The sequence below is a fragment of the Amblyomma americanum genome, chromosome 4 (assembly GCF_052857255.1).
Source record: "Amblyomma americanum isolate KBUSLIRL-KWMA chromosome 4, ASM5285725v1, whole genome shotgun sequence".
Taxonomy (NCBI): domain Eukaryota; kingdom Metazoa; phylum Arthropoda; class Arachnida; order Ixodida; family Ixodidae; genus Amblyomma; species Amblyomma americanum.
In genome coordinates, this window is record NC_135500.1 from 158,819,925 (window position 1) to 158,880,872 (window position 60,948).

At 44.6% G+C, this 60,948-nt stretch overlaps 1 protein-coding gene across 1 annotated transcript; it reads right to left on the minus strand.

The window, feature by feature from the left end:
- Positions 1-38,194: 38,194 nt before the first annotated feature.
- LOC144129886 (uncharacterized) lies at positions 38,195-53,694 on the minus strand. Its single transcript, XM_077663947.1, has 7 exons — positions 53,556-53,694; positions 49,800-50,077; positions 48,681-48,839; positions 41,836-42,014; positions 40,845-40,915; positions 39,605-39,691; positions 38,195-38,316 (listed from the first exon to the last, which is right to left on the minus strand). Exons 1-7 carry the CDS (start codon positions 53,692-53,694, stop codon positions 38,195-38,197), a joined length of 1,035 nt encoding a protein of 344 aa, XP_077520073.1.
- Positions 53,695-60,948: the final 7,254 nt, after the last annotated feature.

A 60,948-nucleotide genomic window follows, 5' to 3' on the forward strand; every position in this document is an offset into this window, starting at 1 on the left:
CTCTTGACTATCAATAAAATTAACGACAGTGAAAAACATCGCTCGCAGGAGGGTTAATTGCAGACATACCATCAGTACGTTTTCTGCAAATATCTTCAAGTCGAAAGCTGAATTAGGGCGGATGAATAGTGACAATAAAGTCTCATTCTTACGCATTTAGACCTCTTCCAGTTATTTTCGATTTAATGAACAGGGCTGAGTACGCCAGTGTTGCCGTTAATTTATTACGCCTAATGTTTGCTCTGTGCATCGTAAACCTTTGTTTTTTTTTGAAAGGCACTGCGGCACCAGTGCAATGGTTCTAGTCAGGTAATAGAAAATCTCCAGCATGTGACGAGTAATATTATATCGAGGCTTGTCGCACAGCAAATATAAAACGATTTTTTAGTGTCACAACAAGAAGGTTTGACTAATGGGACGGGCGAAGATAACAGCGTCCATCACATTAAAATTCACTACATATTTCTCAACTAACTTGCACCGGTCGGTTGAAATATCATCACATTTTGAGCTTTGTGTCGGGAAGTGCCTACTCTCAGCGTTTTGAAATACCACTCCTGTTATTTGTGCTCGCCTCATCAATGGAGGACACGCTGCATATTTGTGAATTTCATTTTTATTCATACTTTCTGCGTGTTTTAGTAAAACTGCATCATTAGGTTCTTCTTTCATAATCGTGCAAACGGCTACTTGACAAAAGTGACTAGTTGAAATAATTGGGGCAGATGCTAGGTGACAAGACAGACAAGCAGCTGACAGACAGACAAGCAGCTGCACAGCGCAAAAGGGTGTATGTTATCTCGTTCGTGTCGTATCAACATAGACATTTAGCATCATGTTCTGGAAGTATCAAAGGTACTTGTAATATAGAAAGGAAATGATTGGTGCCGCTTAATATTGGGCATGTTTCAGGGAGAGCGGTATTAGCGCATCAGCTGTAGCGAACTTCATAATTTAGGAAAATTAAATCTGACGATAAAAATAGCAAATCTCGCTATGAACAGAAAGTGGGCTGTGAGGTGCATTAGCTTTAAATCATTGCGGCCTCATAGCCACATGAAACGTCCACTCGCAAGCAGAAATATAATGGAAGAAGAATTCTTCAACTCTATACCCAAGCTTATAAAAAAGATATGGAACGTTGAGGTAAGCTAATAATATTGTCAACAATTCTTACCAAGTGAAATTTAACCACAAGACGGCTCATTTGAAAGCGACCAAAATACGAGTTAAGCAATTTGAGGCAGCGCAGCTGAAATCTGTGGTTATAAAGTATCATCTTTTGTAGTGGACTACAAAAAGAGCGCAAGTTTAAATATGGTTCCACCGCGGTCAGCTATTCCAACATTATCTTGTTCACTTAAATTCTACTCTTGCCACAAGCCGTTTGTATTCATTTGCGCCACATGAATTGATACGCACATTTCAAGACAGTACAAGAAAGACTTAATGCGTGCTGTGTTTTTTTCTCACTAAAGCTTAGAAGTAAAGCTTTGTCTCGCGGCAATTTGATTGTTTCAGAAAACCTTGTTGTGCCGTTTGTTAGACTGGCAAAAAATTTGAACCATGAGAACAATATGCCACCTTGGTAACATCCGCTTGCTTCCCAAGTTCACGTAGTGTAACGAGGCCGCTCGCCTCGCCACACCAAACGAAAAGAAAGAAAATCAATGAGCGCAGTAACGCAACTCACGAGGGGGAAGGGAAATGTGACCTTTTTTTTATCGCTCTGCGAGCAGGCCTGCCGACATATTAATCATGTGTTGCAATTCACTGGTCTCCGTTCAGTGTCATGCTCTCTGGTGGGACCTCGCTAGCACGACCTGGGCTGAAATTAGGCACGTAGGTTACTGCTTCTTGCGTGTCGGTTACCAAACAGCAAGAACACTAAATAAAACTTACTAAACGTGAACAGCGGTTCAATTTCAAAAAGCAAATAAAAAGTTGTTGCTAGGAGGCAAAAATTGGCGAATTCCGAAACGGTGTACAGTTGAAGTCAGACATTTCTCAGTTTTTTTTTATATGGGATTTTTTAAATCCAGTTTTCATAGCCTGGTACGTCGTTCCTAATGCTGCACAGGTACGTTGAAAGCTGTCCTTACACTTAGCTCTTTCACTATTCTTTTCGGCGTATTCTTTCACGCATACATGACACCTTAATTTACCGGTCTAATTATTTCTAATATTCGAAGCAACGTGCGAGTGAATGCATTTATTCCATTGCCTTGGGGCACATGTTTATTTTTTTTTTCCTTATGACGCGCCGCACGGTGTGTGGGTAAAACTTTCGAGAGGAGCTGGAAAAACAGAATACCAAGAGAAGCAACGGCCACATGGCGCTTAGGAGCTGCGCCTCCACTAATACAAGCTCAAAATCTTGCCAGTGGAATAATTCTTCCTTCATCCGACCGGCACAGAATGTCGTTGTAAGGCATGCTTTTAGCAGGAGTTGCAGAGCCGTTACCACCACCGCAAGCCCATGTGTCACGTTGAAACGTAGAGTGCGTCGTGCCTCCCGTATCTCTTGCCTGCACGCACAAGGACCTGTCCAAGCTTTATTGGCAGAGGGGCAGAGGCCCCATCGGAACATTAAGAGATGTATGCCCGTCTTCCCTGTCGAGCTCCGTACTTACGCAGTTTCGCAGTGCAGTATCCTTCGAGGTACAGTTTGAGCTCAGAGGAAACCGTAGTGTGCTTGGGATTCACCACTGCAGTTTTCCAAATAATGTCTTCTTTGTTCAGCGGTAATCACCCGCTTTCTCTTTACGCCTCAATTCTTTCTCTCGTTCGCAACGATTAACAACACATATTTTTTTTTTTCTCACACCTAGCGGGCTTCTGCATATTCTTTACAAATCTCTATTCTCACCTTTACGGGCGATCAAATATAACGCCAAAGGTGCGGGTACTTAATTTCATGCTCGCCGCTTCTATAACATTTAAAATACACATGTGATGCCTAACATTTCCTTAATTGCGTGGACTGAAAATGCGCCCAAATATGAGAATATAAAATACAAAGCCAATTATTGTAGGTCGCCACACTGTTGGCACTTTTTGAAAACAACTAGAATCAATAGCTCACCGTCTGTCGACTTTCAAATGTGATCAACTGAAGTCATTTTGTAGGAAACCGTATCGTGTGCCTTTATAGAAAGTCACGCCGTAATTTGGACTTTAGAAACCTGTCTAAAACCACTTTTTTTTCGCTGCCGCAAAGTTCAGAAGTGCTCCGTCTTCCGCGCAACCGGGCATTCAGGACGAATGTGTATAAGGTCAAGAAATGCTTTTGCCTGTCGCGGCCAGGGCTTTCACATTTACTGAGTACAAGTGCATAACACTCTTTTTGAAGCGTCCAGTGCCGAGTGCTACGCTGGGCGCACTCGGTACGCTTTAAATGTCACGTGCGGCACTCTGCTCCGTATAGTAACCGAGCGCGATTTAGTGAGGAGAATCTGAAGCTTGCTCACAGCGCGAAGTAAACGTGTATAGAAGGCCCGAGTTCTTAATGGAACGATATTCTCGGACATTCAAGAGTGCCTGAATCACACAACACGAAGCTCGTTACTTAGGAAAATGCCATTAGAGGGTCGGGGAATTAATTCAACTCCCCAGTCGACAACCAGGGCCCCGTTCACGCTGGTTAGTCGGTGTGGACGTCGGGCGCGATCCATTTTTAATGCACGCACCACCTGAGAATGACTACGAAGGCTATCCAAGGGAGTCTCCACCACGCTTCATTTACTCCTGACTTAACGCATCTACTCACCGCTCTCTGATTGCGTAACCGACTGGAGGCAGTGAATCTTATCTTCTCCAGCAGCTGCTTCGGTGCGAATTGGGAGAGGAATTTAGACGATTGTAGAGATAAACCATATTAATGTTAGCACATTTGTTATGTGAACTTCCTTGCTGCAATACCTTTTTCTCGTAGTTCGTTTTAAAGCTCAAAGTGCTTTCTCTTTTCGGAATTTGTCTCCGCTAGCGCTCAGGATAAAGCCAAAGCTCATTTATTGGGATTGCTACGACATGACTTGAAGAGTATTTAGGCAGGCTCTGCTGAATTAGCGCAGAAATAAAGGTTGATGAATCAATCATTCAATATGTGCCAAGTCTTGATAAACTAGACGAGAAAGCAGTTTCAAACCAACCGCGCAGCTGAGAAAACGAATATGTCCTTTCCAATGAACTATAAGAACACGAAGATATTGAATCTCTAGTCAGGTTACTCAAACCAAACACAGATAATATCAGATGACATTCATAAACGGCATCTGCCTTGAAAGAAAAATGATTATTGCAAGGACTGCCTGGCTTTGTTTGGCTGTTATGCGCCACGCTCAAATGCATATACAACTGACTACTCAGGTGGAAAATTAGACAATGCATCATTAAGTCGCCAGCTCTTATCAAATTCTGAACACGTATGGAGATCTTTCCTTATTTGTGAAACAGGTATTCTGCAGTCGAACACCTAACTCTGCATTTGCTTTGAATCATGTGGTGCATGATGTTTCTTAATCAAGAGCACAGGCTTGCCTATAGCCATCGCCAGATTTTAGCTTACGAAGCTTGAGTTCAAGTCCTACCTATGATAGAAAATAGAAAAAAATATTTATTCTTCGGGCTCATTTCTGAACCATATAAGCATGAAATTTGAAATGTCGCCGAGTTATTGGGAAAAAGTTTTCTCTTGATGGTTAACTGCCCTAAATGAATGTAAACGCAGCGGTGTTCCTTACATAAGATCAAATTCGGCAGACACGCTCTGTATTAAAGGCTATTAATTTATACTGTGATTAAGCAAAGGAACTTTGAATGTTAGCATACGACTGCATCATTTTGGCGTATTTTATCAACGACTAATTTCAGGGCTAATTTACGATTTTGTTCCCTTCTTTTGTCGATGTTCATCGCGCCAAAACATAATCCAGGAAAGTACTTGTAGTTTATGAGTGGTCTTTATGAGCCATTAAACAGCAGTTATGCATTTTGTTGGAAAAGTATTTTTAGATTGTGGATTGGAACCTCATGGGCATAATTACTGCATCATTAAACACTTTCAAACCAATGGGACATGCGTAGTCGTTGTAGCCAGTTTTTTTTTTCAATGAAGGCGAAATTCTAGAGGCCCATGTACTGTGCGATGGCAGTGCGTGTTAAAGAACCCCAGATGGTCGAAATTTGCCAAGCCCTTCACTACGGCGTTTCTCATAGCCTGAGTCGCTTTGGGTCGTTACTCCCCCCCCCCCCCCTCCTCCTATCATAAACCAATCTTTTCTTCAGCACCTCTTTGTAGGTCAGAATATTAGCAATTACGAATAGCTGCGTGTCTGGCTTTCAGATTATACAAAAAAATCGATAAAATTGCGTTGAATTTAGGTTTTTGATAATTGGTTTTAATAGAAAAAGGTCAGTATGCTTGGCATGCAAGACATCGCTAGCCGGCGGTTGAGTACAAGTCACACTCTGTCAAAATTGAAAATTAGCTAAGTAGGAAAGTCAAAAGCGTGATGAGACGGTGGTATTGTTGGATAAGCTGAGCAGTCGTGTCATTTGTAGGCATTTTCCTGCTTCTTACGTGCCTCTGCAGAATGGGAGGTACGAACCTCTCTCGAAAGCTAAGGACTGTTCACTATCATCACCCGCTTAGAGCAGTTACTGGGTTAAATAGGTCATTCAAATGCATCTAATACACTCACACGAAACCGTGCATGGTCATCGGGATTATAGTGTTATGTTTGGTCTAGAGCGACGATTGAGATGCAGTTCCGTCCCTGCCATCAACATGCACACCACGTGATGCCTCGCTCTCTCGCGCAACCAATAGCGACAACCCGAAGAAAGCTTGCCAGCATAGTTCTTATAAGCAAATTTCCACTGGCGCTCTTGTCCGCTGGCTGTCTCGTTAAAATGGGTTACTTTTTTAAATGACAAAAGCAATTGCTGCTACAAGCACAGCTGCAAGTGCAAAATATTGGTCAATTATGCTAATTACTAGCAAACGAACTGTTTATGCTGAAAAAAATGTGAGATACGCTACAAGCGACTTTCGACCACACAGAATCACTGCATTAAATCTGCGAAAATATCGGTAATTCATTCGTAAAAATAATACTCGGTGACAAAAAACGAACTTGTATTCTGGAATAAACGTCGAAAAACGTCCGCCAAAATTTTGAAAAATAAAAACCGGAAATCAATCACTTATGTATAGCGTTTTATATTAAGCCCCTCTATTGGCAGTTAAAACTTCAGTTCGCAGTAATACTGAATTTTTCGTTTTTCAAGCAAAAAGTATACGGTACTACGTACTTCGCATGAAGGCAAGCGCTTCTACTTGTCACCTCTTTAAAGATCACTCTTTACTTCTTTGAATTATCTTCGTGCCGCATACTGGACTGGTCCGACTACCCGACGTACAGGTTGCCACCAATTTCTCGGAGCTTTGATTTGTCAGCTTTGTGGAGTACTAGATTCGTGACCACGTGACGCCCACTCTAATTTAACACCATGGGGCATTCGGTTACACACAGCGGTGCATACAGCGGTGTTTAAGATTTCCAAGAATAGCAACTTGCACCATGGCTTAAATGCTGTACTTCACCTTGTTCACAAATACTTCGCGGAAAGGCGGTGTATGTATAATCATATAGCATGCACACTGCAACGCTCAATATTTATGTGCAAGCTATCATTTGGTGAAAAAAAAAACCGAATGAAGCTTCATTTTCTGCAAAGATTTTGTGCATTCTTTTGTCATTTACCGGTGATGCCTATTGCAAGAAATCGTCTTCATTTCACATTAGAAAAAAAATAGAAAGAAACTCTTGGTGCTTTGGAGGCAATTTAATAGACCCTTTTTTTAATGTTAATCATATTGAGGGTCTACACTTTTGCGTGGAGGTATGCGGAATGGTCTTTCCAGGCTTCTGTCTATTACAACCAGGCAAAGCTCTCATGAAATGCACTTTTTACATCCTTTTGGGGGTACTTCTACTTGTCGGTACTGCAAGCAGTACGCTGAAATTTGAAAACAACAGCTATCGTTAACTTACATAAGGCATGCTACACTCAGCTACATCATTTCGTAGCTAGCGGCAGCCGACAGGGTGTACACTGGCAGAAACCAGACAAGCGAAAGCACAAGGGCAGAACAATCATGTGTAAATCGTTTGCATGTTGAGCGTTTGCGAATACGGCAATAATTTTTCTGGTTAACCTTCATCTTGGGCAAAGATACATAATTTTCTTCAGGCAGGGTTGACACCGTCAGAGCAGCATTTAGAAGAATATTTAGTCCTATTACTTAGGTTCGAAGCATGAGTACTGTTGATCACAAAATGAAATCGTTCCGGTGTTTCAAATGCTGGGTCGTGATGCTATGATAGGACGGCAGTGTGCTATGATAGAGTTACCACTTTCTTTACAAATCGATTCGGCTTTGAGATTGTGAGCGTAACATTTCCTTTCACGCGTATCGCGGATGTTAAAAAGTACAGTTGTATAGTCGAAATATTGTGTGAAATTGAGAGCGAGAAGAGGACTGTGAGGCGTATCTGTTAGCAAACATAGTTCAACAGATGGTTAAATAGGTATAGTAATAGTTCGTTATGCACAGTTTCTGTCATTTCGGGTACGAAACCGAGTTCCTGTGCCAAACTTTGTGAGAGAGCACAATGTTAACCATCAATTCGTTCACAACTTGTGGGTTTCTAAGTTGCGGAAAACAAAGCGCCAATTATAAATATATTATTAAACTATCCCGGGCAAATTCACTGAAGAGATTGCTTTAGTTAAAATTATGACAGTTCTGAATTTCGAAAAAAGTCATAAAGTTCTAAAAGCCGTAATTGTTTACTTCAAGCTGCGCTGATCGCGCCTGGCGAGTTTAGAAAGTATCTGTGCATGCGAGAATTTAGGACTTACGAATGAAGAAGAGATGGAAACAAGCTTCATGTTTTTGGGGGTCAAGGTAAAAAAAAAAAAGGAATTTTATTGTTGACCAAGCAGCCATGTCCGGCGCCAACATTTCTTTAGCTCAGTAGACAGGAAGTGCAAAGATAGAAGCTTAGTTTTTCGTGTCCGAAATCGGGCCTTACTTGCTCTATAAAGGTTTAGTATAATTAAGTATACAAGTTACTATGCATCAAATAGCGAAAGAAAAATGTGTTAGATGCCTATTTTCTTCTTTTCACTCATGCACGCCGTTTTCACTGAAGGGAAAAAGTTTGATTTTATGATGGTTTATTGGCTGCTATTATCGGATAATCATTTTAAGGAATGTGATTATGTTTGCGCCTCATTTTGACAGCAATTTCAAAGTTTGCATTTTTTCAACACCGGTTCTGGAAGAAGCTGTTTACGTATTTGAAATGAGTTAGGGAACTGGTTGCCTTTGTTACTGCTTCCACATTCACTCAAGATCATCAAGGTAATTGCTAAAGGACGCTGCTGTGAACGCCAGCAACAGCGGCAGTTTTTCTTGTTGCATAATAAGGAGGCAGTAGTTAGCTTCAGGCAGTTCTGCCCAATAAGAGTATAGAGGACAGGGGCCAATGCTCTTCCAAAGCTCGGGTAATTGCCCTGAAACTCAGGGTCCAGCGCAGGAAAGAGAGCGCAGCGAGATTGTTCTGCGTGATTACCCGAACATCTAGTCACAATCATGTGACTAAGACCGATACAAACAAACGCTGCTGACAGAGATGAGGAATTGCTGTTCACCCCGTTCTGACCAAATGCACGCCAGACATAACCCCTTGAAACAAGAGCCTGTGAGCTAACTCTGTGTCGTTGCTGTACTTGACGAGACCTTCAGCCATCCCTTTAATGAGTGCAGTGGCCCCAGGGAACACTATCTGGCACGCGCTGTCGCAACGTGCCGCTTTATATATCTTAGTACCAAGATTAGGTTGGTATTCCCCTGTCGTGTCATTTCAACAGCATATTATTCGCAGCTTAGCGACATCACCGGCGCAACGATTGTAGCGGCGACGCAATCAACCCTGACGCACAGCGCTAAGCAGATGTTCTTTTTTTGGAAGCTCTATTATAGATGCAAAAGATTTCATCGCCGCAGCCGGTCGTGACACTGTTAGGCATGACGGCGGCAGGGACTACGCTACTGCATTTATTTATCTCTTGAATTTATGCCAAAGCCACCTGCGAAACACAAAGTAGTTTTGCTGCGTTTCTTTTAGTGCTTTTTTGCTGTTCATTTCGATGGTACAAACTTTCTCGCAGTAGCCCCTCTCGACACATGAGTATCGAAATTTTCTTATGAGCAATCACTACTCAGGTCGAAGCAATACTGTTCCGACATGCTTAGCATTACCGAAAAGAAAACATGATGAAGTGTTTTCAATTCTTATCGGCTTCGCATTTCTAAATGAATGCGACCAGATATTTTTTTAAAGTGCGAGCCACCAGGCAAGGCCACCGAAGCCGTACTGCTATGACTGCCCATAGCGTTCTCGAGCAAAATTTACTGTACCGGCTGTTGTCTTTTGCAGTTCGTAGTGTTTTTACTCGCAGTTCATAACGCCAGTTGTCGCTTGTGCCAAGATTGTCTTACAGCGCATTGCAAAGAACCTGAGCGAAGCGCTTTCTTTAATGTTGAGGATTACGGTCTGGCACGTGCTGGCTAGCTCTGACCCCAGAACGCAAGTTCTAGCGGTGGAGTGGGCTGGCAAAGTCGCCGAGGGCAATGTACTCTCGACCACTTAACACAACCTCTCACCAATCTCTTTCTGGCAAACAAAATGTTTAACAATCAATAAAAGGGAAGATGGTCGAAGAAATGTTCTTGGGCAGGACACGTAATGCGAAGGCAAGATAACCGCTGGTCCTTAAGGTTAGCGGAGTGGATTCCAAGAGAAGGCAAGCGTAGCAGGGGGCAGCAGAAAGTTAGGCTGGCGGATGAGATAAAGAAGATATCGGGCACATGGTCGGTGCATCTCGCAAAGAACAGGATTAATTGAAGAGACATAGGAGAGGAGTTTGCCTGCTGTAGGCGTAGTCTGGATGATGATGATGATGATGATGATGATAACGATGTTGAGGAAAGTAGTGTTTTTTTCAGTGATGCGTGCAGACAGCGCATTTATTTGTAGCATGGAGCAATTACAGCTAACATTCACTTCAGAAATTTAACACTTTGCAGTAGCAGTAGTACAATTCCTTATTCGGGCACAAAACTTATGCGCCTAAGAAGTCGATGGCCCTCTGCACGAGCAGGTGCTGTTGGTTTTCACCTTGCGCTCCAAGCCAGTCCCATCAACTCCCGACAGTATGGGAGGGGGTGGCAAAGAAACCCGATTGCAGAGCAACCGGGAAGAAGGATGAACAGTGGGAGAAGTTGGCGTAAGGGGCAGGGGTGTTCGGACATAAACGATCACGACGGAATTTGTTTAGATAAAGCCGTACAGGTGTGATAAGAATGTTAAATTGAATCTGTCGAAGTATGTGAGCCTCTCGCGCTGAAAGACTTGGATGAGCGTTGGGGTAAGCTTATGTTAAAGGTGGGTTGCGTTGTAATACTCTTTGATGGCAGCGTGAAGAGACACTCTCTACCCGCCCTCCGAGGCCTTTACCGGGGGATCAACGATGTCCGTATAAGAGCTTCACGGGCGAGCTGGTTAGCCAGCTCATTTCCCATCAATCCCCCAGTGTCCAGCGTTCCATAGGACGCAGACGGGGCAAAGCTCCAGGGGTGAAGTGCGGCCTCGATTTTTGTGGACAGATGTGGTGGAAGTCTTTTTTGATTGAATGGCATGAATGGCTGCCTCGGAGTGAGTGTAGATGGTATAACCAGACACAGGGGGGAGAGAATGAAAATGTTAGTGGTACGAGTTATGGAGAGGACCTCAAGCAAGAGAATGTCAAGGAGGTGTAGGAGCGGGTCGCATGTGAGAGTGAGAAAAATAGAAAGAAGAGGATGAAAGACGACATTGCTACCGGAGCCGTAAGGAGTCACGTGAGAGGAATTCGTTTCGCCATTCCATGAGTATTCAAAAGGGGACTTATGAGAAGCAGCATGTCGGCGAACAGCTTGCACGACTGGTGACACAAAGAAAGGAAAAGGAAAATATACGGAGGTTACAACACTCCTTAGGAGAGGGAGCAGGAGGAGAGGCCGTGTCGCTGGGGGGAATAGTAGCTTGGCTGAGAAGCAAGCGCCCATCAGCTGTACTGGAGAGGCGAGGTACTTGTCGATCGCGGTGAAGAGAAAACAGGGTGCGAAGAGGACTGAAGAGACCAGTGACATAAAGTTTACCGGTGGAGGTGCCACGTTTCTGGGTAGGTGGAGAACAGCATGATATAGACCGTGGAGAGTGCTGTCAAGAGTGTTCATCTGGGTCTAGGCGTAGGAGACATGTGGTAGGAAGTAAAGAAATTTGTTAAGTGCCAGCGCATGAGCCGGTCGTCATGCCTGCACTTCCCGCAGTACGACAGACTGCCTCACGACTCGGAAAAGTAGGTGAGTCAGAGAGTGACAGATATAAACAGCCGTATTTAGACTCTGGACATTTTCGGCATGCCAAGACATGCCAAGAAAGTGGCATTGAGAAACTTCGGGGACTGGGGAACCGGCAAGGGTAAGAGACATAAGTGAGTTGTGAGCTCGACGATAGGCAGAATTATATTAACTTTCAAGTTACTAAAGCTGCGTAGCGAAAGTAAAATTAGTCCTCTATTAAAGATACTCTGAAAAGCGCTCTAATAAAGTAGCAGTATGCCTGGTATGTTAAAGCACCCTGCTTCAGAAATATTGTCCTGCAAGAATTTTTGTAATGTGGTTTGTAGGAGCTGAGTTATCTGTAGTAAAAATTCAAATTTCAGCGTCTTCGTGCATTTTTGCCTTTTTTTCTTAGTCACTTTTTGAACGCTGGTAGGACAGCTTTTGTTTGCCGCACCACCTCCAGGGCCAAAGCTTCGCGACCCGCCTAAGCTACGCTGCTTTTTGGCCGCAGGCATGATAGGTGCCTGACTTCTTAAAGAATCTAACCAGTAGCCATCTATCAGCTTGTATATGTAGGTGCGAGCAATGGAGGAGGCTAATTATGGGTTCTACGCTGTGTGTAGAAGTTTATTATTTGGCTCTGGTTTCGGTTTTTATGACAACAAAATGTAATGTGTTTCTGAGCCTCTTTAAGAAACGAGCCCGGAGCTAGTGTCCGAGTAAAGCAGCCTTCGTCTCAGTTGATTGATTAGCAATACCTACCAGAGCACAGTGCGAGGCCGGGATGTTCAAGAATGTAAAGCAGATGGGATACTGTATTACATTGTCACGAACTAGAACCTGACAAAGTTGAGTGTGGCGCGGCACCCAGTCCTCGCGCTAGGCATGCCGCCATTAAGTCATTCCATCGCCATCGTTAATGCAGTACTGTCTTCATCAGCTCGCCGTCACGTAACATTTGGTGTGAGGTGATCATCGCCATCTTAGTCATGGAGCTTCAGTGTGCTGCGTCTGCCGTGGTCGTCGGCCTTCTGTTCCTTATACGCGCCGCCCGGCTGTGCTCCAGCACGCCTTACAATAACCAACCTTACCATTCGCCCCTGCCCCGTCCCCCGCCCCGACCACAGGACACAACGAAGGGCTCGTATTGACCAGACCTTAAGTGACCCGCCCGATCCAAGACAAGTCAGCACATAGCCCCCTGCCCATGCTGTTTGGTGCGCTCATAGACATCGGCCGTCGGCTCAAGCTGCCCTGTGTGCCTGAAGCTTTGTAGAGCAGTGCTCATCCAATCAACTTCCCTTCTCTTTCACCGTGACGGCAAGCCCTACAACGTCTCTTCTTTGTTCATTCCTCCTGTCACGCTCATCTTCATGTCTTACGTTTCGTCGTCACTGGTTCGCGCGAACGGGATGATCGCTCGGTGGCCCCGTGTAGTATTACGGACAAGAATGCGACAAAGTGGGCAGTGGCGCTGCATGGAGCACTCACTCTAGGACCTCCGTCATTAAATCATTCCATCGTCATCAATGATGTAGTACGTTCTTCATCAGCTTGCCGTCACGTAACAGTATTTTCAACCGAGAGCTGAACGCAAGAGAGTTTTCTGTCAAAACTAATATTCACAAAGTACCTTTCAAAGCAGAACGTTATTCAACGTTATTAAAGAAATTAAGTAACGTGACATATATGTCGACACAATTTATGTTTTTCTATAATTTAACATATATTTTGATCAGGGAAGTGGAAAGTAACTCAACGAATTTGCCATTTCATACCGTAGTTTATTGTTAATACGACAGTATATGGGCTTCCGGTTTTAGAAAAATCAGTCCTCTATCGGCACGTTTTTCACTAATTCCTCTTTTGCAAAAAATATTCCTGAGATGCATACAACTTTAAATGCACCCACAAAGATACATTAAAATGCTTGTTTGACATATATATCGTTTCTTAATGCTTTAGGTTTTTGTTATTATTACCTCCTCCATTCGAGTGCTTGCAGCTTGTGACCGAATCCGTTAATCTCGTAAACTGAGGAGCATGTGTTCAGCCAGTATTATTTGTGAAGGTTTCTAATAGGACTTTAGATTCTTTTGCTACCATTTTCTAACACAGTACCAGTGGGAATAAATTTTGCAGTGAAATTTTCCTTTTTGACAAATAAGGCGCCAGTATTAGCTCTGTGAATGACTCAGAGAATAAACAAAAAAAAATAAATGTTGCCCTTATCCTTAAGTGTTGAAATTTCATAAGGCATGAACCTTTTAGAGGAGCACTTCTGAAGTGGCATCGCAGAAAACTCCATATTGAGCAGCGATCTTACAGCTGCGGTATAGGAAACTCCAAGGTAGCTATTTTTTTTTCAAATAGAAGTTAGTGCCACCCACATCGCTTTCATTGCTGTTATTTCAAAGAAAATAGGAAACGTGTTTCCACCTAGATACAATGTTTGTTCTTATGCTGGGTCGTTTGAACGAGCATAAATCTTCAGTAGTGGCCTGAAATGTCGAGGAAAACATTCTTATCGTGGTTCGTTTCCATTCCTAATGCGCGAAAAAAAAGCCTATTCCTTGAAACAACCATGTCTGCCCTTTGAATGTATATGCACCATTACCTCTTTTTTTTCCAGGACAGGCAACATTGTGTCCATAGCCTAAAATGCCTGACATTTATTCCCTCTCCCTAGCGCTGTTGGAGCTACGTTTGTTGAAGCTCGAAATGGTGCTATGTAGGCATTATAGCACAAAATGGGATTATGCGTTTGTACGTTATTTTTAGAAGCACATTATAACGTCACCTTTCAAGTAAAGTGGAAATGAGCCCCGAACGCGCAATGCTTACAAATGTTCCGAAAGTAATTTTGGCTGAGGCGTTCTACAATGTCTCACAATGGCAAAAAACTCATTCTGCCTCCTACATTTACTGCCTGCACGAAAGAAACTTAGGCGCAGCTAAGAGCATAAACTGTTAGACCTCGTATGTCGGTAAAATTATTTTTCTGCGTTGCCTAGGCCTGTCAGTTTCTTACAGCAGCATTCTCCAGAAGTTCCAGAATTAAGTGCTCAAAGATAAAACTGTCCAAATTTTCACTACACCATTTTTAAGTGGAAACAACTTGAAGGACGCTTAACCTACCACAAAAAGTACATGAGATAGCATTAATGATCCCTCCCTGCGCAGGTGCTCCTGCAGTTTGCATAAGCTGTCACTGCGCGAACCCTCCTGAGGGGTCTAGATATGGCGCACCCGACTCGAGTCCTCGAGAACAGCGGTTCGATTCCCGCTCGGCCACCGTTTTTTTTTTTGGCGAAAATATTTTTTATTTCTTCAAAGACGTTCAGCCATGGTGGTTATATGAAGTCCGACCTTCCGGGCTGAAGGGAATTGCACTTATTTCACGGCTACGTCACGGCCCTCACGTCACAAGGTCACATGCCCTCTCTCGAAAAGTTGCAGTCTGACATCTTTCCACCACGGCAGGTGGGCCACTTGCTTTCTCGAGACGTGGAAGGACGAACGCCGGTATTACAGGTTGCCACCTTCTCACATGAGCAGATGGGCGACCTGCTTTTTTTTTAATTTGATGATTTGCCATATGTGGCGTAATAATAGGTTGACGACTGGCAATGAGATAAAATAGGTAGTGGAACCTATTCCATTCAACTGACATTAGCAGGCTCCAGCTCTCAGCGTTGTCCGTTAGCCACAATGACAGGGGTTTTTCCCTTGTAGCTGTAAGTCCATCTCCAAGTGATCTTTTTTAGTTCCTGGGACCTGCTCTTTCGTGACACGGACGGGCGGACGCTTACGCTGGAGGTTGCCCCCTGCAAAAATGCGCCGGTTTTCATCTGCCAAGATGCGATGGCTGAGATGATGTGAGAAAGTCACGTGACCTCTATCGTCCAATCATTAACTTGTTTGCCAGCTGCCATGGTGGGTAGTGTGCCCACAACCCAGTGCGCAGGCAGCAACATCTACACCATGGTGGGTGGGCCACCTCCTTTGTCATGACTGGACGGACGGACGCCGCCTTTTCTCAAAAACGGGACTTCTAATGCAATCGGATTGATGACTAAATATGAAAATATTTTTTTTTTACTTTTTAGCAGCCGCCACTGACCAATTTACAGGTACTGATGCTGGCGCTGTTCTTTACGTAGTCGAGGAGAAAGGACACTACCTCAACGGCTTGGCGACGGCATTACGTCGCATGAGGCGACGGCAGCGCTCTCAAAAGGCAAGCGCCCAAAGCTTGGTTGAATATCTGCATATGCGTTTCAAGCCTTTATTTATTCAGTTGAAGCTTGATGAAAACGAAAAACGCAGTGTTAAGGTGAGGTAATCTGAGAGATTTCTGCCCAGCTATCGGTGTTCGGCTTTCAAGTGTGGCTTTTCTTGGCTTCAAGTAATGATTTATTTTGTAGGAGAGTTTTAAGACTACTCTCAAACCAACTTTACAACATGCACTTCTCTAGACTGCTACTACATTTACTCTATCAAGCTCACATATCACCGATGCGGAAGCCAGTTTCCTTGTAAATCATCCACGCACTTGTGTGCACGATGGTGCGGAGATTCACTTACTGCTCATTTACGCCTCCGTGTGGTAATGTCAGCTGCCAAAGCAGAATTCGTTTGATCCAATGATGTGCCTCCTTTATAAAGAAATAGTTTTAATTCAAGCTGCGTAAACTAAAGAGCGCTTGTGCAAAGGCCGTCACTTATCTCAGCATTCTGAGCAAAAAGTTTGCAGGAACTTTTCAGCGAACCATCAAGTGCCGCTCCAACAAGCACTTCCCAAAAAGCTTAAAAAGAGTTCCGCCTAGGTAAGCAGATTGAGTCATCAGCAGAAGAATACAAAAACAGGAAGGTTAGCTAGGCTATGCATGGTTGGCTACTTAAAACTCGCGGAGGAGATAAGATTTAAACGTAAAGAAGAGAGAAAGACATTTAAATTTGTTGTGTGTAGCGTACTGTATTTTGGCGTGTTAAGACAGAGGTCACCTACTGAGGAAGAGAATTTTCGCCACCCGAAGATATCAAAGATATCATCTCGCAGTTAGGTCTCATCCGTTAAAGCCTTTGACATGGGTAGAAAACGCTGTCCAGCTTTAGCAAAAATCGCGCTGTGGCGAGAATAGGAGTCCGCCTTGTTTCGACAGCTTTGGTTCTATACGCACGCAGCCCATGACAAAACGCTGCTGCTTTGTTCGTTTTGTCATCCGCACGCAGCTGCTGCTCCTCTACACCGGAAAACAGAGCTAAAAAATAATTGCATCCTGGCAAGCCACCTATTCAATATCCCAGCCTAGAGAGCCCTAGTGAATGTTGTACGAATGGCTACAGACGGGCAACTGGCAACCAAAAAAATATCAAGATCAACGCGCCCCTTTGTGACCAGCCGGCTGCGGTGCGTTAAGGAGGAAAGTGGGTAAGGGGGGAAGGGAACAGCAAAAAAAAAAAAACTGATGCTGGAGTCTCGAAGCTATTCTTCTGACTTGTCAACGGGTGTTTAACTTGTACTCGATGTCGTCGTTTCACTTACGCTACAGCAAGCCATGACAGTTCGTGGATTCGGCACTTGCATCAGCGAAAACATGACCCTGAACAGACGTTATGAAGCAAAATTCTTCTCAGCGACGTGGCGTTACTTCGGGAGCTTGCTCGCCTGGGTGGAATAGGACAAAAATTAAAAAGAAAACACGAGAATGCAGGAATATGTTGTGCGAGAATTCTTTCTTACGTGTACGAGGTAAAAAAATTCGCAACACACAGCTTTGTGAAGGAGAACAGTGCTTGAGGCGCCACTCCGCAGCTGTTTTTCTCATCACAAGGTATTGAAAAATATAAAAGTATGGAGACTGGCGTTCTTCACAATATGGGTAATAAATGCACCCACGTTTCATCTCGCTGAAGACTGCGTAAAAAGATTTCCACGGGGTAACTAGTTTGAATTCAGGATCTCGATGCTGAACAGATATTCGGCTTTAACTGAAGACAACGACCTTAATCTTAAAGCAATGAACGATAATCTCAGAACGATCATTATGGAGTGCGCAGTGGAAGCAGGTGGTAGGTTGGTTCGACACGATACCGGCAAGACCCCTCAAGAGACGATAGATCTAATTAAGAAACGCCAAAACATAAAGGCATCTAACCTCACAGACAGAAAAGAACGGACACAGCTGACAAAGGTAATCAATAGGCGCAAGTGAACCGACATATTAAAGTTTATTATGAATAGAATCAAGTATGATCTGAAGCACAGAGGTAGCTTAAAAGCGATGAAAAAGAAAATAGGCATAGACGAAGATCAGATATGTACTTTAAGAGGCAAAGAGGGCAATCTCTCGAGAAATCTGAATAAGATAGTAAAGGTAGCAGGAGAGATCTGAACAAATATGTACGATAGTCAACGTAATAAGCACGCACAAATATGAGATAGGCAGTAGCGTACAGCTATTGGACACCTCACCAGCAAGAACATATGAAGTACAGTAAGCCTTAGGGGGGAGCAGTGAAAAGGGAAGAAACAGCTGGTGAGCATGAGGCAATAGAAGATTTGTTGAAGTAAAGTAGAGAGATTGGGCCAGAAAAATTACCCACCTTGTATACGCAATGCATTATGAACTCGAGCTTACCAAGAAGCTTGGAAGAACAATAACATAATTTTAATATATAGAAAGGGAGACGTCAAAGACCTAAAAATACAGAGCGATCAGCTTCCTTTCCCCTGCGTATAGAGTATTACCTAAGCTAAACGTTAATAGAGTTAGGACCACCTTAACCTTCAAGCAACCAAATGATAACTCAAGCTTTGATAAAGACTAATGACAGTGCAGCATATTCACACTATCAACCAGATGATAGAGAAATGCGCATAATATAACTATCCCCTATATATAACTTTCGAATATTACGTTAAAACATTAGAGTGAGTCGAAACCGCTGCAGTCATTTAGGCATTTAGTAATCAGCGTGTAGGTGGTGTAGGTGAGCCTGATGTAAAAAAATGCCGAAAGATACCTCTCTCAATAAAGACAGCGTTAAAAAATTTAAATAAGGAAGGGTGTCAAGCAAGGTGCTGCCTTGTCGCCAATGCTTGATAAGCATGTTTACAACAGGCATTCAGAGGCCTGCCTTGTGAACATTTGGGTGTAATAATTAATTTAGAATTCCTTAATAATCTGCAATTAGCTGATGATATTGCCTTTCTAATAAACTCAGGAGATGGATTACAAACCACGGCCAATGACTTAGACAGGCCGAGCAGAAAAATGTGTGTAAAATATTTATGCATGAAAGCAGCCTAATGTTCAACTGTCTCGTAAGGAAAAAGCAGTTTACAAGTAGAATCGATGAACTGGTATAGGTAAAGGAATACTTAGAGCAGCTAGTTACACGTGATCCGGAATATATGAGGAAATTAATAGACGAATAATATCAGGGTGGAGCTCATATGGCAGGTTCTCTCAGATCATGAATGGCAGTTTACTAATATCCCTCAAGAGAAAAGTATACAACCGCTGTGCCTCGCTTGTACTCCCCTATGGGGCAGAAATTGGGAGGATAACGAGAGGGTGTAGCCTAAGCTAAAGACAAAGTAATGAGCTATAGGAAGAAAAATGTTCGATGTAACGTTAAGACACCGGAAGCTGGCAGAGTGTGTGGGTAACAAACGCAGCTTAATGATATCCTAGTGGAAATCAAGAGGAATAAATGGGCTTGGGCAGGGAATGTATTGCGAAGGCAAATAAACGCTGATCGCTGCTTGCTTCCATTGGAAGGCAGGCGCATTAAAGGGCGGCAGAAAGTTAGGTGGGCGGATGAGACTAAGCAGTTTGATGGGATAGGCTGGCCGTAGGTGGGAGAAGACATGATTAAATGTACAGATATGAGAGAGGCCTCTTCCCTGCAGTGGCCTCTGTCATATGATGATGATTATGATGTTATTTATAACTCATCGGAGCTTTGTCGTAGTGTGACGTAATAAGCAAAAGCTGTGTCAAATATCCTTAAATGCGGCGAGAAAGTGAAAGTGTAGCCTAGAATGTAGCACGGTGAACTTATAAGATATAGAAAGAACGGCTGTTCGGAAGGCGGAGGCAAAATTAAGGGTTAATAAAAAATGAATTTCAGGCAGTGCCTGTGAAATTCTGTGAAAAAACAGACTACTTTCATGCAGTTTTGTGGAAATTATATGTGGCACGTGGCGGTGAACTGAACAGAAGCAACCTATTTTATATGCAAATAATTTACTGTACCACTCAGAGAAAGATTTCGTTTTCACGCAAGTTTCAGTTTCGTGTGCGAAAATCTCAATATAAACAAGGAGATTACTTGTTACTTGTGCGTATTCAGTGTTTCCTGATGTCCTTAATCCCAACAAATTAATGTTCACGTGAAATCTAACCGCACCGTTGCATTCGAATAATATGAACGTCTTCGAAGGCAACGCTTTCAACCTCAGCGTTACACAAGGAAACATTCACCAAAATCGCAGCAGATTTAGAAAAGAAAGTATATAGTTTCTCAGTCCGCGAGCTACGTTTATTATATAAGAAATGCACGGGTCAGCATCATCAAGAACTAGGCCGGTATCCAGTCTGTAGAGTAACCTGGTTTCTAGATTGTGAACAAGCCGATAGCATGCTTCCCAGTCGAACCTATGTCTATGAATGTGCCAGAAGGAATTGGCGTTGCTGAAAGCAGATGAGGTGGCATAAACTGACTGTGATCACATTCATTGCAAAGGAAGGAATTCCTATTGGCGGGAGCTATCCTAGTTGCTCCAAACGTAAGTGAAGAACCGGGGTGCTGTTTGAAATCTCTGTAGGTGTATGCCGGTGGGTAAGCATAAATGCCGCTTCTCTTCGGTCTTGTAAAGAACTTTAAAGCTTTCGTATCAAGCAAGACACCAATCAAATACGCTTTACCGCGTGCCACCAAATCCGCGGAAAGTGAGAGAAATGACAGCGTGCATCAAAGACAACTTGAGCCTTTAACCGCTGACTTATTGAAACGATTCTGCAAGTGGCGGCCTACAACAGCCTTACGCCTAATAAATACCCAATTGTATTTTCTCGACATCAAGCAATAACAGCACTCTGTGGCGATGAGGCATTTCGGCTTCAGTATGGAAATGGAGTTCGCATTGGCTTTCGCTGCTATGCTGATCTCAGCTATCATAATATTCCAGTTGACAAAACGCACAGAGGTGAATTGTTTGCCACCGCCGTGAAGATTTGTGTTGCGCTGACTTCATGCGAATAACAGTGAAAGTGAGAGGTAAGCTCGCTGTTGAAGCCAGGACAATAACGACCACAATATTTCACACAAGGGTGGCCACAAAAAAACTGCGTTAGAGCTTTTGCTGCACAAGAAAACACGCTATGCGCAATACTCATTTGTGCTTTTAGCGTGAGCAGCCAACCTGCGTTCGAACCCGGCCGTGGCGGCCGTGTTTCAATAGAGGCGAAACACAAAAGGCGACCGTGTGCTGTGCATTGTCAGTGCACGGCAAAAGATCCCCAGGTTGTCGAAATTATTCCGAAGTCCACCACTACGGCACCTCTTTTTCCCTTTCTTTATCACTCGCTCCTTTTTCCCTTTCTTACGGAGTGGTTCGGGTGTCCATCGAGATATGTGAGAGTTACTGCGCCATTTCCTTTCCTCAAAAAAGATTTCATTTTCATTTTTTATAATTATATTGGTTTTTTGGGGAAAGGAAATGGCACAGTATCTGTCTGAGATATTGGCGGACACCTGAACCGCGCCGTAAGAGAAGGGATAAAGGAGAGAATGAAAGAAGAATGAAGAAAGAGGTGCCGTAGTGGAGGGCTCCGGAATAATTTCGACCACCTGGGGATCTTTAACGTGCACTGTCATCGCAGGGCACACGGGCGCCTATGCGTTTCGCCTCTATCGAAACGCTGCCCTCGAGGTCGGGTTCGAACCCGGCAACACCGGATCAGTAGCCGAGTCCCCCAACCACTGAGCCACCGCGGGGGGTACATTTTTTTTAGTGGGTCATAATTTTGGAAAATAAATTCACAATCGCGAAAATTAACCACGACCAAAACTACAGTTAATATATCGGTGACATTGGTATTTGGGGAATATGCTGTGAGACTCTGCAACTATCTTACAAAAAAATGGGGTGCTCCACAATATTGTAGAAAAGCGGAAGAAATGACACAGCAGTGGACGCAAAAATTCCTCTACGACTTTGCATTCTCATTATGGCGTTTAATTAGCGAAGTTGTAACGTAACTTAACGAAGTGCTGTTGCGGTGCGAATAAATGAAACCACATAAACAAAGTTTGAATGCTTCCGCCTTTGGCCTCTGACCTTGCTGCTCGAACAGCTGGATCCAGCCGGCGTCACCGTTACCTGTGGCACGAGTCCTTGGTGGCAGCTGCATCCATCTGGTGGTGTGGAACCGGCGGTTGCCCGGAATGCGCAGTTCCATGTAACGCATGCGGTGCTGGTATCGCCAATCTGAGTGGGTGTTGGCGCCGCAGTAGTTTTCCACCGCGCCCTGCTTCTCCAACTCCTGCGTAAGATTTAACGCGGGGACACATGTCAAGGAGTTACCGCCTGTGTGCGTCCCAATTTGCAGAAGGGCGGCAGTTCACAAGCAGCCTCTGTTGCGGCGTGCTGGCGAAGCTACCGCACGTGAACCCCTACATTAAGCAGAGAACGCTCCCAACGCGTAGGGCTCTCGATAACGTCGCAGCGCGGGGTCGTGGTCAGAGGACTAGTAGTAACATCAGTAGACGCCTTCAGGCGCTTCAGTGCGAGTGACAGCTGCACGGTACAAAAATCATGCTATATCGGTAACCCAGTGTGTGTTCATATATGAAAATTTTGTAATAAATGCATATTCCACTTGGTGTTCTTTTTGATCAGGTAATTTGGCGCACATTATACTTATTCATAGTTATTTTTAGTTACGCTTAGGAGTTCCTGGGCGGCTACGTCAAGCATGAAGTTGGAAGCATGAAATTTCGGCAATTGTTTTGCATGTACAGTACTCACGGATTGAAATAGGACATTCGGAGCGCTAGCCTTGCAGTGCCACGCAGGCATGTGGTAAACCACAGGCCGGCTGATTGGCTACTGGAAGGAACAATTCTGCTTTGTAGATGTTCTCCCTCTCACGCCATACCACAATGCACCACCTTGGTTCCATGAGCGTCTACGGGCGGCGCTCCATGAAGCGACGGCCACGCGCTCCGAATGTCCTATTTCAATCCGTGAGTACTGTACACACACACACACACACACACACACACACACACACACACACACACACACACACACACACACACACACACACACACACACACACACACACACACACACACACACACACACACACACACACACACACACACACACACACACACACACACACACACACACACACACACACACACACACACACACACACACACACACACACACACACACACACACACACACACACGCATACATACACACATACATACATACATACATACATACATACATACATACATACATACATACATACATACATACATACATACATACATACATACATACATACATACATACATACATACACACATACATACATACATACATACATACATACATACATACATACATACATACATACATACATACATACATACATACATACATACATACATACATACATACATACATACATACATACATACATACATACATACATACATGTTTCTGCATGGAAGCCAGAAATAAACTAACTTAGGGGTTCAGACATTGATTTCGCAGCAAACACTATTATTCTTGGTACAAAAGTTTCCTGGCAGCTAACCACATTCCTTATCACTGAGTTCCTAATGTCGTGACGCGTCTGTGCAAGAATACAAAAATATTGAACAGGGTCAACAAGGCTTCAGAAAAACGCAAAACGTTTTAAAACCCGCCTGCTCTTTGTCAGTGATGTGGTTCCTTATGGGAACAATGCCACACGCAACAAGACGAGATTTCACCAGGGCATTAACTACACATTCAAGCCACGTTCATAGAGTACCCTGGAGATTCTCTGGTGAACCGTGGCGTAATCTCAAGGCAACACCACCTTGGCGTCACGTATAAATAGGCCGGATATAGCGCCCACCGATACACGTGCCGTGAGTAGCAGATACGGTCTAAGCAGTGACGTGTGCAGGAACTGTTTTTCCAGACAGAGCGCTTGGCCTCCGCAGCTGGATGTATGCATAGTGCAGTATAAACACCGCGGAGGCCACGAGTGCCATTCCGTGCTCCTATGCCATTTGTATATCGGGTAGGAACAATGGAGAGAGTAGTGGCGATTGTTAATGGCCGGAAGAAAGGATCGAATGTGACGAGCAGTGAGAAAGAGTTCAAACAGCTGCAGCTCTCGTATCTACAGTCATTACCGACACGTGCATAAGATCCGCAATCGATTCACAGTTTGTTGAATGTCTTCTTTGCCATGTTTTCCACACAGAATTATTTATGTTCTTCTCATTGTATGTCCTTTTCTTGTGCTGTTGGGTAGCATGTGTTCACTGTGGGAATGATTAAAAGCAGCAAATCGATCACTGTGCTACATTACATCGGAATGCACTTCTGATTTTGCGAATTGTAGCGTCCGTATTGGTTTCACAAGCGACCACTGCATTACAGGCTCATACTAGATTCCAGCAAACATGCGAAAGATTTCTGACTCAGAACACGATAATGTCTTTCGTTCGCGATTGCGAGAAATGTTTGTCGCATGTGTTTTTGCAGCAGGTGCCCGTTTTAAGAGTACTCAGTCAATTCCCAGAGGAAATCGACAAATGTCTTTGTCGAAAGAGCACCTGATCTCGTCGACAGTTATTGAACAGAATTCATTCAATGTTATTTGTGGCGAGTGAGTGGGTAACACGTGTTTTGCTTTTGCCCTGGAACGGCGCTTATTTCGCCCGCAGCTCGGTCATAGCATTGCCCTTGTTCCAATCTGTGTTGCTCCTTAATATAAGCTTGCATAGAATCGCCTATACAAATCGTTCTCCCGTATGTTTTTGGCTTGTAGCGTTCACGCCAATATTGTGTGACATTTCGTGTGTGCTACGAGGATCCACGTTCGACGGCGCGGCGTAGACGGAGACCCGTGACAGCGGCATCATCAATTACCCAGCCATGCTCTTTGAGTGACGACCAGAACAACCGGACCCGCCGCCGCCCCGGGGAAACAGGCTTTATCCTCCCCAATTTCCGGGCACATTCCAGGACAAGGGAGCTGTCAGCGGGCCAGAGCGCGCCGTACCACAGCCGACGCTATGCGCTACCGCGAAGACAACATTCTTTCCCTCCCCCCCCTTTGTCGTGGGCTATCGCCGGGAAGGCGCCCACAGCTTCCCAGAAGGGCCGTGACGGACACCTGTCAGACGGACAGGCAGTACTCGCCAAGAATGTGGAAAGACAGGCGCTAGTGAATTAGCTCCGAAGAGAGAGCCTGTGTATACTCTCACTTGAGAGAGAGTGGTGGCGTTTTTGTTGTTTATTTAGTTTGTATTGTTAACAGACTCTGGGGTCGAGGCTAAGCCCAACCCAAGGGGTGGTCCCCATCTCGCATGTTATTTTGGATTGGAGAATTGATGCTTTGGGCGGGCCACTGGAAATGACCGCCCTTAGTCCTTTGTTAATCAAGTGCTTAAAAGCGCATGTAAACGGATGCAGTTCAGTGTGAGCTGGGGCTCCATGCTTAGCATGTAATGTGATGCTACTTAGGCACTAACCTGCCCGGTCGATGAGTAAAGTAGTGCAAAGTTTGTTCTTTTGTAAATTCAGTTCTGCTTTTTCCAGTTTAACTCTCTGTATATGTATGTTGTAAAATTATGCTCTGCTGTCATCATCTTCAAGCTCGCCTCCTGTTCATCTTCCAAGCCGAACGACACTAGAGGAAGGGTTTGTGAACCATCCTCGAAGAAACCGACGACTATTGAAATTCTACTGCATACACGCTCAGGACGACATCGTTCGCCAAGAGGGCCTTCAGCGCCGAAGCCCGACGGCGTGCAGCTTCTGCCAGCAACCGCTCGAGCCCAACTCCGGAGCCACTCCATCGCCCCCATGAAGTCGTCGGCACGTAAGCTCGGACGCCCCAGCCTCTGATGTATAACCTTAATCATGTGTAATTATTGAATATACCTGTTTGTTTAAACTGAGCCATACGGTGTCTCTTTGCCTCTCCGTCCCGTGTGGACCTGCGCATTATGGGGGTCATCACACTGGTGTCAGAAGTGGGGTCTCAAAAGCAAATGTCCTCTGAATGCTGTGACATTCATGACTTCAAAATTGTAATCAAAAGGGAATCACGGGACTGATTGTGGGACTTTTACCCCCATTTGAGAGGCTTGAGGCACTGGAGGGCTTGAAAAAAAAAATGACTGTATCTGAGGGAGCTCCCACTCCACAGCCGTCGCTCGGAGCAAGCATGCTGGCATTAGGAAGCGTCATTCCGACGTTTACGGGAGATAAGACAGGGGTTCCAATCTGCGATTTCTTTTCCATGCTAGAAGAGATTGGGAAAATGGGGGGATGGTCCGATGCTCAAATGCTGGGAATGGCGAGGTGTAAGATGGCAGGAGCTGCTCATGATTTTGCATGGCGAGACGAAAAAGTAAAATCCACAAAATCATTTGCGGAATTTAAGAAGCTCGCGTTTGAGCATTTCGACACTGAACCACGTCACGTGCGGGTACAGAGGTTCCGTGACGCCGGACAGATGGTAGGGGAGGACGTGCGAACATTTGCATCGCGGCTTCAGCGCCTAGCACGCGATACGTTAAGCAGGGAGGAGGAAGGAGACCAGCTAAGGAAGAAATACGCGGAGGATCTACTTAAAGAGGAAATGACCGCTTTGTTCGTGGCTGGTCTGCAAGACCCCGTGCGCCGGTTCGTGCTCTCGCGCAAGCCGAGCAATTTCGACCAAGCCGTGGAGGCCGCATTGGATGAGGAACGAAATGAGGCGTTAACGACAGCCGCAGCGAGAGTACGCGTCATAGAGAGAGCGGTGCTCAACCCTGAGGTTGCTCTCTTGACAGAGCGGTTAGATCGCTTGGAACAGCTGCTAACTCCGCAGGTAGAACGCCAGGCTGAAGCGCGCGCTCAACAGCGCTCATTCGCTGGAAACCGGAGACCGCCACAAAGCTACAGGCGCGGTATGCGAGATTTTGAAGAAATCGTATGCTTCGCTTGCCAGGGTCGCGGACACATCGCCAGGTTCTGCCAAAACGTGCGCCGTGGGGAGCCACAAAGAGAAGCAGGCGAGACACGCCCTAAGCAAGCCTACAGCGGGGCTCCAGATACCGAGACAAAAAACTAGTTAGTCCTCCCCAGCCTGAGGAGCGTGGGGAGGGAGCAGTAGATGATGAGTTGGTGGTAGTTTGTGTGGCCGACGAGGCATGCCCTGTTGTGCGTTGCAAGTTAAATGGTTGTTGTATGGAATTGTTGATAGATACGGGGTCAAAGGTGACATTGCTTAAGGAGAGCAGTTATAACACGCTTCGAAGGAAGGGGGACCGCGAGGTGTTGGAAGCGTCTGGTGGTATGGCAACCAAATTTGTAGGCATAACGGGGGATCCTCTTGGCATAAGTGGACTCTACCGGTTACACTTCTCTCTCGGCGGAATTGCATTGGAGCACCCCTGCTACGTATGCCCGGACACGGTGTCTCTGCCAAACGGAGTGTCAGGTATATTAGGGCAGGATTTTTTGAGAAAAGGGAAGGTAGTAGTCTCATTCTCTGAGGAAGAGGTTAATGCGGGCGGCTCAAAAGTTCTGTTTTTGAACAGGAGAGGGGCTGAGATTCGCATTACCGATATTGACACCCGTCAAACAGTGGGATCATTGGAGAAGGTATATTCGCGGGTTGCCGTCCGGCTGGTCGAGGAGGCGGTCGTCCTTCCTTGGTCGGAGCACATTTTGTACGCGTTTGTGCCTTCAGATGTAGAGAGCGGCGCCGTGGGAGTGCTTGAGCCGGTCGACTCTCTCAGCAATGGCCTGAAGGCAGCCGCGTGCCTCGTGACAGTTAATGACGCCCACAGAGTGCCCCTACGGGTGGTTAACTGTAGCCAGCAGCCACTGAGCCTTCCCAAGAACAAAACATTGGCTTTCTTCACCTCTGCGATAGAGCAACGTGAGCCCACCGATACGGTACTCGCAACTGTAGAGCATGCTAGTCCTTCGGCTGCTCCAAAGGTGTCGTTCGATCTTTCTCACGTAAAATCCAGGGAGAGGGAGGCTCTGGCTGGTTTGCTGAACGACTACTCGGAGGTATTCGCCGCGTCCAACCTGGATTTGGGCTGCTGTGGCGTTATAAAGCACAGGATAGAAACCGGCACTTCATCGCCCGTTTACCAGCGTGCGTACAGGATTCCTTACTCCCAACGTGAGGAGATGGAGCGGCAGGTGCAGGACCTGATTGATCGCGGCATTGTCGAACACTCAAAGTCACCCTGGGGAGCACCAGCACTATTGGTGGAAAAGCCAGATGGCTCGTATCGATTGGTAGTGGACTACCGCAAACTAAATGCCGTAACTCGCATCGATCCATACCCCATCCCCAATATACAGGAGACGCTTTCTCAGCTGGGCTCTGCCAGGTACTTCACGGTAGTGGACATGGCGGCGGGATTCTGGCAGATAGCAATGGATCCGGCAGATGCCGAGAAAACGGCATTCAACACGCCCTCAGGGCACTATGAATGGAAAAGAATGCCGATGGGTCTGGCCAACAGCCCTGCTGTCTGGCAGAGAACCGCTGATGTTATCCTGGCAGGTCTTCTGGGGAGGCTGTGCTTCGTGTATATGGATGACATTATCATATACAGTGACAGTTTTGAGAACCATTTGCGCGATATTGAGCAGGTTTTGGTGCGACTAAGAGGAGCGGGTCTCAAGCTGAAGCCCTGTAAGTGCCAATTCCTCAAAAACGAGGTGAAATACCTCGGGCACGTTGTTTCAGCTGACGGCGTGCGACCGGACCCTGAGAAACTAAGGTGTGTCTCGGATTTTCCATCCCCGACTAGCGTCCGCCAGGTCCGGCAGTTTCTCGGCCTGATCGGTTACTACCGAAGGCACATAGAGGAGTTCGCCAAGCTCGCTAAGCCGCTCACCGCCTTAACAGCCAAAAATGTCGCCTTTCGCTGGGACGAAAACGCGGAGAATGCTTTTGGGGCCCTGAAAAGGAAGCTAATGAGTGCACCGCTCTTGCGCCACCCGGATTTAAATTTGCCCTTCGTTATGGCCACAGATGCGTCAAAGTTCGCAGTGGGTGCCGTGCTATCTCAGGTTATCGAGGGCAAAGAACATCCCGTTGCTTTTGCTAGCCGACAGCTGAGCCCCACAGAGCAAAAGTACGGAGCTACTGAAAGGGAGTGCCTCGCCGTTGTCTGGGCAGTAAAGCACTTCAGATGCTACCTTTACGGCCGCAAATTCAAGCTAGTCACAGACTGCCATCCTCTGAAATGGGTGATGAGTGTCAGGGACCCTAGCTCGCGACTCGCTAGATGGAATCTACACCTGCAGGAATACTGCTTTGAAGTTGAGCACAAGTCAGGAAAGACACATCTGAATGCTGATGCACTCAGCCGCACAGCTGCCGTGGCAGCTATAGAAGAGTTTGTCCCCGTAGTCGACCCCGCCGAATTACGCACAGAGCAGTGCAAAGATCCTGAACTGAAGTGAATAATCGAAAGCTTAGAGGGCGCACCGTCTCACCCCGAACAGCTAGGTTATTTCATTGACAAAGACGGCACCCTGTGTCGGCGCACGAGGCCAACCAGGAAAGGGAGACCAGAGAAAACCGCTTGGGAGAGAGTCGTCATACCTCGGTCGTGGACAGAAAGGGTTCTTCGCGCGTTTCACGATGCGCCATGCGCCGGTCATTTTGGCGTAGCGAAGACACGCAGGCGTGTGGAGCGTTTGTACTTTTGGAGTGGCATGCGACAGGATGTTAGAGACTACTGTGCGAAGTGTCATTCCTGTCTCGAAAGAAAAACACCCAAGGGACGAAGACCAGCTCCAATTCAGCCGTTCCCTGAGGTTTCGGCTCCCTTCGAGCGTACAGGTATGGACATAATGGGCCCATTGCCCACGACCACTTCCGGAAACAAGTACATTTTAGTATTTGTCGACCACCTTTCAAAATACGCGGAAGCGGTAGCACTCCCAGATCAGAAGGCAGACACGGTTGCAAGAGCATTTGTCGAACAGATCGTGCTCCGACATGGACCCCCGAGGCAACTCTTGACAGATCGGGGAACGAACTTCGTGTCGCAGCTAATGAGGAGAGTTTGCGAGCTGCTTAAGATCGCTAAGAAGCAGACAACACCGTACCATCCGGCTTGCAACGGCGCGGTGGAGCGACTGAACCAAACCGTGGCCGGGTTCCTGTCGCATTTTGTTTCGCGCGACCAGCGGGACTGGGACTTGTGGCTCCCGTATGCAATGTTTGCCTACAATTCCGCAGCACACGAGAGCACGGGCGAATCGCCATTCTTTCTTCTCTACGGCCGAGACCCGGACCAGCCTAGTGAAGTGCCAGAGGGCCCCCGTCGTGTCCCATACGCTTCACTGGACGACTATAAGGTTGAGCTAGAATCGCGCTTGCAAGTGGCGAGGGACATCGCAAAGGAGTCCTTAAAGAAAGCGGCGAAGCGCAGGAAGGAGGTGCACGATCGCAGTGCTAGAGACGCGCCGTTTAATGTGGGGGACAGCGTGTACATTGAAAACTGCCAAAGGCAGATTGGGCTAGCTCGTAAGTTCCAGACGAAGTGGAGAGGACCGTGCGAGGTTGTCGAGAAGGTTTCTCCGGTAAACTTCAGAGTCCGAGACGTGAACCGGCGTTTGATAAGGATACACGCAAATCGCCTCAAGTCGGCACCGGTTCAGTATTCACGAAATGAGGAAAGGGAAAGCGCGGATTTTGATGGGGACAGAAGTGAAGCGGAGCGCGCAGATAGTTCGCAAGAAACGCCCTCTCCTGCATTTGTTCGGCGGGCGCCCGAGGTGACGGCCGGAATGCCACCGGATTTACTTCATGCATTGCTAGAAGAAGAAGCGCGCGAGGTTGCCGCGCAGATAACGCCGGGAGAGGCTCCTGCCACGAGCCCTCGCGAGTCCCAAAGCAGACAAAGGGGCAGACTTACTTCGTATGACTCATGAAGGCCGATATCCGCTGCGAAATCGGAAAGCTAAGTCGGACTAATGGCGTAAACAGAGCGGAGTTTTGAACTGGTTAGAATTGTGTAATGCCACAGCTCATAACATTGCTATGTGCTTATGTGTTAAGTTATCGGAGTTGGTAGTTAAACCTTTCTGTCATTAAGTAACACCTTCACAGGAGAGCATGCGGAGCGCATGCAGAACCTGCCCTACTTCCTTTCGTTATCTATATTTTTGTTTGTGCCGTGATCGTGCTAGAAGTGGGAGCTCCTTTATAACTGTGGTAAATTTATTTCGTCCAGTTTGGACTAGAAAAGAGAGGCTTGGGTGCTGAGTTTCATGTTTATCTGTAAAAGAAGATCAGTGCTGCCCCTGGAGACGCCAGTATTGACAGCGGAGGCATATGGTGTTGTGCAGTGGTGTTGAGTGCAGCGAAAAGTGTTTTGTCGGACGCACTGTGCGAGGCGATTCAGAAAGACAAGGGGAGCTGCGTGGACTCAAATGTTCGGAGAACATTCTTCTGGAGGGTGAGCGAGTGTGACATTCCGTGTGTGCTACGAGGATCCACGTTCGACGGCGCGGCGTAGACGGAGACCCGTGACAGCGGCATCATCAATTACCCAGCCATGCTCTTTGAGTGACGACCAGAACAACCGGACCCGCCGCCGCCCCGGGGAAACAGGCTTTATCCTCCCCAATTTCCGGGCACATTCCAGGACAAGGGAGCTGTCAGCGGGCCAGAGCGCGCCGTACCACAGCCGACGCTATGCGCTACCGCGAAGACAACATTCTTTCCCTCCCCCCCCCCCCCCTTTGTCGTGGGCTATCGCCGGGAAGGCACCCACAGCTTCCCAGAAGGGCCGTGACGGACACCTGTCAGACGGACAGGCAGTACTCGCCAAGAATGTGGAAAGACAGGCGCTAGTGAATTAGCTCCGAAGAGAGAGCCTGTGTATACTCTCACTTGAGAGAGAGTGGTGGCGTTTTTGTTGTTTATTTAGTTTGTATTGTTAACAGACTCTGGGGTCGAGGCTAAGCCCAACCCAAGGGGTGGTCCCCATCTCGCATGTTATTTTGGATTGGAGAATTGATGCTTTGGGCGGGCCACTGGAAATGACCGCCCTTAGTCCTTTGTTAATCAAGTGCTTAAAAGCGCATGTAAACGGATGCAGTTCAGTCTGAGCTGGGGCTCCATGCTTAGCATGTAATGTGATGCTACTTAGGCACTAACCTGCCCGGTCGATGAGTAAAGTAGTGCAAAGTTTGTTCTTTTGTAAATTCAGTTCTGCTTTTTCCAGTTTAACTCTCTGTATATGTATGTTGTAAAATTATGCTCTGCTGTCATCATCTTCAAGCTCTCCTCCTGTTCATCTTCCAAGCCGAACGACACTAGAGGAAGGGTTTGTGAACCATCCTCGAAGAAACGGACGACTATTGAAATTCTACTGCATACACGCTCAGGACGACATCGTTCGCCAAGAGGGCCTTCAGCGCCGAAGCCCGACGGCGTGCAGCTTCTGCCAGCAACCGCTCGAGCCCAACTCCGGAGCCACTCCATCGCCCCCATGAAGTCGTCGGCACGTAAGCTCGGACGCCCCAGCCTCTGATGTATAACCTTAATCATGTGTAATTATTGAATATACCTGTTTGTTTAAACTGAGCCATACGGTGTCTCTTTGCCTCTCCGTCCCGTGTGGACCTGCGCATTATGGGGGTCATCACAATTGTTCTTAGGACGCATGCTTGACCAGCACGTGACATCACTATGGAATTCATTGTACAGTTTATCCTGATACATTTCTTTGCTCACTTGCTATCCCACTGGGCGTGATTTCACGCACAGAGAACGGAGTCATAGTTAATACGTTTCGAGCCTAAATAATAATACTGCGATTAAAGTGTGTCTAAACTTTTTTATTTATGCGAAAGATCAGTTGGGCAGAAATATAAGGATGAAACATGCAATTGGAGTTCGTGCCAACGGTGTTTCTGCTCTTTTAGTCACAGAAATGAAAATAGGATTGAAGGCTACCTTATCAGAATATGGGGCCTGCAGCTACAGAAGAATATTTGGACGAGGTAATTTCTTTTATATTTCAGCATTTTTAAGCGCGGCATCTTACACTAACATCAGAGTCATATTTTAGACTGACATTCCTCTTTACATTTTATACTTAACAGCAGCTGCTTCCTAACATACAGGAGCTTAAGAATGGGTCTAAAAATCCACAGACTACAAAACTACCCAACTCCGAAATATCTTCTGAACGGTTTCAGTGTCTTATCCGCAGTTGCATTAAGTGTCTTGGTGGTGATATCTCGGGTACCCTTAACTAGTGTACTCTTAACTAGTACCCTTAGCAGTGGCGACAACATGCCTCTGTCTCAGGATGGAGAACCGGTTTTGTTATGGAGCGTTTCAGCGATGGCTCCACCACCCGTCTACCTCACCTTCCTTCTACTGAGTGTGAAGAGGTATTCTGTGCCTGTCCTGTGGTGAGCAAAGACCAAGCCTGCTACAGGAATAAAGTGATTGGGCTATTTGGAAACCAGGTCTGAGTTTTTCAGGTCTGCAGTTTGTGAACTGCTTAACAAGAATAGATGATGTTTGGTCACGATGTTCTACTTTCACCCCTGTAAATAAGTAAAGTAGCAGTTTTTGATTACTTTGCCCATCGAGGCACGTCTCTTTTGACCGGCACACTGCAGCAGGACTTCTAGACGGGGCCCATTGAGCTGGACCTGGTACCACAGATACCCAAGCGAACCAAGGGGCTGGCTTAAGATACTGCGTTTTGCTGCATTTAAACTCATTTTTATTTTAGAATTACAGTTGAATCAGAAAGAAGAAAAATTTCGCGTTCAGAAGTACCGCAATATTTTACTTAGTTACCTTTACTTCCTTCTCTGTAATTCCTGCAATTCAACTTGATTTCAGTTATATAGTGCAGCCGATGGCGCAGCTGCGTCGCGTCTCCACGCAAATGGACGAAACAAAAGGTCATCTGGAATACCTATTCGACCAGCATGGACTGTTTCTTAAGTCGCAGTAGTTAATTCTATCTATGTTGTGTTCTTGCGCCAAATTAGTCGGCGCATAACATTACCATAAACATAAAAAGAGGACTGCCAATAGCTGTCGAGCAAGAAGAAGATGACAGACAGCTTCCGTTTTTTGGATCCGCTACCGGCATGTTTTCTTTCTAAACTATAACGTACCGTCTTTGCCAAATCATGGTTTGCGTTTCACTCGTATAATAGAGCCCTTATTGCCTTCTTTAAAAATAAAGTCTTCAAAAGTTAGGGCAAAGGCCGTCCTTCCAGAGCTTTAAAGCTTGAGGAGGAGAAGGGGGACATTTAGTGCTCGTCCATATGACTGAAAGCGGACCGCGCTGTCGAGCTCCTTTGAAAAATGTGGTTCATTCCTGTCTGAAGTCAGCCAACCACTTTGATGTTCAAGAAGAGGCAGAAGAAAGGATATTGCAGGAAAGTGAAATGACAAAATACCCAAGCAGCGGACGACCGAAGCACGAGCCAAAGCACTCTCAAAGCATCCCACAAAGTGCTGGGGTACACGAGGCTGCTCGATCTGAAAGCACCAAATGGCTGCTGGTTTGGCAAGTATAGATAAGATCAGAGATGCTAGGCAGCCCACGGTCGTGATGTTTATAAAAATGTTAGTTTGCTCCTGGTTGTGGATCTTCCTTAAGTGGTCTTGACTGTCTTCTAACAAGTAATTATACAGACAGATGGAGAATATGCCACGACACCTCTCGCTGAGTGTGATTTGGCCCTGAGGACTATTCCCTTGGATACATAGAAAATATAAGATAATTGCGGTCGATTTTTGTGTAATTTAAAAATGAAATACCTCAGACTATGTCAAATTAGGAATGCCGAAAATTTCGTTACATTCTACAAATACGCATCAGCTGAATACGAATACAAGGTCGTGCTTCGGGCGTTTACGTTGTTGCCTGAAGAGGAAACTGGGCGCCGGCCAGATTCTAGGTGTTTTTACGGGTTAAATTGGATTCGGCTCTGAATTTTTTTGTCGCCAATAATTGACGACCCTTTTTGCTTTCAATAGGACATTGTATACCGATGCTTAACTATGGTGCTCTACCACAAGACGTGAAAAAGAAAAAAGGAAGAAAATTATTTTTTTGGGAAAATAAATGACGCAGTATCTGTCTCACATATCGGTGGACACCTGAACCGCCCAAATGCTTCTTCTCTTGCAATATGAAGAGGTCCGGATAGAAGTGAGAGGATATGGAATTGCGAGCATGCTCAGCGTATTAAAATCGTCCCCTCGAATGCTGAATCTATTGCGTGAGATAAGTCGCAACTTATTAGAGGCTATTTCGTGCCTTTCTCTGTGCGGTCTTCACCGATAGTACAGACGAAAAGGCGCAGAAGAGAGCAGCTCACCATGACAATAACAACATGTCCATATGCAACCTTAACGAACGCCAGTAGCTTAGCTTATCTAAAATACGAGTCGCTTAGGAAGGCAGGTTTATAAAGACCACGCAAAGTTTCTTATTGTAAATCCGCAAGTTTGTGAAAAAATCGGATGTATTTCGAGCGCGTATTCTACAACATGGTCATTTCGTGTTGCAATTAGCTGCGCAGGTGATTATACTGCTAGTTTGTTGTAGGCTCTATCTGTAGGTTCAGGGATCATCATCATTCGCCGGATTCAACTGCTCCCAAGTAGGCAGGTTCTGCCAAAAGGCGTTCTTTTGCACCAGCACATTTTTTGATATCATCTCTTCCTCTGAGACTGTCCGCCCCTAACTACATTCTTCTTTTCTTAGCATCCACTCTGGCCGTTTTTAGGAGACCCCGGGCTGTTAGGCATTCGCATTACCAGCAATATAGGAGAAAATTTTAAGACATCTTTATAATTTATAATTATAAGTTGCCGTGTACGGGTTCTACGTGTGACGCAAAGCATGCTTTTACCGTATGACGGTGCAATAAATTATTATGGTTACAACGCAGCAAGCCGAGAATACAGGCGTCAGGGCGGATTACAATGAAATCATTTTAATGGATGTCAGCTTAGCGCAAGTGTTAATGACTTGGTTGCGCTGTTCAAAAGGGTCGTGGCTATCAGGCTGTTCAGTCTACTAGTGAGGGCTGAAGGCTGGGCGGGAGGAGAGCGGCAACGTCCGGTTGAATCGGGAAGGTTGAGGCAGTGTCAGAAGCTGCGCACAAGAAACACTTTACCCCGAACCAGCGTACGACAGGCTCCGATGCTTCGGGGTCAGATTGATCTGACCTCCAAAACCTCCAACACAATTTACGTCAAAGGAAGCTTGAGAACGAGGTTGAGCATCGATGGAGATGACACAATTTAATGGCTCCAAGCCTAGCACCAGTGTTTCGCTCCACGCAACTGCAAGCTTCATGGTTCTCTGGTCCATGCCAACATAATTCGCACAACTCTAGGAGCCACTGCGCCAGTACAGCATGGTGTAACCAATATAACTTTAGCGCTTGTTATTTCTGCAAGGCTTAAAAGAAATGGATGAAAGCGGGTGAGGAAAGCCGCGTATGCAAATAAAAATTGCTTGTGCAAGATGGAGCAGCCAAGGCATGAAATCGGCTGCGAGAAAGCAAAGGAAGAAGCATTCGCGAAGCTGCCGCCAAGAGTTCTCCCGGGTGCCCTCGGTGCTTTTATGTGCGCAGTGCTTGCTACGCCATCAAAAGCACTGCTGCTGTCGCCACTTCAGATAACGAAAACAAACAGTTATGTGAAACTCGCCTGGAGAAATGTTAGTCGTGTGACTCCCTTATGCGGCAGCAGAGATATCGGTGAACCGGAGTTGTCGACAACGAGGCACTCTCGGTACCGCCATAATGAATGAATTATGGGGGCGAAATGGAAGAAATAGATTACATTTAGTGGGAGATCAGCTAGCGACCTTTGCAGTACATGATGACTTTAACTTTCTTCAAACGCGTAGAATAAATTACGGGTGTGAAATACCAATTCAATTCGAGCTACCACCTCAACAAAAATGAATAATTTTTCATGGTATGTGGTTGCCAGATATTAACTTTTCTGAAATAAGGCGCTGGTATCTGCCTCTATAGGTTCTGCAAACAAGAGCTTTCTATTTTAGCTGCTGCTAAAAGGCGATGACGCTCACAACTGCTGCAGATAGGTCGCAAACGGTAATGCAACACCTATGGCCATGTACCACTCAGCAGCTCGGCAGTAGATGAAGTCCCTCTCCTTTTGCTCCTTCTTAGAAAGCGAGGAAACGTTTACTGCGTCGGTCTTGTGTAAAAGCGACGCTAAATGCACAAGCTGAAGACAGTCAATATCGATCAGTTGCGGTTTTCTACAGGCGAATATATAAATTTAAATGCAAAACAGAGTTTTTAGATGTTGAAAAAGGCGAAGAATTTGAATCGAGATGTCTCTACCCATGAGCGTTTTTACAAGTAAACAGCGATGTGTTGCAGGCGTTTTCTGAGCGCAAATTCCTGTAGTTAGGGTGCATAGCCATTTATTTCTTCATACCAATAACAGACGTCTTTCCTGAATAGATGCTCAGGAACAAATGCGTGGTTTGCTTGTGGACAAAACATCAACATAGAAAGAAAGAGCCGCAGAATTGATTAGTACAAAGAAAAGCAGAGTTGGATGAAGTTGCGCTCAGTGTTCCTTTGGCTAGAATAAAAGAGTGCTAAATGGACATGATAAAAGGAGCGGTCGTTCTTTGACACGACACTTTTTATGCGTTTCGGTGATATTAGAAATGACTTATACGTCCAGTTACTGAAAACTTCGAAAATTCTTCATTGAGACCCATATTCCGCCCTCCGAGTTTATGGACTGCATATGCGCTCTGTTAACGCGAGGAGGCATATTGCTACGTGTTTTACACTCAGACCCCAGGTGCATGTTAGCTTGACAGCGTTAAGGCCCGCTGTCGCGCGAAGTATTTGTCGGTGAGCGAAATATCCATGAAGAATCCCCATAGAATCAACATTAGAGGCAGGTGGGCCTTCTAATAAAGGTGACTAGTGACGTCATTACAACTTGCGCACCCGATTGTGAGAGAAGTGCGCACCGTGGCTGGTGGCGCCTAAATGGATGATTGGTCGAGAGAATTTGCTTGGGAAGCATAAACTTGGTCTCACATACCGCACACATGGCAGAACCAGCCTTCGTAGGGCAGTGTAGCGTAGCTAAACGCTGCACTACTGCACCAGGATTGATAACAGGACTTCCAGTAATCTATGATTGTAAAGTAGAGAATTACCCGTTCTGTATATTTGTGCATTAACCCGTCAGAGCTATTTCGGCGCTCCCGTAGAGCAGAGCTTAGATGTCATCTCCAGTTATTATTATCAGCAAATAAAAAATAGAAATAAAAATTACGAAAGAAATCTTCTCGACTGAAGATCTTTATTTTTCATGCTGCGAAAAAACGGCTCAAATCTGCTGGTAGAGCGCCAAACTCCGCAAGGTGACTCCTTGACGTGAAAACTTAGGAGCATTGGTTTTTGTCATAAAGAGTGTACTTCTCGGGCCCGCAGTACTTTTCAAATGCCCTCACACATTTCCTTGGCAGAGAATCCTTGTAGTCTCTCTTCACCCACAGGAGACAATCTAGGAAAACGACAATAATCAAAAGCGCTGATACATTTGCTTGACTTGTTTGTTAACATCATAAAGATAAAAAACAGGAACCTAAACCGATAAAGCACTCTAAGCCTCCATAATGTAGCAGTCGCAGATTAAAAAGCTGGCTTCCTCCCGCAGTGCCCTCTGAAGTAAGGTTTCTGATCCAATGCTGGCATGAAAGTTGGTTTTAATTCCAATTCAACATTTTGGACTTCCAAGTTTAAGGTATAGATACGCTCGTACACGTGTACTGAGCGCCTAATGCTTAAAAGTGCATTTAGTAACAGACAGTGGGGCCTTCTAGCCGTGCTGTAACCTACAATAAAAGCTTTTTGCCGCTTCAGTACAACGGCAGAGCTTATTTTTAATTTTTTCTAAATTAATTAAATATAATCTTAAGTGATAATAGCATTGTGTTTTGTTCAAACAGCGAAATTATAGTAAACCTAATGAAGCCAACCCTTAGCAGCACCTGGCGACCACAGAGAAGTAAAAAGCGCACGACGGTGGCTAATCAAACTATAGTAAAGGGGTAAGTCGATGAAACTCTGTGAGGGCTGTCAGCGCGGAGTGCTGCTCTGACCACTTTACGTGTCTGTGAGCAGGTTTCTATATAATAGTGGACATTTATTGGCGCAAGCCGTGTTAGTCTTGCTGAAAGAGCCATAGCTCAGAGATAGCATACCGGCTTATAGTAAGAAGACAAATAGGCTTATTAGGATTAACGGCTTCCTGGTTAGGACGAGACATATATTTTCGTGTCGTGACATTCCTTCACTATTTCCATCGTTTGTTCCTAACGTAATCTAGTCAAAGTAATCTGTAGTTACGTTACATGAGAGAGCTGTAAGACAAATTATTTTTTGTTCAGGACTGCCGCACTCACGCTCTTTAGCTCGTAGCGGAACAGCTTCCAACTTAATCCTTTATAGCTGCTGGTTCCATGTACTTCACGAGTCGCGGCTACATAAGGCATAGTTTTTGGCGACTACACAAAATGCCTTGTAGCCAGCTTATTGTGTCATACTTGGTCTTTTGTAGATGTTCTCTGTGGCTAATGATTGGAAACATGTGTGCACACTGGATTGGGCTTGAAACGATTAAGTTATTTTCAGGTGTGCAATAAAACGGCTCGATTCATTACAACTCGAAAGTTTACCGCTGATGAAGTATTAACTTGGCGCTTCTGCAAGCGTTGATAAATACCAAAACATATATAGAATAAACCTTGATCTAGCAGGAACAAGCCCTTTATTTTTTTTATTTCACTTACGTTCGCCGTCAGGAAGCGGAAATGAGGCTAGAAAGCAGCTCTTTCCGTCGTAATAGTAACCCTGGGCTGAAGTAGAAATTGGGCCGTCTAAAAGAAGAAAAGAAAACTCATCGTTAAGGTCTGAGAACGAAGGTTTATTAGAATTTGCACAAGCAGCTAAACATCTGTGCTTTGTCAGCAAAATAGCACAGTTTTTGTGGGTAATCATCATAATTCACTTCTTTCTTTCAAAATTACTAACGAGCGGAAATGGAGTGTATGGCCCAGTCTATAGTGCTTGGTGCATTCGTGCTGGGTTTCATAATTAATCCCAAAAGCTCACTAAGGCTTTTAAACTCAGTCGCCACTAAAGATTTGTGGTTGAAATATGCCCTAGTGGTTTGCAAGACGGCATTCATGTGCTATCCAGACAGATCGGCTTGTCTCGCTCACCTCATATGTTAGTAAATGGGATGACAAAACGGCCACAATGGGGCAAGTTGCTTGTGCAGTCAAGTAATATTTGGTAAAGTTTCGATACACATAGGTTTTATTCTGTCATCTTCGTGCTTACTGGATCATATCATGTATACAAGCAATTAGCGAACTATTATATTCTTAAGCCGGCGAATCACTTGAATTGTTCAATACAGAAGCAAGAGAAGAAAAACTGAGGAACGGGAAGAGACGAAATATAGAAAAAGACATAATAGGAATAAAAAGTACTGTAAGTCCAGAATGATGAGCAAAAATACTGAAAATGGTATGGCAACCGAGCAAAAATAAGAAAAAACGTCGTGAATGCAAGAATAAACGCAGCGTAGGCTGCTAGATGTACTCTAACGGGTATATTGCAGACTGCGCATATACGTTTGTTCTCATTGCGCCATTAGAGTGCGCTCCTAGTACGCGGAGCAACAGGTGCCAGTGTTGCCGTTAACTGTGTTTGTGAGGCTACTTAAGAGTGGCAATTGGCCAGTTTTGTGACTGATGAGCTTCAAAGGGTGAAATGCTCATATCCATGTAATTTGTTCTCTTAATGACGTGGTTTGAGTCCTACGTCACATACCTACGGTCACAGCTGTGGAACACTAGAGCTTTCATTTATTAGTGTATATTAACAGGAAATCATAACAGCTATAACTCGGCGAAATTGGGGCTTACGAAAACTGGTTTTCAATGTAATATGTCAATGGAAAGTGCAATGAAGTATTCAATTCAGATTTCTGATTCGTGTGCACACGTACGAACAAATGCTCACCTTTGCAAGCACCGAAGCCGAACTTGTTCGACACCGTGGCAGTAAGGTTTACACAGTAAGGTACATCATTCCTAATGGAGAAAATAAACATAGGCTTATAAGGAAACGAACTTCTACCAAAGCTTTTAAGTAAACGCGTCACCCGACACAAGCGCATGAAGCTCTTTTCAGGCGCGTGAAACGGGTAGATAGGGCAGCAAAAAGCCTGCAAGATTCTTCCCTGCTGCCGAGATCTTCGCCGATGCGAAAGAAAGAGACGCCAATACATAGCCTGGCTGTTTTTCGGACAGCAGGGCTTAGGTTTTGGCTTTCTCATCGACTGTGATGGTTAAATCACTACATTTATACGGTTATTTTCCCCTCTTGAGTGCTCCGCAAGTGTTTCCACTCAAATGTAATGGCCTTTATAGTACTGCCGCTGTCTGCACACCCTTCTAGAATATGTAGAAACTCGCCATGAACCATGTACTTCTTTCAGAACATTTAATTTGCCCACCAATAAATGACGACTATAAATTAGGAAAAAATGTTACACTTTCTATCATCAAAAGCAAATCTCTACGCTGGTGCAGATTAAAATTTATCAAGATTTCATGACGTATTGTGTGACATAGCACACAGTACATTTGCTTGGGACAGAGAATTGACCGGGGACCGATGTTGAAATTACTGTTGCCGCGAACTGTTTTTCTCGAAAACCCCTAAGGTGTCCATGAAGCATCTGGTGTTTAAAAGAGTACATTATGTCTGCTGGAAGATTGTCTGAAATTAGAATAGCTATTCTATAACGCTCTTTCTGCTGTCTGTTTCCTGCTCAAATCAAGCGTGTTGTAGCCGAAAACCTCTTTTATGCGTCTTTCTATGTCTCATTCTTGTGAAATTCGAAATTTTTCTTCCGTTTTTCTATCCCTTTGAATTGCCATGTGTGAAGCCTGCCAGGAATTCTACATAACTTTGAGGTAGTCAACGTTTTAATGAAGCTGCTACCTACCCAGGTTCTCCATTCTGGCTCTGGTAATGGAAAACGAAAATGGCAAACCGCTCTTCAGCTTCGTAAACTGGCCGGGTGCAGTACAAGCACTTCTCCTTAGGATCGTTAATAGAACTGTAGAATGCAATGTCGTTATCCAGAAGCCCTGCTGCTTCCACCAGCACAGCAGTATTTTCTTCCTGTAAACATACATTGAAAACAAGCTGTTTTTAGCTCTACTGAAGCATCTTCGACATAATACTCATGATAGTCCCAGAATAAGTTTAAACTGTAGGCTAGAAAATCAGCTTTCATTATTTATACACATAAGATATCAAGCGACGTTCCCAATAAATAGCGAGTATTTGGCTAGCCATTAGCTTTGCAGCGTTTGTAAAACGGCCAAGTGATGATCATTAAACCTTGAAAGTTCAAATATTGAAATAATATTTTTATGACTTTCAGCGAATAGACTAGACCAAATGATATATATTAAGTAAACCGCACTCAGGTCAGGCTTCTGAATTTGGCATTAATTGTTTGCGCATAAGATCTGTTTAAATATTTGTGTAGTATATGACGTCAGTACCTACAGCCTAATAGTGACTACTACTTTGACCAGGTTTGAACGTCCGAAGAGTTCGATTTAAAAGAAAGCGAAAACTTGTTTAAGTTGTTAAATCCTCACTTTAAATGATTTAACCTTCTAAGGGCCTAAATATTTCCATGCAGCGAGAATGTTTGAAAGCAATAGAAGTTTTATTCTGCCTTTCGTGATATTTAGATTTTTGAATGCACTAGAAGTTTAGGGGGTCAGTGCGACGACTAGATGACTCCAGCGTTTTATGCCTCTCGCCGCGTTGGCTACAGCACTCACTATTTCGTTTGCTACGAAATACTCAGGTGCGTCTGGCTGCGTTTCCTCATTATCGCTCTCCATCTGCAAGCCCACCGACATTTTTCCATTCGATCTGGCCATCGCATCGCTGTAATTTCTGTAGAGATGTGCCTATCTGGAACGGCACTGTGCTGTTCAGGACAAAGCTTCTAAATTGAGTTGTCTCGGGATCTATGAAATATGAGAATTCAAAGGCACCGTCTTCGGAATCGTCAGTGTTCCCTAAACCTTCAGAGGTCCAAATTACTAATGAGCAGGAACGAACATCTATGGCCTCTCTTGCCTGCCACCCAACGTGTCGTTCAATCTATTACATTAGGTAATAAGACATTAGAGTTCAATTCCAGATGGAAAACGAAATGGGAATGCTCAATGAGCCAGCGTTATGTGTTCTACACTGAACCGCATTCGTAATAAACCCTGGCAAGCGGTTTCTGTGAACTTGTCAACGCTTGTGTATTTTTGCCAAGCGCTGGCGATGCATTCGTCCAAATGTTTTAGGAGCCTAAAGAAAAACAAAATAGCCCATGATGACAACCGAGAAGCGAGCTCCGTGTTTCAGACGACCACCTAATTGTGTTTTGTGAATAATCTGTTTTAACAGTATAGTGAACCCCACTTTATTGTTAAACCATGCTTCTTTTAATCACACGCTTTTTATAGCCCTTTCTTTTTACATCTAACCTTTGTGAGCCTTGCCATGAATGAGAAAATATATAGGATACAAGCAGTCGTAGAAATACTGAAACAGAAAAGTTTGCAGCTTCACCGAGCTTACCTTAAAATTTCATTCAGACCAATCCGATGCGATTGCCTCTATTTATGTTAACTGGCAGTAAACAATCAACATTAAGTTTTTGATACCACTGTTGAAAGTTGGGTGTGGTGGAGAGGTGGAATTCGACTAAATATTCATAGTTATAAGCTTGACAGCGCATTCTGCAGGATAGATATCTCTTCGATGTTCAGTACAATAGAACAATCTGATATAATCGAATGAAAGATTCGTATGATAAACAGCAACTTTGGAACGCAAAAAACTTCTTATCGTAGTATGTCATAATTTTTATTATTTCTTAATACAGTCGGCACTTCAAATGAGAAATAAAATTAAGTAGCTTCCGTACACTCCACCTGCCGCCAGTCCCGCTAATTGAGAAAATAAGCCAGTTATGTAAGGTACAGGGTAAGAAATTATACATTGATCTATTTACTAAGTAGTATAGGAGAATGTTCCCTGGTTTGGAAGGGTGGCTTGACGACGCACGTTGAAAACTGATAATATGTGTTTAACACATCGTCACAAAGATAAACTGGTGTTCTAGGTTCACCCCAAAATATGCAAATTTCTATCGTCAGAACGTAAGAAACTAAAATAACCGGCGGTTGAAGCATATCAAACGTCGCAAAGGTCTAAAACCATTTATATGGGTCGGTATCTGCCTCTGCTGCACGTTTCCGGATTCCTGGCTTGCGTATCCGTAATGCTTCCTTTTCTCATAACAGTTAAATATTGATTTTCATGAAGTTCTGTTGAAGGCCAGCATTTTATGACATCATTTTTTATTGTGAGCGAAGGGTACGACTGTGTGAGATAGTGTCATGAACATATTAATTCTAACGGTCTAACGTTCCGATCCACAGCAGAATTATTTTTTTTAGTTTTCGAAGCACTTGCACCGAACAGTTAACACTGCCGTAAAACGTCAACGGGGTGCGTATTTTACAATAATTGTGGGGCAGCTGTGGAATGCTATGAAATACTGCCATGACTGTAACGAACATATTGATGAGAGTGAGATGATCTTCCGATGCTTTGCAGGGTTTGTCTTTTATCTTTGCCTTGCACTTGCAGCAAGCAATAGAGGCTGCCTTAGGAAACCAATGCGGTGCGTTTCTGACAATAAATAGCAGAAAACTACAAACATCCCGAGGAGTATCCCAGATTTTACTGATAGTTAGTGTGCAGTGTAGTTATATGCGAAAAACGACATTCTAATAAAAACCATTCTTGAAAAAGTGCGCTACTACATAGTCTCTGGGTATCTCATGGCAATTGCAAACGATGGAAATCGTTTAGAAGAAACGCCTGAGTCGGAATGAAGTCACTACAATACATAACAGCAGGAGAGAAGTTTAAAACCCTTCTCAAGCTTCTTGCCCAAATATAGAGCCACGGTCGTTGTCTGTACTAAAAAATACCTATTTCTCCAAGGGAAACAGTAGTGACAAAAACGAATAGAAACGGTGGAAGAAAGCGAAATCTCATGAAGAAAAGTTGGTTGGTATGGGTGCACTTCGCACTGACTCTACGTATATACATCGCCTGAATGTGGGGGCGCACAACAGCGAAAATAAACGTGCCGTTTGATCGTCACAATTTCCACGGATTGACAGGTGAACGCTAAACAGAGCTCAATGGCGGACGGTTAAATCTGATCAGAGGACTAATGGAAAATAACATCTATATATGCCTTTTGTGTGGTTCAGCTTTATTTTTGAGCGTTCGCAGAACTTTTTTTTTCAAACTACGGGTATCGGCTAGCATGCAGTGCTATTCATTGCGGTAGGAAATTACTCAGGGCACGCAGAATTAAGCCATGACTTTATAAGCAACAATCGGCGGATTAAGTAGTTCGATAGAGGAAATTATTCAATCTGCCGTAGCGTTTATCTGCAGCAATATGGGCTATTCATACTGACCGATATCTCGTCACCGAAAGCAGTCGAGGCCACAAAGGCAAGAACCAGTGCTGTGGTAAAGCAGAGCGCCATTTCGAGAAGTCAGAGATGATGGTCGTTCTTCGCGCTGGATTGACCGCCGTTTATATATGTACGTCTGTGGGCATTCCGGCTGCAGAAAAACGTTGTCACTCGTGCCGTTTTATGATGACATCTGTCGATCGAAATGTGCGCCTACGAGCTTGAGCGGTTTCAGTGAAAATAAAATAATATTGTCGCGGATCTCTTCAATCTTTCTGATTCATGACGGCAAATGTCATTGCCCTCTGCAGCGACCTGCACATAAGTGTAGGACAGCACGCAGGATAAAAAATAACTATTTAGCCGTAGTTTATGAGCATAGAACTGGAAACCACATATCTAACTTGCTGGGTTTTGGTTTTATAAGATTTAACATCGCATATTCAGACTTTGAGGGACGATGTAGCGGCATGCTCCGGAACATTTCAACCGCTTGGGATTCTATACTTTGCACTGACACCGCAAGATACACAGGCTTCTAGATCACGCATCCGTCCGAATTCGACTTCCGTGGCTGGGATCAAATGCTTGTCTTCCTGTCCAGCAGACGAGCACCATACCCTCTGGACTACCCCGGAGGCTATATCTGACTTGTGCCTCCTAGGCTTAGATGATTTCAGATATTGACGGATTCATTGTTTGACACATCGGCTGGATTTTGGGATGACCTAAAGTGCGTGTATAAATCTGAAATTGAAATTCGCCTTGAGCATGTTTCAATAGCACAAGGATGTCTAGGCGAACTGGTCCCTAATTGCTGCCAGACAAACATTGCGTTCCTAGGGAAGGGTTCATTGCGCCAAATAGCGCAGTTACGACAGAGTATACAAAGAAATACATATGCCGCAGCTGAAGGTGAGTAAGATAAACACGGGTCAAGAATGAGCGCGTTTTTCTTAATCTCCTCTCAGATGGGCGGGATAAAGGATATCGCGATAAACACCTGGATGTCATTCTTAGGTATCAGATTTTTCAGTGAAAATGATTGCAAGTAACCAAAACAAAGAACTTGAAGAAGCCCTGTGAAGCACGTACGGAAGGACTGAATCTAAATATGTCATTAATGCCTTATGCCATTCTGTGGAGAATAAGCTCCTTTCTTAACTGCCTTTTGAAATTTGCAGAAAGGATTGCGCAGGCACCGAATGATATTAGTTATTTATATTATACTAAAATAGCGAAAGCAACATGATCACAAGCATTTCAGCGTTGCTAATTAAAGTGCGCGCTATCTTAGATCTCCAACTTGGTTGAGCAGTGGTTGCACTTCGCATAGCGCAGAAACAGCTTCTAACTGCACCTATGTTTCAAGAATACTGAGTAAGCTTTTTTAAGAAAACCCTGAGTGACCTGCAATCTTTCAGCCACAGCGGTCTCTGCGCTAACGTTAGGGAAAAGAGTGGAACCGAACAAGAGACTCCGACCTTCATGTAAATATATTCACAGAAACAAATGGCGCATGAAACGATTATTCAAGGCCTGCGTCCTAGGAATACAAATTCGTGTAAAACACTGCTGCTTCTACAATAAAACTTGTATCAAAATGTGTATGCGACTTCTTATCGGTACCATGCTTTTTTGCGTTTTTTCTGGACACAATAATTTTGTTAAAAGCCTTCCGCGGCACAAATGTGGGCAATATTGTCAGGTGTGCCATATTCATTCAAATCAGTCTGCTCGGGGTGAAGTGGTAAGGCGGTAGATTGAACGAGGGCTCCTTGGCTGTCTGCCTTTTGGAGCCAAAGTTTTACTTCACGACCAAAGCTACAAAAACCACGCCATCACTGAAGTCTTCACCTTGAATAAAAAATAAACATTGTCGAGACTAGGATTCAAACCCCCGACGGCCTGAACACAGCAGCTTCGCTGGCCACTGCACGAGAGCACTTTGCTATCGTGGCAGCCTCTCACGCCTCGTGTTAAACGGCAACAAGCTCTCTCGATCTTGATTGCACATGATCGTATTCGTAAACTTCCATCTGAGGTACAAACAGATCCGTACAGCTTAACCTCGATTTCACCTGAACCTGAACCTGAAATCAATATCGTCGCCAGATGTTCCGGCGATCGATGAAAGCAAAACCGTGAGGAAATCACGCTAAACACATCCTTTAGCACGTCTACTCGGTTTAAGAGGGTTCAAGCCCTTTCCATTGTTGTATTTTTTGGCCATGTAGATATACAGCCGAGCTGCTATCACGGCTCCAGATTCTTGACCGATCTCCCATTATTACTGTGTGTCATCTGATGTTTGACTAACAACAACCGTTTCGCCTGGCTCTTGTCGTGCTGCGTCTTTGATCCTGTCCCCCCTTCTTGTTGGCCGCCGACCGTTCGCATATGAGACCTAGGTACCTGTCTGCTGGCCGCTTCAAAGATATGCTACGGAATTCGGGGACTTGCCGAGCCTAGAAAGAAGGTACGCGCAGGAACTTAACGTGACACCACCGACCATGTCCCAAGTCTAGCAGAACAATTTTTTCCACTTTCCTGTTGTCATTTACCTCACCGACAATACATAGCGGCTGCCATCTTGCGTATTGAAGACTGGCTTCAGCAGTACGGGAGCGTCGCCCGCCAGACTGACTAGACTGCAGAAATTTGCCAACAGAATTTTAGTTTTCTCCTTGAGGGCGCTGCGCGTCACTTGTGTGAAGACCACTAGATTTCCCTTATTTCCTGAGATAGCTGTAGGACCCAGCTACGGAGGACATTATTGAACTAGCATCTATGAAAAGGCCAATGATAGGTTGCTTAAATTCCGCAATAGCGCGTCTGAAGTCAAGACGGCCTGTCACTGACGTATTTGATTGAAATGGACGCCTCAAGGAAATATTGGCCTTTAGAGGTCGAGCTTTGCGTTTATAATTCGTGGATTTGTGCATCAAAACGCATCCATTGTGAGCAATCACTTGAGCGACTCGAGTTCCCTTTTTTCTTCAGTGAGACACGCCACACATATAAACTATACTGGGCTTGCTGTTAACTGCACCTCAAAACAGGCCCGCGCTCCAATGTTTCTTGTTCACGAGCAGCTAAGCTCTCTGTGAAGTGGTTCATTGCCGTGGTCTCCAATATGTTGGTGATGTTATTGCACAATAAAAAAAATTGTTGGAGACACTTAAGCTCCGCCTTATCGGTATGACGCGATAGCGTAAAATGGCTAATGCACATATGTGGGGATTTGGTCATTCACTACACTCACAGACATCTGGCAGTTTTCGTACTCTGCTACCGCAGTGCTGCATCGGTTCAGCGATGCAGCACCTTCCTGCAATGACAGGTGTTGCCATGGCTGGAGCTTATTAGACCCAGGTGGTTCTTCCCGAGGATCCCGGGCAACTTGCGAACTACCACTGGCCACCTGCAACGGTGAACAGTTTGCGCACAATCCGGTGTACAGGTTTTGATGACGGCACAACGGCACGTAACCTAGGATGACGTGACCTTGCAAGCTGCTGCTGCTGCCGCCGCCGACAAAGTCCCGACATAAATTCTAAGGGGCTTTCAAAATTCACGAGCTTGCCCCGAGTTTGCCGGTCAGTCAAAATGATGTTATACACCCTAGGTGAAGCGTGCAATTATTATGCGCGTCCACACTACGTTAGGCCAGCCCTACGTCCTTGTGGGAAACAGCAAAGCCGTGCTGTTGGCAAATAAAAATCTTCACCACTGAGCATAATAAGCAGAATGGCCTTCGTCACTCATGAATCTTAGCATCACTGTCGAAAACGCTAAAAGCGGCAACTTTCGCTGGTTTCTTATCTTGGATGGTGATGGTATGAAAACACTATACATAACAACATAGCGCACAACAAAAAACTGTGGGAACGTCACGGCAACATCTTGGAAGGTGTTGGTCACGGATAACGACACGATGACGAAGCGGTCTTATAAAGCATGCTACAATCTTCAACAGCACCGTAACAAAGAGGTCAGTCATTTGGCATGATCGTGCTGTCATCCAAATAACCGAAATTGTTGGCCAAAGAATACACGCCAGTGTGCACTCTTTGCCTTTGACCGTGAGTAGAAAGGCAATTCCCGATAGAGGAGACACGCCCTTGACTGGCCTAATAATTTGCGCAAACCGGCTTTTGGGGAGTGTGTATATTGAGAGGGGATCAGGATCACGACCACGAGGGCACCGCCGAATCATAAACAATCACACACACAATCCCCCCGGTTCACGTTTATTCTTTGTCCATAGTAATATTCCGTGTTTCTAACGAGTCATTGGGAAGAGAAAACGAGACAACTTTTGCAACAATGAGCCCTACGACAAAATGTGCCGTCGTTGCCAATGTCGACAACCGCTACGCACATCATGTGGGGATGACACGAGTATCTGGATCTGCGTTGAATAGCGCTCGCAGAAGTTCCTAGTGCTCTCCGCCCGGCCACGTACAGCGACTGGGTCTTGCCAGTAAACCACGACTGCATGACCGTCGCTTTGGCAAACCTCGAGGAATCTGTGGCAGAGGGGCCTATCCCCGCATGTACGAAAGTCGACGACGACCGAGTCAGCACGGACCTCGGCCGCCGTGTCAACAGTGGGGCCATATTCCCGCAAAGACGCCACAAGTAATGCGCACGTGAGGGCTTAAAAAAAAACGTGCTTCAATCAATCAATCAATCAATCAATCAATCAATCAATCAATCAATCAATCAATCAATCAATCAATCAATCAATCAATCAATCAATCAATCAATCAATCAATCATTTAACCGCCTAATATGTGTTTGCTTCGTTCCTGTTTCGCGTTGTTTCTGTAACTGTGATGTTTTGTGGACAAGCTGACGTTTGATCACATGACCACCCTTTGCAAGCAGCCTGCGCTTCACTCTTCCTGCTCACCTCTGCTTACAATTGCTCATCAGGCACTGTCGTAAAAACACGTAGCCAAACATACGAAACACCTATTGAGAAAGCACTGTGAAATTCGTCGTCTTGCGTCGTGATCGAAGCCACATAGGGGCTCCACTCTAGGAAACAGTCTTACGCACGGGAAACACGTGCATCAATCTGGAGTTACTTATGTCGAGTGGCGTAAAAACGATAACGCTTATTTGGAGGCAAGTCCTTTAGTCCATACAAGATATAATCAGGATGCCAATACCAGAAACGGTAGAGAGGCAACAAAATTATTGACTGAACGAAATTACAGTTCCTCTTGATTTATTGCGTAACAAAAATTCCACCATGAATAAAATAACAGTCATCAAGAAACCCACAATGCATTACGTCATCATTTCGCCCTTCATTTCGCGAACCACCTACCTGTGATCATTTGCGGTGCTGATTAATTAAAGGCCACAGCACTAAGCAGTTTATGGTTTCTCTACATGCTTTATAAAATCTCCATTCAGCCATTCATATTGAAAATGCGGAAAAATGCGATCACCACACTTTGTTCGTTTGAAAACAATTTTTTATGATCGTTTTGTAGTGCGTTTCGTAGTTCTCTTTTTGTTAATTTTTTTAAAAACAATAAACAAGGATAATGATTCTTGTGAGGTCTCTGATTTTATCTCAACCGAACAATGTAATGATACAGTATTACTTGATGGAAATCTTAGCCCGTGATAATTGGTTCTAAATGTGCGTTGAACTTCGCAGCATAAATTACAACAGGGACTGCTTTGTGCAGTTTGTGTTCGTTTTTTGTCTTCCTTTTTTTTCATCTTGCCATACACTAGATAGCAGTAGGTAGAGTATAATGCCAAGAGCGATTAACACATGGATGAATAAGCTTGAATCAGTAGGTATAAGCAAAGTATATTGAATGCACCAACCACATAACTCTTTCGTGGCAGCCTCTACTGGAAGGGAATGTTGCATGTTGTATGCAGAAATGAACACCCATCGTTTGCATTTCTCTTTTGAGTCCTACATTTTTTTTCATTTTTCAGGGCCACAAGTCGTTCCTGATTCAAAACTTGGCACAATAAAGATTTAATGTTTTGTCAATTGAATTTTTTGCCCGCCGTATTTGTTGCGATGATTTCTTTGCAAACAGTATCGCAGACATGAAATTGAAGTTTTTTTGGTGCGTACAATGGAAAAATATTGCAGACGAGGTGACTGCGAATTAAAAGCAGTTAAAAGTGTTTTATATGCCAGTCAGACGTAAGGTGCGGCAGCTTCTCATTTTATAGGCCCAGAATTCTTCAGGCAGATTGCTTCGTAAACGACTAACAAAGAAAAATAAAAATAAAACCGAAATGAACGATGGCTGCAAACATCATGTAGCATATTCATGTCAGCGCAGGGGTACTATAAATTAAGAGGAAGAACATGAAAGCTTTGACACTATTGATATATTTACAGTGCGGCGTACGTCATAACCAGGCGCGGACGCGGAGGCGAAGTCTATTTACGCAAAAGGAAGAAATTAAAAACGTGTTTTTTCCACCAGAGTGAAGAGGTTGACAGTGGACCTATGATTTTCAGAGTTCGGAAACATATTGACGCCGAGGAGGAAACGCACGGAAATGATAAACCAGTGACGTAGGAACGGAAGAGATTGACATGAAGAGTAGTGCAAGAATAATCTTAGCCCACGTAGTAAGAAACTGAGGAGTTTCCTAAACCAGCCGCGTGTTGCATCGTATTGCAGCGCTGCCAGGTTATTACTCATGTATGCATCAGCGCACAAAGGCTCTTCAGGAAGTCAAAGACCACAGCGCATTCACTAGGCTCACTCTTTATTCAGTTCGAGCCAACGCACCTTCGTAGAGTTTTCTGCGTTTGCTCGCCTCGTAGTCTTATACGCCTGAGTTCGATTTTCCGTATCTCCGCACAAATTTTTCACTTGGAGGTTCTAGTTTACAACGTCGGCAACGTCAACAACGCTGTCATGTTAACATAGCGTATCCTGGACAAAGTCTCCTGACGGCTCAAATTAGTGATTGGGGGAGGCAGAGGAGACCTGCCTCGGTGGCTCAGTGGTTAAGGTGCTCGCCTACTGAGCCGGAGTACCCGGATGCGAGTCCGGCCGCGGCGGCCGCGCTTCAATGGAGGCCAAACGCAAAGGCGTCCGTGTGCTGTGCGAAGCCAGTGCACGTTAAGGATCCCCAGGTGATGGAAATTACTCCGGAGACCACTACGGAAACTCTTTCTTCCTTTCTTCTTTCACAACCACCTTCCACCCTTCCCTTATGACGCGGTTCCGATGTCCACCGACATATGTGAGACAATGACTTCGCAATTTAATTTCCTGAAAAATCAATAAGAGAGATTGATGCGCGAAGTGCGTTCCAGTCTCTGATGATATTCTGGAAAAAAATACTTATAGACATCCGTACGAGCAGCGATATATTCAATTTCATAAAGTGTTAATGCTTATGAACACATTTTTTGATGAGTGCTTAATTATGTATTCTCAGGGATCTATGACTGGTTTTGAAAAATACAAGCACTAAGAAATTTGATTTCAGCAATTTTTTTTCCGTTATTTTAATCCATCCAGCTTTGCTTCATGCACCACTGTAGGCGGAGTGTACCGGCGTTTGTAACGGTTATATTTGTAATGGTTTGCTAAACTTTCAGGTTTTTCTTTCTTTTCTATGTGGCTCAGTTACTACAGATTGGCTAAACTACTGCAGCAGTGACGTGAGGTTCGTTAACTAAAGGCCAAACTTTAAGAATAAACGTGAGCACTCTTTGCACATGATACTTTGAGCTCTTGAAAGCAATACCCACCTTCTGTTCTTTCTCCTTAGATTTTGTGCAGCTTAGGAATAACGAGCCCACCAATACAGTCGTTAAACATCTAATTATGCTGCATGGTATCTTAGCGAGCCCATTATCGAGCAAGACGCTCATCTGTCCCATGACTCCATCGTTACATCTGTAGCGTGCAGCATGCAGAGTTTGGCAACGGCAAAAATCCGCTATCCTTGCGACGATTGGTCTCTGCCTACGATTAATATGCTCCTTATGGCCAACATCATCATCCGCACAAATCAACCTATAACAGTTCGCTTACTCCGAGATGTAACTCGCACCCCAGTTGCTCGGAAAAACATCGGCGTTCGCATGCCACAGACAATTTGTATTTATTGACCACCACGTGACCTTCTGATCTTCCCAACTGAGATTCTGCAATCCGCCGGGTGGCCCCCAACTTCTTGTCGACTAAATTCCTAAGTTCGAATGATGCCACACTCAGTCTGACGAGGAAAGAGTGGTCTTCCGGCGCTGCTAGTCCCGCCATGTTCGGTAGCCCTCCCCCGTGGCCTTAACCCTGCAAAGGGGGTCGCGATCTGGAGGACCGGAGTTTGGATTACTCTCACTGCGGCCGTCACTCGAAGCCGACCCCAATTCCGAGGCTTCTTTACCAGGGTGCAAACTGTGCATGTCACGGTGAGGCTAAGCCGACATCCAATAGCTGCCTTGGATCTGTCCTGCACTGAAACCCAAGAAAATCCGGCGCTTTGGCACATTGGTCTTTCGCCGTTGCCTGCCCCGGCATGTATTTCGAGGAATCCTCGGTCTCTTCTGGACTTCTTTTTAATACTTTTTAATGATAGAGGGAAAGATGGACAGAACTTTTTATAAAATAAACACCCGGGCCTTCCAGAGATGACTCCTTAGACTATAAGCAACAGGATCTTTCCCTTCACGCAGGCATGATCGATCAGTATAAGCTATTCGCAGGCTCCTGTGGCCAGCAGAACGGTTTTTCCATCTGCAAAGAGAGTTTCGTTCTTCCAATCATCCCTTTTTTATTTCCTGTTGCAATCAGCTTGCATTGAAATTCAAAGTTTTTGCCAAACCAAAGCATTTAAAGCTACAACCTGTGCTATGATAGAAGTTGAAAACCAACTGCCAAGTATTTTAACGTATGCTGGGGAAACAAACGTTCGCCTGTAACCACAGGTAAAATTCTGAGGACGATGTGCTAATGCTTATCGAGTCTTGGGTTCTTCGTTTGGCAGGCAGTAATACACATTTCTTTCGATAGTATTTAATGATAAGATGAATTTCGATTGCACACATTGTGCATATCTTTCCCTGCACTGTGCTGGTATAAAAATAGAAAATTAATTTTCTTTAGAATACCTAAAAAGTATAAATATATTGTGAATTCATCGGGTAAATCAAACCTAAGATGACACTTTCTCGTTGAAACGAGGAGAGAAGGGAAGCACGCATTATGTAGGACTACCTGCATAAGATAAAATGTAACTTGTGTAAGGAAAATGAGAAACTTCCTAACCTGAGCTCATCTTGTGAAGGTCATCATTGCCATTATCAGTCATTACATAAGCCGCAGCAGGAAGGGAAGATTGATAACATTTTTCAATGGTAAACAAATAGCTTACTTACTAGAACAGGCAGTAGGCAATAACGACCAAAGCAATAAAATGAGAAAACACAATTAATTCCAGAATTTCGTGAAGACAAGAAAATGGAACAACCCTGTATCGTGAGCATGCGAAACCATAACTTGTCATAGAGTTAAAGAACTGCAGCGTCATTTCCTATGAAACTGGAGAAGGAGGCCTGAAATATGGTGTAATTCATTTTTATAGGTGAATTAATTTTTTTTGACGAACGGCGTGCTTTTTTATTTTGTATGAAGGAAATGTGGACGGTCGCCTAGAGCGTCAAGGGTGCGGCGAGATGGAGTACAACTGCCCGCTCTGTCCAACTGAAATGTTAATCAGGGGCGGCTCCGTCCAACGTGCATCTTCAGCTGAACCCCGAAAGAATACTTGATGCGGTCTCAATTTCGAGGCAATTCGCAGCGGTTCAATTCAAGAGGAGCGGCAAGCGCTGACGAGCCGGCCGTCCAGGTGTATTTACCGAAGGAAAATTCCCCAGATTTTAGCGCTTTGAGCGGTGATGCGATCCAGCACATCCGCCTCATGCGGATGATACATTGTTGAAGAATAAATTTACATATTTGCTTCCGTAGCACATTCAGTGAGATTTAACTGCCTACTGCGTAATTTGTACATAAGACTTAAAAACCATTCATCACTTCTACAGGGCTTACAATGGCGGAAATGAAATCAAGGTATTCGCAAAGTTTTCTCTGGGTAAATATTTGACTGCAGGTTTACATCACGAATACTGTCCTTCAAAAGTGTTCCGCCTCGGCTCGTCACTGATGTAGTAGGCCGCTACAGAGGCACGAATGTGAATGCGCTAAAGGAGGGCGACTGCGCTCTGTTTTTGGTGAAGCCCATCACATCACGCAGTTTCAATGAGTCTGCGGTGCCTAGGAAAGCCAAAATGTGTTTACCGGGAAGCAATTTTTCTTGAAACACTAGGCTTCAAAATATTTGAAAATTTTGAGATTATTAGCAATATTATCAATAATTTGCTCACAGTGTTTAGTATGTGGCGAAAAAATAAGAAATATTGTATGCGTGTATCTTGAAGCGGAAGACTGTCAAACTTTCCGGACTTCCAACTAATATTTTGCGCGCAGTTTTCTGGTCGCTGCATACTTGAGCTGCAATATAGCGTCAGGCAATCTCTTTCTGAGGGCGCGCACCAGCTGGGGAGAGGTAAGCGAAGTGGACCATCTCATGAGAAAAGCATAGGAAGAATGGGAGGAATAAAGAGGAACAAACCACCAAGATAGAAAACTGCTGGACGCACCCTCCATAGAAATTAATTTTACTTTAGCTTTCTCCGACTTAATGAGAGCAGAATCCGCGTTACCATCAGAAAGCAAAGTTAAAAAACCAGGGCAAATAATCACAGAAATCCTCTCCTTTTTTATGTGCAATGTCACCACTACTATAAAAGAATCATAGAACGATCGCAGAGGAGATGTCTTGCCTCAGATAGGCGCCGCGCTACGCACCTGACATGAAAGGGTTGAACGCACGAAAAATTATCTTGTTTTTACCATCGCCGGAAACGTGAAGCGTAAATTGTGGGGTGTTAAACGGTGAGTGATTTAAAGCAGTCTTTTCTTGAAATGTACTGACGGCATCATTGATCTGATGTAGCACCGCAGCCTTCCTTGTTGTTCTAAAGTTGGCAGCTTGATTTAGACAATTCAGCACTTTACAAAAACAAAAAAAGCCCTTAATTCTGTCCTGTGAATGTTATTGAAAGTCCATTTATTTTTGTCTGACAAAATATTAGCAAATGACACTTCGGACTGAACTGAAGATGGACTGTATCGATGTATTACCTCGTTCTGATTAAAATGATGCTCATGTAATTTGAAAGGATGAGGAAATAATTTAAACAGGATGCAAAATAAACAAATATATCACCACCACCACAGGCCCACTTCCGAAGCAAACTAAGGAAACTGCGATGATGCAAAAGGCTTTTTGGCGGCGCATCGATGGCGCTATGCTACACCGCCATCACTTTAGCTCAGTAATCACAAAGTCCATTATTCGCTAGACGTCATCACGAAGGTGACTATAGTTGAAGCTCTTTACAAAAAATCGAAAGAACGTCTAGAAAACTTCGTTATAGTCATTGCTTCATTCAACCGTTGATAACTTTGGCCGCAAATGTGGCATGCGCAGAGACCTAATTTTCGCCGTGTAGATCGAAAAAAACCTCGCTAGGGTTTCATACCCACCATAATGAGTGCAGGGCATTTTTAACACGCGTAATGACGGCTGCAAACTGGGCCGAATGCAGCAATATATTTGTATGAAGCGAAATACGCAGTATAACAGGCACCGGTTCTTCCCGCGACCGGCATGAGGTTCAGCACCTAAAATATGGTTTTTGGAGAAATAACGTCGCACAAGACTGAAAGATACCCGTTCGAAACTTTTAGCTCCGTTAAGGGGTGGACATGGCGGCTGTTTGGGCCGCAGCAATCATTTCTCCTAGCTTTTTCGCATGACGCACGAACGCACTGGCCGCAACGCCTGCCTGAATGACATCATTTTTTGTGAATAATGTGTACGCAGGGCGACTAAAGAAAAAGCATTTCAAAAATTCTGTGACATTCTTGAGCACTAAGAGATTTCAGCATCGTTCCAATTGCTTCCACATCGGAGGAGGGCATTATGCCTTGCTTCTTTGAGGCAGAGGATTGGGCTGAGAGCCACGTCAAAGTGTTTCGCTGTATGATACATCACACCCTATGCAAGTGCTGTTATTTCGCCCGCCTTTAATCAGCCGAAACCGTCTTCCGCTTTTGTTTTCTGATGCTGTCGCTAATCTTTGCTTTCGAAAGCAGCGCTACGCAGATGCCGTCAAGTGCTCCTGTCATAAGTTGCACGGCTTGTCAAAATGTGGTTGGTTGGTCAAGTGTCGTTTAGCATTTGCAGTGACTGCCAGTAGCGGTCTGCCGAATGGCTTCAGTACGCTGTCAGGCAGGTTCTGAAAGTGGGATCCTGGTTGGCATCACCTGGTCAGACACATTCTTGATGCGTTCAGCGCGACGCGTTCACGCCTTAGTGAGTGCCTACAGTCAACATTTCGGCAAAGTACGGGAAGCGCTGCTGTATTTTACTGCCTTCTTTAGTAGGAAACCTTCTGGCCGGCGTCCCGAACTGATGGCCCTTACTCGTCGAATCTGCGTTCTACGCAGTGATGGCTCGGCGGAGAATTTCCGCGTGGGGAGATTCCTGGCATGCACTCAGTATATTCGAAGTAGCCGAAGATGGTCTCCCTATCCTGTGTACAAAAACAAGGGCTGTAGTAAGATGCAAAATTATGTACTGTACGCTTGGCTGCCTACTCCAAACAATAGTAGTAAGAGCCATAAGGCGCATTAAGTTTCAGCTAAAGACTTGCGATAAGCCAGTTAATGGGCCAATGTGTCTGTTCCTGCTTTTGGGGGACGTCCTTTTAACCCTGATGAATGGGATGGATAATTGTATTGCGCCATAAGGAGACCTAAGTGGCAGAGATGCATCTAAATCATCGTCCACATCTCGATAGAGAATTTAAGGTACCTTATAAGCACTTTGTTATTTTATGTGTGTGCGTCCTGCAACTCCATCAATTGTAGAAACCACTGCAGATGACAAGTACTTGACTATTTCAGAACAAAGAGACCGTAACCAACTTTTGTGACGCCACGCGATCTACCTACGGGAGCACAAATTTTTCATGCCCTTGAGCATACGTAAACCATTTTCATTATTCCCACATTATCGCGACCTTAACTGTTTGGGTACCATAGGAAAATGAACTTTTTTGCAAGTTAATAGCAGTTATTTTTGAAAAACTTGTATTGAACACATTAGGCACGCTTTACACCAATATTTTGGTGTTATCTTATAGTATTATCTTATAGTGTGCGGTTCAAGTAGGTAGAGAAAGCAGCAATATAAAGTTTTTTCTTGTCCAATACAAATTTGTTAAAAATTCTGGTAAATTATTTGGTTTATAGACAAGCAGCTCAACAGCAACTCTATTAGAGATGTGAGTGCCACAAAAAAAGAAAAACTTTAAAATTGCGGAAAAGCGTTACATTGTTCTTTCATTGCCCTGAAAAAAAAAAGCGCAAAATATTCGAACGAAGTTTTTTGAAGGACTTGATTTCTCTACGCAATGCAAAAAAAAAATTGGTCTTAATGAGCTGTCTGGAGGTCTCCCAAGCACCTGGAGCCGTCCACATGATGGCAAAGTGTTTGTACCAGCCATCCGCTGACATCATTAGCATGTCAACTATTGCGAATTCCCGCGTCGTCTAAGTCATTTGAAAGAAAATTGTCGATGTTTGGTAATGTGCTTACGTATCACCGCAACTGGCTTCTGGGAGAGCGCGTGAAAAAACTTGTGCACGTGCACTTGAACATAAACTTGGGAACAGGCGCACGTGCTACATTTTCCTACCCAGCACTGACGAGTCTGACTGATCCAGTGCTTTGCCTCAATTTTATAGGCAATATGTCGCTATCTTTTTCTAAAAAGGTTTTGCAGCAACTTTGTGTTGGTGAAAAAATGTACTTTCTTTGTCACAAAAAGAACGTGCTTATCGAAACACGTTCTGCTGTTTTTTTTAAGTTTTATATTTTCAGAAAAAAAGACAAGAAAAAAGTTTTTCCCTTCTAGCTTTGAAATTCTATTGAAATTTTGCATCTCTAATTGTTACACAACATCACTTTTCATCTCGAATTATAAAAATAAGTGCATCAATCACCAGGCACTGCTGATGGTATATAGCGCCACAAGAGTTAAGATAAAAGATCGGGCAGAAGTAGACACACTGAAATTTCTACTTGATGCGGAGATTTTGTCCAAAGCGGTGCTGTTTCTGCTTACTTGAAAAGGCAGCATCTACACCTTATGTTTTAACGTTTACAGAAAGTCAGCTTCCTTATCACTAAAGTCACAAAGCATGAAGGCCCGTGTTCGCCGTATTAACTAGTTAAAAGATCAAAGTCGACAGTGCAGCACCGCATCATGCGCCAGTTTAGCACAGTGTACCAGCCATGCATGCAAGGTAGCCCTTGTAGCCGCTGTGAGTATGATTTCATTATCAGGCGCCGTTTTGACCATGGTGTCGCGGAAACGTTCCCTGCAGTGAACTGGCTTGTACTGTAGGAAGCATTCTTCACCTCATTACTATGCCCTTTTGGCTGTCCTGTGCGTATATGTCCGCTCCTGTTCTGTTTGGAAAAGTTTAGCATGCTTGGAGCAGGGTTACGTTGTATTAAACAGTCAATGACAATAATGTGCAAGGAAACGTCTGCTTGTGGTACCGTGCCATTTGAAAGCAAAATGGAAATACTGCTCACGAAGTATTCCTTATCTTCCGCTCGACTACTATGGTGTTGACTGGCACTGCATGGTTTGCTGGCGCCTTCGTGGCGATACGCTTCGTATCTGGCGAAGAGAGTAGTTGTAGGGAGTAAGCTTTGCGACTGCAGCAAGATAATCAAGTGACGTTCCTCGACGACGAGAGGGACGGGTGCTATGCCGCAGTGAATGTCATATCACGTCGTGCAAAATGTCGCTGCGGCTGACGACCGCCGAGCGTCTAGGTCATTGCTGGAGGCGTCGCAGTGTTAAGACCTTCGAGCAGGATGCCGATGAGAAAATAGCTCCGCAGGCTGTACTTGGCTATGCATAACTAATTAGTATCCCTGGCGTATACTTCCAGTTGCAGAAACGGCTTTGCAGGCAAATGACGTCGGCACAGTGCCAGGGTCAAACTCAGTGCAGCAATCTGTGGCGCTTCCCTGGAATGCCTGCGTGGCGAAATTTTCACACCACATAATAGTGCATACAATTTTAATTCTTTTGGCGGTCAAGCTTGAAATAAAACTTGAGTAACATTTTATAAATATGAAAAAATTAAGCATCAGATTTACACGAAAAGGCAGCTCAAAATGCAAAAGAGGGTAAATTTTCTTATGATCTTCGCCGTAAAGTTTCTTAGTAGGAAGCTTCGTGCTTGGGTAGTACTGCTTCTTCTGATTTTTAATCTCATTTTATACAATACCCGGCATATTCAGGATCATCATACTTTTTCAAATTCGAATATCTCTTTTCAAGAAGCGCCCAAGTAATTGATTGA

What these genes read in the sequence shown, in the direction of transcription:
- LOC144129886 (XM_077663947.1), bottom strand. Translation starts at nt 53,694, where the DNA reads ATGGCGGGACTAGCAGCGCCGGAAGACCACTCTTTCCTCGTCAGACTG. An exon ending in TCAGTTGGGAAGATCAGAAG is followed by an intron (nt 50,078 to 53,555) that starts GTCACGTGGTGG and finishes TTTTTTTTTAAG; the next exon opens with CCCTCACGTGCGCATTACTT. An exon ending in AGCCAGAATGGAGAACCTGG is followed by an intron (nt 40,916 to 41,835) that starts GTAGGTAGCAGC and finishes TTTCTCCATTAG; the next exon opens with GAATGATGTACCTTACTGTG.